General features: G+C 35.4%; 3 pseudogenes; all 3 read left to right on the forward strand.

The window, feature by feature from the left end:
- The first annotated feature begins 2,718 nt into the window (after nucleotides 1–2,718).
- On the forward strand, nucleotides 2,719–3,789 carry LOC141516164 (ADP/ATP translocase 3-like; annotated as a pseudogene).
- An 8,438-nt stretch (nucleotides 3,790–12,227) lies between these two features.
- LOC141519159 (tripartite motif-containing protein 64-like) lies at nucleotides 12,228–16,497 on the forward strand (annotated as a pseudogene).
- A 1,795-nt stretch (nucleotides 16,498–18,292) lies between these two features.
- LOC141519160 (putative E3 ubiquitin-protein ligase TRIML1 pseudogene) lies at nucleotides 18,293–21,724 on the forward strand (annotated as a pseudogene).
- Nucleotides 21,725–72,089: the final 50,365 nt, after the last annotated feature.

Consider the following 72,089-nt stretch of genomic DNA (forward strand, 5'->3'; position numbering starts at 1 on the left):
ATCTGATAGTTATAAGGTCGGACCTCAAAGTTATTTTAATTTGCATTTCTCTAATTAATAACGATTTAGAGGATTTTTTCGTGACTATAGATGGCATTAATTTCTTCATTTGAGAACTGGCTTTTCATATCCTCTCACTGTTTATCAATTGGGGAATGACTTTGATTATAAATTTGACTTAGTTCTCTATATATTTGAGAAATGAGTCCTTTGTCAGGAACACTAGTTGTAAAAATGGTTTTCAAGCTTACTGCATTCTTTTTGAACTTTTCTGCACTGGTTTTATTTGTGTAAAAACTTTTCAATTCAATATAATTGAAATTATTCATTTTGTCTTTTGTCTATCTCTTCTTTGGTCATATGCCTGTTTTCTACCATAATATCAATTTTTACAGCAGTTTTTTTTTTTTATTAAAGAGTGAGTTCTTATCCTAGAAGCTAGTCTCTTTGGGTTTCTCAGATTATTACTATAGTCATTTACTACTATTTCTGTTGTACTTAATCTATTCTACTTATCCACCACTCTATATATTTTTTTTTATTTTTCTGTTTTTGCAAGGCAATGGGTTAAGTGGCTTGCCTAAGGCTACACAGCTAGCGCGCGCGCGCGCACACACACACACACACACACACACACACACACACACACACACACGCACAGTGTCTGAGACAAGATTTGGACTCAGGTCCTCCTGACTCCAGGAACAGTGCTCTATTCACTGCGCCACCTAGCCACCCCCCCCCCACTCTATATCTTACCTAGTACCAGACAGTTTTGATGACTCATGGTTCATAATATAATTTTAGGTCTTCTATGGCTAGGTCACCTTCTTTTGCATTTTCTTTCATTAATTCCCTTGATATTCTTGATCTTTCATTTCTCCACATGAATTTGGCTATTTTTTCTAACTAAAGTAATCTTTTTTGGAAGTTTGATTTGTATGGCACTGAATAAATAATTTAATTTCGGTAGAATTGTCATTTTTATTATATTGTCTTTGCCTACCCATGAGCAACTGAAATTTGCCCATTTATTTAAATCTGATTTAAAATGTGTGAAAAGCATTTTATAGTTGTTTTCATATAGTTTCCGAGTCTGCCTTGGCAGGTAGACTTCCAAGTATTTTCTGTTGCTGCAGTTTCTTTAACTGGAATTTCTCTTTCCATCTCTTACTGCTTTGTCTTGTTAGTTAGTTATAAAAAAGCAGAGGATTTATGTGGGTTTATTTTATATCAGGCAACTTTGCTCATTTTTCATTGTTTCAAGTAGATTTTTAGATGATTTTCTAGAGTTCTCTATAGGTATTTCATCATATCATCTTCAAAGAGTGAGAGTTTTATTTCTTCAATCCATCAATTTCTTTTTCTTCTCTTGTTGCTAAAGTTAATATTTCTAATACAATATTGAATAATAACAGTGATAACAATCATCCTTGCTTCACCTCTGATCTTTTTTTGGGAATGCTTCTAAGGTTACCCCCACTGCATATAATGCTTGCTGATGGTTTTAGATAGATATTGCTTATTATTTTAAGGAATATTTCTTTAATTCCTATGCTCTAGTGTTTTTTTGTTTAGGATTTGCAAGGCAAATGGGGTTAAGTGGCTTGCCCAAGGCCATACAACTAGGTAATTATTAAGTGTTTGAGACCTGATTTGAACTCAGGTACTCCTGACTCCATGGCCAGTGCTCTATCCACTGCTTCACCTAGCTGCCCCCTCTAGTGGTTTTAAAAGGAATTAGGTGCTGTATTTTGTCAAAAGTTTTTTCAGCATCTATTGAAATAAACATGATTTCTGTTAGGTTTGTTATTGATAGGTCAATTATGGTGATAGTTTACCTAATATTGAACAATATAAATCCTGTTTGATCACAGTGTATTAATCTCATGATAACTTGCTATAATCACTTTGCTAATATTTTATTTAAAATTTTTGCATCCATATTCAATAGAAAAATTGATCTATTATTTTCTTTTGGTTTTGACTCTTCTTGGTATGTGTCAGAGCCATACTGGTGTCATAGAAAATATTTGGCAGAACAGCTTCACCTATTTTTTTCAAACAGTTTATATTGCATTGGAATTTAATGTTCTTTGAATGTTTAGTAGAATTCACTTGTGAATCCAACTGGCTCTGGAAAATTTTACTGAGGCAGTTCATTAATGGCTTGTTCAATTTCTTTTTCTGAGATGGGTTTAAGTATTTCACTTCCTCTTCTGTTAATCTGTTAATTCATATTTTTCTAAATATTTATCCATTTCACTTAGATTATCAAACTAATTGGCATATAGTTGAACAAAACCACTCTGAATTGCTATTTTGATTTTTTTCCTCATAGGTATTGTCTAATCTGATATTCTTTGATTTAGAATTAAATATGTCTGATCCATATTTCTGATCAAAAGTTTTTCTATCAGCCTCTAATTGAGGGAAGTTTGGAATGTTTACCTCTGCCCTTCCACAAGGTCTGTGTCTCTGGATAAAGCCAAAGGCAAGTTTTGTTTGTATGAAACAGATAGTGCTCCTCTAATTTGCATTTTTTTTTGCAAAGTTGGCTTTTTAGTTTGTGTAACAGTCGGAGGAAAGGCCATTCTGATAAGAAAATTGCTCTGACCTTTCGCTCCGAGCAGTAGCGAGTGGCTGTGCGGGCGGCACCGACTTCTCCGGCTTTCGGCCCTCTCTTGCTGGCTTTCTGCTCCTTCTCCCGCCGCAACCATGACGGAACAGGCCATCTCCTTCGCCAAGGACTTCTTGGCCAGCGGCATCGCCCTGGCCATCTCCAAGACCATGGTGGCCCCCATCGAGAGAGTCAAGCTGCTGTTGCAGGTGCAGCATGCAAGTAAACAAATTGCTGCAGATAAGCAGTACATGGACTGTATAGTCCGAATTCCAAAGGAACAAGGGATGGGCAACTTAGCAAATGTCATCAGATATTTCCCAACCCAGGCCCTTAACTTTGCCTTTAAGGATAAGAATAAGCAGGTGTTTTTGGGAGGAGTGGACAAGCACACACAATTTTGGAGGTATTTTGCCGGCAATCTTGCCTCTGGTGGTACAGCTGGAGCCACTTCTCTCTGCTTTGTCTATCCCTTGGATTTTGCAAGAACCCGCTTGGCAGCTGATGTTGGGAAGTCTGGCACTGAAAGAGAATTCAAAGGCCTGGGAGACTGCCTTGTAAAAAATCACCAAGTCTGATGGAATTCGTGGCTTGTATCAAGGTTTTAATGTCTCAGTTCAGGGTATCATTATTTATAGAGCAACATACTTTGGAATCTATGATCCAGCAAAAGGTATGCTCCCAGATCCGAAGAACACTCACATTGTGGTAAGCTGGATGATTGCACAGACAGTGACTGCTGTAGCAGGTGTGGTCTCCTATCCTTTTGATACCATAAGGCGGCGAATGATGATGCAGTCTGGACGCAAAGGAGCTGATATCATGTACACTGGTACAATTGACTGCTGGAGGAAAATTGCTAAAGATGAAGGTGGCAAAGCTTTCTTCAAGGGTGCTTGGTCTAATGTTCTGAGAGGCTTGGGTGGAGCTTTCATGCTTGTCCTGTATGATGAATTGAAGAAAGTAATCTAAGAACATCCTTACTAAAAATGGAACCAGTAAATATAGATCATGTAGAATACTTAACCATATTTAGCATTTTTGGACCATTGACCTTCAAGAAATTCCTGTTGTCTTTTTATTCAGGCCAGATCATATTTGTAGAAGAGCCAAGAACAGCTCTTAGAAAAAGGGACTCATTTATTGTGATCCATTATTCACACAATGGAACTGATGATGATTCTGCGTATTGATTCTATTGGTTTTTGGGAAAATAACAGTTACACTGGGTCCAAGAAAGCATTTCAACTTAGACCATCTAGTTTAAATGCTCTTTTGTAGGACCATAAATTTGTGTTTAAGTATTTATTTAAAAAAAATCATGTCTCCCATTTGTACTTAAGCACTATACATATATATATATATATATATATATATATATATATATGTATGTATATATACTATTTTGCACAGCTATTTGGCAGTTATGATGATCTGTGTTGGGCATTCTGCTGTAAAACAATAAATACACAGAAGACTCTAAAAAAAAGAAAAAGAAAATTGCTCTGGTTATCTAGATAAAAGATAAATTCTTTTCTTTATGACACTTTGGTAGATGAGGAGACAATAATCCTGGGGCTAATTGATTCTTGTCAGTTCTGACATAGAACAGACCTTATGGATATGTTAGATAATCATAAAGTAATCAATGACATCTTTATGTACAAATGTGTGACCTGATTGGCTGGCCACCAAAAGTTTTAGGATCCTTTATTAAAATTCTATAAATATTGATCATTCATTTAGTTCTGTGTTGATATTCACAAGGATGCCATCCACCCGTGGGTTTTGGTAAGATCCCAGAACATTAAACTTCACTTATAAAACTAATTTTGTGATTTCATTTTTAACTTAAAGAAATTGTGGTTAATAGTTGTGAATTCATCTTTTTCATTTTTGAAACTGGTAATTTGGTTTTCTTCTTTCTTTTTTTAAAGCAAATTAACCAAAGGTTTATCTATTTTATTGTTTTTTAAAAATAAAATCAATATATTTATTTAAATAAAATCAACATATTTATTCCAATAGTTTCCTTACTTTTGATTTTATTTAGCCTTTAATTTTCAGAATTCCTAATATAACATTCACAGTTATCATTACTAATACTTTATTACCCTCCATGCTGTTTCCCCTCTGTACTTTTTCCCCCTTCCTTTAATCTTAACCCTCTTACCCAGTGTTTTGCTTCTGAATACTGCATCCCTCAATATGTCCCCCTTCTATCAGTCACCATTCTTTTTCTTTTCCATTTCCTTTTCCTCCTACTGCCTTCTGTCCTTTCTATTAGTTCCTCCTTCCCTTCAGCCACCCTACTTTCCCTTAAAATACTTTTTCTAAACTGAACTAGGTATGTGTATTCACTCCTCTTTGATCCAAATGCAATGAGAAAGAGTCAGACAGTTCCCAACCCCTCCCTTCTTTCCCTCTATGGCAATAGGTCCTTTGCCCCCCTTCAAGTAATCTAATTTACCCCATTCTGTCTGTCCTTCCTCTCTTCTCTTTCCAATCCTCCCCCTCCATAATGTCTCAGTTATTTAAAAAAAATTCCATCAAAGCTATGGACATATCATGGATGTCCATATCTTCAACCTAAGTATATTCCTTCTAATAGAATTAATGAGAATCTTTCTTTCAGGTAGGGATCATACTGAATAGCAGTCTTTTTCTTTGCCATTTTCCTTTTCATTTATCTCTTGAAGCTTCTTTGAATTTATCTCTTGATTCTTGAATCTCCTTTTCCATTTGGCCAATTCTATTTTTAAAGGAGTTCCAATTTTTTTTCATTTGCCCGATTGTTCTTTGAATGAGACATTAATTTTCTCTTGCATTTCTTTTCCCAATTTTTCCATTTGATTTTTAAGATCCTTTCTGAACTCTTTGTTGGGGGATTTTTTTTGAAAGGCAATGGAGTTAAGTGACTTGTCCAAGGTAATACAGTTAAGTAAGTATTAAGTGTCTGAGTCCTTCTGACTCCAGGGCTGGTGTTCTATCCACTGTGACACCTAGCTGTCCCTTTCCTGGGCTCTTCTGAGAAGTATTTCTGGCCTGGAGAGCAAAAAGGAAGAAGCAGAGAAAGCTACTCATATGGCATGCTTTCATTCAATAGACCCAACTTTTCTCTGATCTTTCTTATTTATTTGGGATTATGTTCTTATCTATCCCAAGGGTCTTGTGTTGGTGGAAGGGTTTGCTTGCAGATCTTTGGTACTGAGGATTTTAGAGGCTTATTTACTGGCCTGTGGTCATAAATCTTAGGACCTCCAGGGTGTTACTCAGTAGAACAATGGGTCAGGAATACCAAAGTCCCTTTCTGGATTGTCTGAATTAGAGATGTCAGCCAAGATTCTGGGCATCCCCCACCTCACCCTCCCACTAGTGGCCTTGGTCTCTATTCTCTTCCCTGGGCACACTCACACTCCCCCTGTGAGAGCTTGCTGGAAGATGGTTCACTCTGTTCTTTTGTGGGTTCTGTCACTCCAACATCTTTGGGGGGGGTTGTTTTTGTTTTTGCAAGGCAATGGTTTAAATGACTTGTCCAAGGTCACACAGCAAAGTAATTATTAAGTGTCTGAGGACCGATTTGCACTCCAGTACTCCTGACTCCAGGGCCAGTGCTCTATCCACTGCACCACCTAGCCACCCCTCCAACATCTTTTAAGAGGCTTGATTCATGTCAGTTCAGAGGGAAAGCCAGTAGAGTTTAAAACAATGTCTCAATTAATTTTTAAATATATACCTTTCAAAAGAAAATTCAATAAGTTGCAACCATGTGTCAGGAGAATGTTAAGCCCTGAGTGTGGGAAAAGTCAAAATAAGGACCAAAGTGGGCAAAAGGAAATTCTTACAGAGCCTTTAGAATGAGATCAGTTATTCCTAAACTATTCAATAAAGTAATAAATTTGATCAAAACAGAGTTTTTCAGTAATATGTCAGAGGAAATAAAGATATTTTCTTCAGAACATGCTCACCCTGAAGTATGGGAGGAAAGGAAGAGAAGGTAAAGGTAGGAAATAGAAAAAGAGGACCCTCATCATCTAGGTTCCTTGGAGAAGAAAACTCGGGTTAGGTACTGGGAGACATGAGTTTCCGTTAAGATCAAACTGGACCCATATTAGAAATAATTTTTTAAACTTGCATGATATCAGAACTATGTGTTACAGCATTGGTTCTCATTAAGCAGAATAATCAGAAGACCTAGACTGGAGAGCAATAAGTAGTTATTTGACCTTCTTGAGAAGAGGGCACAACCTCAGTAACAGGAGTTACAGCTCTTGGAAGAGTGCAAAACAAGGAGGCATTCAAGCCTCTTTCATCCTAATGCAGTTCCAACCCCCTGACCCATTACCTATTGGTTAGATAGCTGGTCTCACAACATTTAAATCCTATTTACATAATTAATCAGATTCAGTTTTACACTATCAGAGAGATAATTCTGTATCTTTCTATATATGGGAGTCCATCAGCACAGTGTTGTATAATCTTTGTTACCACCTGACCTTGGGGAAGAAGAAACTTTGCATCTCTTGCTGACTTTAGGAAAAAGTCTTTAGGAAAAAGGCTTTAAGGAAAATGAAGACTCATTTAAACCACAAGGTAGGCTGCCACCAGTTGCTCCTCTTATTTCTTACTCTTTGAAGCCCCCTCACACCATTACTAATACCCATTCTTTAAATCAGATTAGACTCTCCCTTGATAGGAAACACAGACTCATGCAGGATATAACCATGCCATTCAACAATCTTGACCTCCTTTTGGATGGAGGACATCTTCACCCCACCTTTTCTTCTCCTTTCCATCAAAACCTTCATCCCTTGGTTAATACACTATCTATAAGGAGAGGGACATATGTATGGGTGACATACTTACAGAATCAAAGGGAAGTTATAGATAGCAAAAGGGGCAGATCCCCTGACTAAACAATGTACACATAGGCTCAAGATGGTGGAAATGAATTGATCCCTCTCTCTTCTCTTCTGCCCCTGGAGACATCCAATGTCCTTCTTTTCAAAAAGGTCCTCTCCAGTTCTGCTGACTTGTTGAGATCTCTTCTGGTAAAGGAATTTAAAAGAGCATTTTATTCAGAGCAAACAACATGTTTTCATTCCAGAACTTATTGTAACTTGCATTTTTCCTTACTCACTGTCATGTAGACATACATACTTTATTTTAACATAATAAACTTCCACAATTTTTTTGCTACATGAATGAACTCATGGAAAATTGTCGAATTAACTTAAACTTGTAACATATACATTTGACAATCATCTTAATATTGAGTATACAGTGAGTGATAAAGACAGTCTTAACCTTTTGCTCTCATTACAGTGACTCAAATATCAAACATCATTTTAGTCAAAATGAATTTTTTCCTAAAATATTCCCAAATAAACCACAGTTTTTTTTCCTGTTATACTTAACTGATTCACATTCTTTTCCTTAAACTAGACCTTGAAACTATAAAATCATATCTTTTTGTTCTAAAACCTTCCCATTCTTCTTACCTAAATCTTCCCTCCAAAAAATTAAAGGATCTTAATCCTTATCTACCCATATAGCTGACAGCAGGTGCCAGAGTCACACACTTAATCTATCTGGTTATTTAAAACCAATTAACTTAAAACTTCTTTATCTGGTTTGCTTAGATTCCTATAAAGGTCCAAGACATCAAAGGAAAATTACTTTGTAGATATAATTTTTGAATGTCATTGTCCAGGTAGAGGCCATATATAGGCAGTCAAATGTCTTAAACCAGATTTAATCTACCAGGTGAGACATATCCAAATGTCACATTTGGGAAATCATGTCAGAGACAGTCCAACCTCAGGCTACACTGAAGCTGCTCATCCCTGTCACCTGAAGGCTTCAGTCCACTGACCACTAGCATTTCCTTTTGCTGACCAATCCTGGCATCAGACACAAGAGAGAAAATTGATTAAAAGTCCCATGATCTAAAATAGTAATTTTACCTAATTAGAACTTCAAGTGAGTCCAATTCACTAAATTCCCATACAGCCTTGATGGGGTCCCAATTAATGAATCCCCTACCCAAAGCTTTGAGTGTCCTTCCTGGGTCCTTGCTAAAACCAGGAATTCTAACTATGACTGACCCTCCATACCTCATCTCCTACCTCTTGCTCTAAGCCTCCAGACCCACATAGGTGCTTTTACTTTAAAGCAAACAACCATGGTTTTGAGATATATAATCACAATAATCCCAATCTACACATATAACTTGGAAAACTTCTATACATGAGACCTGTTTAACTACTACTAGCTATGCTTAAAATAAAGATCATTACTTTCAGAATTTTTTAAGAACCATTAGAACATTTTAGGTGACTTTAAATTTTCCAACATGTTATTAATTCCAATGTAACAAAACAACAGTAAGAATACCTCATGGTGTACTAAATTTTGAAAAACAATTTTCCATTATTACTTTATATATGAACCCACAGATCTAAACCAAGTTCAAGATATAAGGTTAAAAACTTCAGGGATCCCAAAAAGGGTCACACAATCACTATTTGCCCAGTCATTGACATCAGTAGCCTGCAGTTACCATGAGGGAAGAAGTCCACAATCTTGACTTCTTTAAAATTAAGCATCCAATTATTAACTTAACATTAAACACAAGATTCAAGATTCATATGCTAACATCTTATTCCCTCAGAACAAAAGCAAAATGAATAGCCCAATAATTTTTACATTTTTGTTTTCCAAGTTTCTTTACCCACATTCTCTGAGAATTCAATCTCATACATATGATACACTTAAAATTCCAATGTAATTCTTATTTTTGCCTTGGTTAATCTGATGGCAAAAGACTAAATAATTAGATGAAACCTCAGTTCATTTAGGTTGCTATCAACAAATTTTAAACTTACCAAAAGTTTGGTTTGATAAAAGATTTAGATTACCATGTACAGAGAATCCAGATATTATAACAAATCACTTAGATTCCAAAACTCCATCCAAGATAATACAATTATGATCATTATTAAGTTTAACATTAAAGCAAATTAGGGAATTTTAATAAACCCGCTACATAAATGCCTTTATCAAACTCTTTCCCATTCTGTGTTTTCTTCTTCCCAAAAGAAATCAGCAAATATTGCTGATAACATAATTATTATATTTTTCTTCTTAGTAACATAGATTCCCAAATTTGCTTCACATTCAATAAATCCCAATTGCTACAGAACTTCCCAATACTTTGAACTCAAAGGTATTTCAAATAAGCTCATTAAAATGTCAAGATTTAACTTACATAGGCACATTTAAGATAAAACCAATTTAACAATCTAGGTTGCTTAATTACTCCCATTCTTATGCAAAGATTTTCTCAGAATTTAACAATACTAACATCCTTCTTTTAATCCTCATAGTGATACCAAAAAAATCCAATTCAGAAATGGGTTAACTTTAAAAATTGAGTGAGGGAAAGGAATACAGGACTTTAGGACATGTGGTCAGGGTAGTGAAAATCATTAAACATGATTTCCCTTCTCAACCCCTGATTTTCATATTTTCTTCCTTTCCCTTTCAGCTCACCTTTGGCTGCTTTCCCCTTCAAGGCTAAGCACTTGAAGTCTCCTGTTCCCCTCTCCTCTCCCCAGAAAGGGCACTCTTCTAGCTGTATTCATTTTAGAGTTAAAGTCTTAACAAGATGGCAGATGGAATCAAACCATCACATGTGCCACCACCCCCATCCAGGGAGAAGGCATTGGGCTGTTCCCAGACAAACTCTTCCTGCACCACAGCTTTTTCTCTTTAAAACTTCCCCTTCCTCTCCCCAACTCCACTCACCAGCTCAGCTACCCCCAGTTCAGGAGAGGAGGGACTAAATTGCACCGGGGAGGCTACTTACTTCCTTCTCCCCTCTACCTATTGAATCTCCCCCTCTTATCTTCCCCCACAGTTTAAAACTGAAGTCTAGTTCCTAGACCAGAAAAAACCCAAGGCCAGAACTAACCCAGGCAACTTAGAACACAGTTAGTGACAAAGGCAGAGCATACTTCAAACACCCTTGTGAACACACATACTTGCACCATACTAGCTTCCTTCCTTATTTCCTTAGCTAGGAACTGTCCTACTGAAGGCAGTCAAAGGGCCACATAGGAACTCTTGTCCTCATCCTGAGCTCCTTTGAATTAACATAAATATTGAGTGCCTGGCAGACTTAGTACTTGAAGGACCCATACTTTGGCCAGAATACATTTCTGAGGTGGGTTTCTGTCCATATTAAGCTACAAAGCTTTACCATCTTTTTTCTTATTTTTCCCCCTATAGATTGATGTTTTGTCCCAATTGGCTAGTCAGTTCCCAAGAGGATTATCCTGTAGGACATTGGGAAAAGAATTATTACTGCCACCTAACCTTGACTGTTTTTTCCCCATGGCTCACCCATCTCTTCCTCTCAAGGGACTCACAGGGATTGAAATGATTTCTTGCTAGTTCTCCAGTCACCTAGAAGTTCACTGGATATTGCCTCCTTATGAGGCTCACCAGGTCTTACTCACCTGTGTCTGTGGGCACAAACTCACATGACTGGTCTCTAGATGAAGTGGCCAGGTAATGGCCATTTCAGTTGACTTAGAGTTCTGGAGTTTCATTTCTGTCTCCATTTTGTTCCTTTCTTTGGAGCTCTCCCATCGAGATAAGCTTCAGACCACCAAAACTGGGCTCGGTGGGCATTTACCCTTAGGTCACCTTGAGGGATCCTTCCTCAGTGGACAGGGGATCCCGTATGAGCCCCCAGCTGTGTGATATCAGAACTGTGGGTAAGACCTGGCCTGGAGAACAAAAAAGAGTTTATTTGCTCTTCTTGAGAAGAGAGCACAACCTCCTTAACATGAGCTACAACTCTAGTAGGAGTGCAAAGTGTCCAGGTGTACAAGTCCCTTTTATCCTAGTCCCTAACACAGTCCCAACCCCCTAGTCTACTACCTATTGGCTAGATAGTTGAGCTCACAATTTTTCCTTGAGTATCTAGCCAATTGGTACAAAGCATTTTCAAACTGTATTTGCATAATCAAAGAGCTATTTTTTTTACCCCATCAGAGAAATAATTCTGTATCCTTCCAAAAATGGGGGTCAATCAGCACAGCGTTGTATAATCTGTGTTATCACTTGGGATAGTGGTAACTTTGGGGAAGCAGAAACTTTACAACTCTTGCTGATGTGGCTCTGGGGAAAAAGGAAGACTCATGTACCCAGGAGTATTGTGGCTCTGTCTCCAGTATCTGACAGCTCTACTCTATATAACTGCCAAGAGGGAGGCTTCACTCAGTTATAGTCCTACTCAGCTTCTTCAAGATGACTAGGGATGAGATACAAGTATAAAATAGGCTTAGTGGATACTGCCTTAGTCCATAATCTTTTTGCCCAGGACACTTAGGTTGCCTGGTTATAGTTCATGCAGGATTAACACTTGGTATCTCTGGATCTGTTCAGGATGTGTAATAGATATAGAACCACTTCTTTTGAAAGTCTTCTATTGCCTCTAAAATCCTTTAATATAACCTGGAATTTTTGAGGTGCCTTAGTTAGAATGGGAATAACCTGTTCAAATTTTTTCACTGACTTTCTCCTCAGACCTAGGAACATGGATGCCAAAACCATTAAAAAAAATCATCAAACTGAAAATATCAAGGCAGATCTCATTTGCTCCATCTGCCTGGGCTACTTCCCTGACCCACTGTTTGTCATATGTGTCCACAACTTCTGCAGAGAATATCTTATTCATTGCAGGGAGGAAGATAATGCAGTGTTAACCTGCTCAGAGTGCAGAGACTCATAAAATATAGCAATTTGATAAAGGGACTGCAGAATCTGTCCATTACTGGCAAAATGCTCAGATCTCATTTATTTCAGAGCATAGTAGAAATGACCACCTGTGATCAACATGGGGAAAGAGAGAAGCTCTTCTGTGAGGAAGACCAGAGAGTCCTCTGTGAGTCCTGCTCATTAGCCCCAGAAGATCATCATGTACTTCCCATGGACAAGGCTGTTGTCCAATGCAAGGGAAATGTGTGTACTTACTAATGATCAATCCAAAGGGAGAAATGGTGTCTGCTCTTTTAATTGTTAGTCATGTAGGGTCACTGCCATGTTGGGCACACAGTTCAACTTACAGAACCCTAGGGAAATCTAAAGGATTCATTTCTAAAGTATTCAAGTCTTCCATTCCTCTGCTTCATTTTTCTCATCTATGAAATTATGATATTATAATAGCGCCAAGCTCTCAGGAGTTAATGTGAAGATCCAATGGTTAAAAAAAAACCCCAATCTTTGATAGCCATAAAATGCTGTTTAAGAGTAAGTTATTATGGGGCAGCTGGGTGGCGCAGTAGATAGAGCACGGGCCCTGGAGTCAGGAGTACCTGAGTTCAAATCCGGCCTCAGACACTTAATAATTACCTAGCTGTGTGGCCTTGGGCAAGCCACTTAACCCCAGTGCCTTGCAAAAACTAAAAAAAAAAAAATTTAAAAAGTGAGTTATTATTAGCTAATAATTCTCAAATGTTGAGATTTCTTTTTTCTAAAAAAATTGTTTTGAAAAGCCTTGGCTTGTCTTATAGCACAAACTCCAGGAGACATGGAATATCTTACAGGGAAAAGAAAAGGAATTTAAAATTGCATTGGACACAGTGAGAAGGAGAGAGGAACAATGTAAGGTCAGTATCCATATCTTTTTCTGAAGAAAAGGAATGAGGTATACTGTCACTTTGAGAACTCAGAAGGAATGAAGAAAATATCACAGAAATAAAATTTTTGCAAAAGGATCACATTCATATTTATGATCAGGGATGAAATATTTTCATAATTACCGGTGAATGATTTGACACCTAAAGAAAGTAGAACTTTGCTTTCATGAAAACTGCTAAAATAAAAGCATTAAGAAATGGATTCCTTTTGGATAGTTTGAGGGAGGAAATGAACTCTAGTGTACTTTTGAGAACTTTTCTATTAATCATTATTTTTCATTTCCATAATTTACTACTCCTCAGTAAAAGAACCTTCAAGAAACAGTTTAACCTCACATACCCTAAAATAGAAGATATGGGCCTAGCAGTCAAAAAGGTGTCCCTGGTAGCAAAGTTCTTGAATGTTTTTATCAAAAGTTTTTTCAATATCTATTGATATTATCATATGATTTCTATTAGTCTTGTTATTGATATGTCAATTGTGCTGATAGTTTTCCTTATTGAACCAATCCTGTGTTTCTAGTGTAAATCCTACCTGCTCATGTTGTATAATTCTAGTGAGAATTTGTTGTAATCACTTTGCTGATATTTTATTTAAAATTTTTGCATCTGTATCTAATGCTGAGACAGGGAAGTTGATATCCTCACCAGTACAGTTTTGCTGTCTTTATAATCCTGTTTAATTTCTCCTCTAAGAATTCGGTATACCACTTGGTGCATACATGTTTAGTGTTGAAATTACTTCATTGTCTATGGTAGCTTTTAGGAGAGTGTAGTTTCCTTCTTAAACCTTTTAATCCAATCTATTTTTGCATTTGATTTGACTGATATGAGGCTTGCTACTCCTGCTTTTTTCACTTCAGCAACTCTGTATCTTTGCTTCAAATGTTTCTTGTAAACAGCATATTATAGGATTCTGGGTTTTGATACACTCCATTTTTATTTCAGGGTAGAGTTCATCCTATTCACATTTACAGCTAAAATTACTAAATCTTTATTACCCTTTATTCTATCTCTCCTCTGTACTTTTCTATCCCCTTTCACCATATCTCACTTCACAAGTGTTTTGCTACTGAATACTGCCTCCCTCAATCTGTGACCCCTTTATCAGCACCCCCTCCCTTTTTAACTCTTTCCCTTTTCTCCTTTCTTCTCTCCCTTCTATCAGTACCACCTTACGTTCCCTCATTTTCCTTCCTAATGATTGGAGGATAAGATACATTTCTAAATGTGTTATTCCCTCTTTGAATTAAATCTGATGAAAGTAATATCCAGTCAGTTCTCACCTCCTTCCTTCTTTCCCTCCACTGTAATGGGTTCTTTGAGCCTCTTCAATAGTTGTAATTTACCCATTCTGCCTTCCCCTTCCTCTCTTTTCATTACAATTACTTTTTTTAATTGTCTTAATCATTTAAAAAATCATCCCATCAAGATCAACTCTTGTCCATACCTTTAGTCTACATATACTCCATCTAATAAGAGTTTCAAAAACAAGAGTTATGTAAATTTTCCTCCCAGGTAGAGATGTAACTGGTTTGATCTAATTGAATAGCAGTCTTTTTCTTTTCTCCTACTTGTTTTTTGATGTATCTGAATCTCCTGTTTGAAGATCAGATTTTCTGTTCGATTTTTGTCTTTTTATCAGGAAAGCTTGAAAATCAGCTATTTTGTTAAATTTCCATATTTTCCCCTGAAAGTATGTTCAGTTTTGCTGGGTAGTTTATTGTTGGTTATAATCCAAGCTCCCTTGCACTCTAGAATATCATGTTCCAAGTCTTTTGATCCTTTAAGGTTGATGCAGCCAGGTCCTGTGTAACCCTGACTATGGCTCCTCAGTATTTCAATTTCTTATTTCAGGATGCTTACAGGATTTTCTCCTTGATGTGCTAGTTCTGGAATTTGGTCATTCCTGAAAGGGAAATGATCAATGCATTCTTTCAATGACTATTTTCCCATCTGGGTCTGGTATATCAGACCAGTTTTCCTTGATGATTTCCAAAAAGATGCTGTCCAGGCTCTTTTTTGATCATGGCTTTCAAGTAATCAAATAATTCTTAAATCAACTATTTTCCAGGTCAGTTATTTTTCAGTGAAGCATTTTACATTTTCTTCTATTTCTTTTTCATTTTTTAAAATTGTATTTAACTGATTCTTGATGTTTCATGGAGTCATTAGCCTCCACTAGCCTTAGCCTAGTCTTCAAGGAATTATTTTTCTTCAGTTAATACTTGCATTTTCTTTTCCATTTGATTCACTTTCTTTCATTTGTCCAATTGTATTTAAATAGTATTTATTTTTCTTCTGTCATTGTTGCAAGTTGTTGAATTTCTTGCATTTCTTTTCTCAATTTTTCTACTTGATTTTTAAAATCCTTTTTGAACTCTTCCAACAACCTTGGGTATTGAGAACCATAGAGGCTTGCTCACTGGCCTGGGGCTGTTGGCTTTAGAAACTCCAAGGGATTGCTCACCTGCCCCACAGATAAAGAATGTCAGTCTTGTTCTCTAGACTGTGTGTTTTGGGCATGATAGTTGCCTATTCCCTGACCATTGGGAATGGTGGGGTCTTGATCTCTGGGCTGTATGAACAGAATGGCAGTAGCTTGCTCAATGGCTTAGTCCCTCTGGGCTGGGAACACTAGAAGTTTCCTAGTCTGGATCAGGCTGTCCAGTTCAGTTGCCCTGTGAATGGGAGTCTGGAATACTGGTTCTCTTTTCTCTGCCCCTGTACACTCATGCTTTCCCTGTGAAAAGTCCTTGCTGGAAGATGTATCCCTCTGTTCTTTTGTGTCCCTCAAATATTTTAAGAAGGTTCCTGGAAACTTCTATCTTGACCAGAAGACCCACTAATGTTTTTAGATTCCCAATAATATTTTGCCGCTCACCTTTTACATCACTTTTTTCACTTCTTTTCATTATCCTACTTGCTCTTTGAACAGGAAAATGTATGTGCTCTTAAACAAACTATTAGATCTGAATATGAGAAATGTTCTAATTCTTCTGGAATGAAGAAAAGCAACATTTACAATTATTGAAAGAGGAATACAGAAAAAAAGTGGAGGACAAGGCCAAACTAACCCAAGAAATAAAAAATGTGCTAAGAATGATTTTATAAGTAAAAGAACATTTGGACAAGGTACCCTTGGAAATGCTCCAGGCAAGTATGTAAAACAGATATTTGGTACTGTCTTAGAAATGAAGAGCAGACAGTACATACCATGTCTCCTTCAGAACACTGTGGGATAGAGTCTTAGGACTTTTGATAAAATGGGTCAGTTCAGGCTTTTTATTTGATTCTTTAAATGCATTTGTTTTCTGATGAATAGGGTTGGCTGATAATTTCTTTGAAGTATATCAAAGACCTATATAAAGGAATGTAGAGCAAATAGAAAGGCACATAAATATGTTACTAGAAGAGCAGCTGGGGATGAGAAAATGAGAAATTCAAGAAACTTAAGCTACATCTTCAAGGAATTGAGAAAAGCTGTGTTCTCTGTAGCAGCATTGAGGAGAACTATCCAGTGAACTCTCCCCACTACCCAATTTGAGAATCATTGATCTGAATTCTTGGGTTCTCTTTGGAGGAGGTACATTTAGGATGTAGTATGGGTTTAAAAGAAAAAAAGTGATAGATGGGAGAGAGGATTGAAATTTATATCTCAAGAGATCAGTATAAGAAACTGAGATGAATTAGAACTAAAGAAGTGTTACAAGGTCTTCTCAAGTATTTGACTGTATCTGTGGGGAATTAGACTTGTATTTCTAGGTACCAGAGGGCAGAATCAGAACAAAAAGATTTTTTGCAAAACAATCATAAGTAGTATATAACTATTCTAAATAGTTTGGTGCTTTTGACTTTCCAATATAGCTGACATATTATCTGATTTGTGATTCACTGTCATCCTTTGAGTTAAGGTAAAGAAGATTTATAATCCCCTGGGGTCACTCATTTAGTATCAGAAGTTATATCCATAAGGGATCTTAATGACTCCAAGTGCTATTTCAAGCCATACTATTACTCTGCAGAGATATTGTCAAAAATAGATGTGATGCCTTTAGATGTGATGATTGCCCTGACATGGTTAAGTCTCTCAGAGGAGGGTTGATTAGCCATTTTTGTAAAGTTCTATAAATACTATTTGTATATCAGTTATGGATTGGCCTAAGTAACCACTGAGGTCTTTTCTAATTCTAATTTGTCTCCTGTAAATAACCAACATAATGTTATCTTTCTTACGAAAAATATCTGTATGCTGATGACTTCTTACTTTCTTTGGTATTGGCATGACCAGTTAATGCTTCAATACCTTGAAACTAAGAATCAGTTTGTGCTTCTGGGTTCAGTTCAAATTTCATTTATGTGAAGATGAGACCATGCCTCTTCAGTCTGAAAATCCACATTTTCTATTCATGCAACTTTAAATCTTTGATGCTAAAATTTGTATTTCTTTCTTTCCAATGTTGAATATTTTGTGCCAAATTTGGGGTCAAAATATGAATCTCCACAATTTCTTCCTAACTACCCTGCAAATCTAAAACAACTAAATAATTAATAAAACTTGCAGAAAACAGATATTTTTCAACATAAAATTCTCCAGCACCAAAAGAGATAAAATGGGTGGCTACTAGTCTCCTAGACTCCTGAAACTTATTCAAATTTCTCTTTTGCTGTTATCTAATTCAAGGAATGTAAAAGTTTGATTCCAGCAGAAGAATTTTCACTACTGGGGAGAAAGAGAAGGGTGGGGCAGAATAGTACTTCTCTCATAGCATTTCCTCAAGTTTAAGATTACTTCTAAACAATTTGATAGAGACTTTATTGGGCAAATATGGTAATCTCCTAGAAAACAGTTCTGAGGGAATGACAACTGAACAACTGTGTCTGGGCTCTCTGAGAAAAACAATATTGTAGAAACAAATTTAAAAGAACACTGAATCTCTCTTTCTCCCCCCCCCCTCAGGATATGACAAGATCCTTGGTAAGGTAAGGTTTATTCTGAGATCAAGTAAGTCAAAAATAGAGGATCTGTGAAAGAGTACAATTGTTTAAAAGACCTAATTGGGGTCTACTCTTTTGTAGCAGGATGAGGAGTTTGATCCAGATAGATTTCTGGACTTCATTGTAGAACACATGTAATGAAATGTTTGTAGGAATGAGGAGCTACTACTAATCTGGAGCACCTGTCCCATCACTGGCTTGAAAAAAGTGCTCATGTTCTATCACAGTAAGTCATTTACATCAATATCAATTGACATTTGAGAAATTCTTAATTGCTTGTAATGGTTTCTTCATCATTTACTGACATGCACAATGAAGTAAAAAAGGTTTAAATGGCATGCCTAGGGTCACACAGATAGTAAATATCTAAGGTCAACTTTGTACTCATCTTCCTGACTCCAGACCTGGTGTTCAAGGACTATGACACCTAGTGCTCTCTTCACTGTGCCACTGAACTACACTTTTATGGCTACTAAGGTGCTTCAGTTTTCCAGTTGATATCTCAATAGGCCTAAAATTTTTTACTAATTTAATTCATTAACTCAACCCTTTCCTAAATAGCTGGGACATTTTTCAGTGAATTCATGTACCTAATATTCTACTTCACCACCAGCCTTGAATTAGTTCTGTTTTAGCATCTTTGAACAGTTGATAGATATGAGGGTACACTTTAGAGGTTCAGTATTCATATTTCTTCAAATGATTCAAGAATGATAGATCAGTGATTGCCTATTCTTTTAAATATTCTGATGATTTAAAAATTTTCTCTTTTCATCAGTTTATTCATACAATTTAACCAATTTCTCATTTTTCCTAATTCTACATGGATTTTTGTCATTACTCTTTGTGATCCTTTGTATCTAGGAAAGATGAAGCTTAGGTTTTTTATGTTCTAGATCATTTTTTTTCCTTCTTAAAAGTATGTTTTTGATATTGCATGCTTAAATTTTCATTCTCTTGGGGGCAGGGGAGGAAGAAGATTCTAGTGTTTATTCTTTTTTTAATTTTACTTTTTTTTCCAATTACATGAAAAGATAGTTTTAAAGTTTTATTTTTTGTAAGAGTTTCAGTTCCACATTTTTTCTTCATCCCTCCCCTAATCTAATATAGATTATATATAAATAGTCATGTTAAACATATTTCTATATAAGTCATATTGTAAAAGAAGAATCAGACAGGGAAAAGCATGAGAAAGAAAAAAACAAAAAAAATTTTAAAAAAAGGGAAATTAATGTAATTTCATCTACATTCTTTCTCTGGACCTGGATGGTATTTTCCATCAAAAGGTTTTTGGAATTGTCTTTGATCATTGTATTGTTGAGAAGAGCTAAATCCATTATAGTTGAATGTCACATATTATTGATGTTAATGTGTATAATGTTCTCCTGGTTCTATTCACTTTTCACCAACAGTTCATATAATTCTTTCAATATTTTTCTGAATATCACCTGTTCATGGTATCTCCTAAAACAATAATATCCTATCATTCATATTTAACATTCATAACATATCCTAACATTCATATTTAACAATTCAGTTGCCCCAATTAAAGAGCATCCCCTCAATTCCTAATTTTTTCCCATCACAAAAAGAACTGCCAATTTTTTTTACATATAGTCCTTTTCCCCTCTCATTCCTTATATTGTTAATACTTTATTACCCTGTCCCTCTTTCATTGAATTGATTTTCTTGTTCAGTAGCTTGTGAATATTTCTAGAAAGAAACAAACTTTTGGTTCTTGAGTTTTCTCTGGTGTTTTATTTCTAATTCTTGAGCTTTGTACAAGGAAGATGGGGATTTAGCTAAAATTGCTCATTTCTGAGTTTCTCTTTGGGGAAAGAAGAAAAATGTAGGGCTAGATAAATGAGATTGAATATACCTGAGAAAAAGCAGGATTTATTTTGAGACATTAAGAATTGTCTGATAGAAAATAGTAGGAAATAGAATTCCAAGCAAGAAAGAAGGTTCTATCTTCCCCTTAAAACCAAAAGGATAAAAGAAGGAAAGGAGTTGTTTCAATGAATATTGGTATAGAATGTTAGAATGGTATATTGGTATGAAATGACCAATGAATATTGGTATAGAATGACATTTCATGTTATGCCACATAACATGAATCTTCCTTGTATTTCAATGAGAAATATTATCCTTCAGCAATATAAAATCCCTCAACTTTCCATTATAAAGGAACTGCTATACTGTGTTCCTAAATGTACTTTGTATCCCAGTTTCAATCCATCTTTTCTGAAATTGCTGATGAACCTTTAATATTCAGATTTCATCATCATTCTACTGTCCAAAGCCTCTTTGCCTTTCCCTCTTTCCTTCCTTTCTTTCTTCAGCTTGTATTTTAAGCATGCTTTTCCCTAACATTCAAATGTATAACTATTTTTATGTGTTGTACTTAGTGTGCTGCATTTTGTACCATCTTAATTATGTATTATATGGGTCTCAAGTTTCTTATAAGTTCTATGAGTAAAAGGAATCTCTGGAAGAGAATATACCAAGTGTATTTTAAGGCCTGAAATTCTACTTGACCATACTAAGCTCTTAAAAATGCATTCTTAAATATTCAACAAACGTTGACTAGAATATTGTATTTAAAACTGGAAGGGTCCTAAAATTTCTCTGCTTGACTCACCTTCTTTTTATATCCAAGGACACTGTGCCACTGGAAAACTAAAATGATTGTCCAAGTTATAGGGTCAGCAGTAGGTTTATTCCCTTGGGAGGTATTATAAAATTCCAAATGGATTATGACTAGAATTCCAGAGTGTGAGTTAGTCCAGGATGAGAAAATTTCTTTGTTTTTTAACCTCCAAAGTCTGCAATCATAGGCTAGTTATTTGCTTTCCCTTTTCACTAACTCTGGATCCTGAAATAGTTGACCCTCATCTCATTCTGCCTGAACATTTGAAATGTGTCTAGCATGAAAGTGTCCAACAGGATAAGTATAATAATGAAGAAAGATCTGATGAGACTTTCAGTGTACTGGGGGCTAGGACCTTTACCTCAAGAAAACACTATTGGGAAGTGGAATTGAGAGATAATGCAATATGGGAAGTAGGCATCTGTAAAGAATCAGTCATTCAAAATGAGAATCTCTACATATTACCTGATGATATAATTGCCCTAAAAGGCTTCAAATCTGGAAATGAATTCATCATCTGGAAATCACATGAAGGCTATCTTTTAATTAAGTCAATGAATAAGATGGACATTTTTCTTGATTATTAAAAGGGACATGTAGCATTTTACAATATTAACAGAAGAAAGCCTTATATACAGCCCCCCAAACATAATCTTTCAAGGACCTTTTTGTCCTTACTTCTCTCTTCCCATGCATAATGATGAAGGAATTCCTGGATCACTCATTATCTGCCCCAGGAGTAATTAGTAGAGGGCTGTCAATGATGCTAATTGATTATCAGTATATCTAATATAGTAATAGGAATCTCTCAAAGACAAGTGTCTGGAAATAACTCTTAAAATGATTTTGAACACATGTTGAAATGGTTATTAAAGTTAGATATAATCATCCAAACCAATAAGAATAAGGTACTTATTAAGAACACCAGCGTACCTCATTTTTGTCAAAATCTAATGTGACTGACAACACTGAAACTTCACTGATAACATCAGGAATATTCTGCAAAACTAATAAACAGAAAACTAAATACTTTTCTTTATCAAATGGAGTTGGATATTACATGCAAATATTTTATATTTCTAAGATAGAATCATATTGTTGATATATATGCATGCATGTATTTGTGTGTATATAATCATCTCTATATAAGCACCCAGATGTGTAAATATTATATTTGTCATCATCCTATATACTTCCTTTTTAAAATGTTACTGTGTTTTTATCAATTATATGTAAAAATAATTTTTAAAGTTATTTCTTATAATTTTTGAATTCTGAATTCTGTATCCCTCTTTTTATCATTTCAAATTCCTTCCTGTTAGAAAGGCAGTCACACAAAACACATTTCTGTTTTAGCCTTGTTGCAAAATCAAATATAAAAACTATTTCGTCTATCTATATTCAGATTCCTTTGTTTTTTTTTCCCTTTGGAAGTGAACAACATTTTTCATAATAAGTCCCTTGAAATTGTCCTCTGTCATTGTATTACTGAGAATACCTGTCAATTATAGTTAATTATCACACAATATATTCTACTCACTTTACATCTGTTCTTATCAAGCTTAAAAAAAAGAAATCACAAGAAATTGTTAAAAATATAAAAGTAATTGACTGACAAAAATTCATTAAAAATAGCATTTTTCAAATGTGAAAGGAGGTACAAAATGATTCATTTTTATTCATTTGAACCATGTTGAAATGTTATTAAAGTTAATATATAATATATAAAATAATATATAACAATATAACATATTTCATCTTGTGTAATTGGAAACAAATGACTCCATGAGACATCAAGAATCAAACAGAATCAAAGAGTAAATAAATAGAAACTATGGAAATATATAATTGAGGAAACAACCAACCTGGAAAATCTAGGAGAAACAATTTAAGAAATATTGGACTACCTGAAAGCCTGGATATTATCTTTGTTTTTGTTTTTCTTTTTGTTTTTGCAAGACAAGCTACTTAGCCAAGGTCACATAACTAGGTTTTTATTAAGTATCTGAGGCTGGATTCGCATTCATGTTCTCTTGATTCCAGGACCAACTGCAGTGCTCTTACCAACTGCACCACCTAGCTGCCTCCTAGATATTATCTTTCAAGAAGTTATCAGAAAAAAATTGCCCAGATATCCCAGAACTAGAGAATCAACATTAAAAGAATCCACCAATCACCTCCATAAAAAGATCTCAAAATGAAAACTTCCAGGAACCAAATTCCAGAGCCTTCAGTTCTAGGAGAAAATAAAGCAGCCAGAAATAAACTACTCTAAATGTCATGAAGGTACAGTCAGAATGATGCAGAATTTAGCATCTTCTTAATTAAAAGATCAGAGGTCTTAGAATATGAAATTCTTCAAGGCAAAGGAGCTTGGATTACAACCATAAAACAACTAGCTGCAAAACTAAGAATATTTTTCAAGGGGAAAATAAACATGCAATGAAATAGAGAACTTTCAAACATTCTTAATGAAAATACTAGAGATGAACAGAATGTGATTTTCAAATACAAAACTTGAGAAGCATAAACGGGAAAGAGAAAAACATTAAGGGATTCAATGTATAGCTGTTTCCATCCCTGCATAGAAAGATGATACTTATAACTCTTAAGAACTATAGCACTGGGGGCAGCTAGGTGGTTCAGTGGATAGAGCACTGGCCTTGGAGTCAGGAGTACCTGGGTTCAAATCCGACCTCAGACACTTAATAATTACCTAGCTGTGTGGCCTTGGGCAAGCCACTTAACCCCATTGCCTTGCAAAATCTAAAAAAAAAAAAAGAACTACAGCACTATTAGAACAGTTAAAGGAAATATATAATAGAGAGAAGTATGGAAAAATATGATTTTGATAAAATGATATATAAAAAAATTAAGAGGTCAGAAAGAGAACTGCCTTGGCAGAAGATGAAGGGAGAGGTACAATAGGGTAAATTATCTTTCATGAAGAGGTATGAAAGGTCTATTAAATTGAGGGGGAAAATGGAGATGAAGGCATCACTTGAATCTTACTCTAATTGGAATTGACTCAGAGAAAAGAACATATATTTTCAGTCAGGTATAGAAATCCATCTTTCCCTATCAGGAAATGGGAGGGGAGAAGAATAAGAAAAGGAGAATTTATTCCCTTTCCCTTTATTTTTGTTTCGCTATTTCCTTTCACCCTATCCCTTCTAACCAGTGTTTTGTTTCTGATCACTGCCTCTCTGATCTTCCCCATTTTCATAGTAATTTTCTATGGTCAGGTTATTTTTGTGGTGGTGGTGGTTTGTTCTTTTCACCTATTTCTTTTTTTACTTTAACTTTACATTAAAGTTGGGCTCATGTCCTGGGGTGGAGGGGACACTATCTCCAGCTTCAAGGTGTTTTTATACTGTTTTCAGAAAAAGTTTCAGGGATCTGAAAGTTTTAAGTTTTTCCAGGGTACTATGATCTGGAAATCAAGACCAGGACCCATGCTCCCCTGTGACTGCAAGTATTCTCACTCCTTCTGGCCCTATAAAGGTAACAATATTGCTTCTCTATGCCCGAATCTGAGAAAAGAGCCCAAGCTCCTTCATAGGAACTCATCTCTGCCTTGTGGGTCCATGAACAGGACTCTTTTCCCCAGAGCCACAAGTGCCAGTACCCTAGTGTTCCTGTAACTATTACCTAGAACTATGTATTGGAAATGCAACAGGTTCCTATACCCAGTGACAGCAAAGTATCCCCTGTAATCTCCTGACTACTTGTCTGAACCCCACCATCACTACTATCTGTTACCAGATGTTACCAAGGCCTTGATTTCCATAAACACAGTGTCTTCTATGAAAATCAAAGGTGTGTTATTCTATTTCATTTTCATTTGTTAATATATCTGAATGCCATTGAGTAATAGCTACATTAACAAAAAGAACATCTCATGGATAATATGTCTCTGTTTTCATCACTTATTTTCTATATTTATTTGAAGAAGCATCAAAAAGTGATCTTTCCATTGTATCCCTCCTCCCTCTCTTCAAACTCCTTTTCCATCTTGTGCCAATTTCTTCTAACCTTTCCCCTCTACTTTCCTGTTCCTTTTACCTTGCTACTCAATTTTTTATTTACTCTTCCATACTTTTTCATCTTTTCACACCTCTTCTCCCCTTCCCAACTTTTGTCCCCACAACAATCCTACTTTTACCCTGATGTTATTATACAAAGTTAAACATTCAAGAACCTGGATACCAAATCCCCATACTTTTTAAATCTTAGAACACATTTGAACTTGGGAAGATGAATCTTCCTGACTTGAGAACCAGCACTCTACCCACTGCCCCACCTAGTTGCCTGCAGTTAGGGAGTCAAAAGGTAAAGAACACTGAGTAACAGGAACAGAGAAAAAAGACACAATGAGAAGTCAGTGGCTACTGACTTAGTTTCAGCTCTAGATTATCTGGATCAGGTTGAGGGTCATTGATATTAAAGGATTGATATTAAAAACAGAATGCTAAGAAGACATTCTGTCTCTAGGTTTTTGTATCCCAAATTGTTTCTAAACATTTCCTCCTCACCCTTCAGAAGTTGCTGAATCCATGACCAAAATCAATACCAGTTTCATAAACTTTCAGTCTATTCCCCCTCAGAAAAGTAGGGTGAGATCTGGACTAGATTATCCAGATAGTTTTTTGGTTATTCAGTAATTTTTATTGTGTCTGATTCTCCCTGATCCCACTTGATATTTGCATGGCAAAGATACTGGAATAGTTTGACATTTCCTTCTCTAGTTCATTTTACAGGGAGGAATTGAAACAAACAGAGGTTATGTGATTGTTCAGGGTCACTGCTAAGCCCCAATTGAGATACAAGGCTAAAAGAGAATCAAAGGGCTGCAAAAGTATTGTACTTAATCAGGGAAGATAAAACACTTATAAAAAGTACTTTCCATTATATTAATATATTATTAATAATTAGGCTTTATAAGCTATGATAATAGATTAAAATACTATAGTAAATATAATACACTATAAAGCATAATAAATATTTTATGTGCCATCTATCAAGGAAATAGAAAAGGACAGAGCTGAAGGAATGGGAAGAGATGGGTAAAAAGCCTTTTTTCAAAATAAATTTTTATTACTAAGCTCTGTTTTTATTCTTATTATTCTCATATATACTGATATACACTTCTTTCCAGAAAGTCATCACATCAAAGATATTTTGAAACAATATTGATATTGCAATATCTACAATGAAACTTGAATCTTTGTACATCTCTATTGAGCTGATGAAATAAGGACCAAGACAACTCTGACTTGAAGTCCTAATTGTGAATAGCATTGTGAATTGTAACCCATTACTATGGGGAAAAAAAAGAGAAGAATTCAGTCCCATAACAGAGACTGGAAGCACTATGAGAACATAGGAATCCTCATCTTTTGTGGGCAAAAGAAAATGAGAGAGTCTAAAAAAAGGGAAACCCTTTAAAAGACCCAAACAATTCATTCTTTAAAAGGGCCAGCATGATCTATCCTTAGAAGAGTATCTGAGAAAGAAGGAATCAGAGGAAAACTTATAATTGAAAGACAAGACAATCCTGAAGGGCTTAGCTGTGAACACCATTGTGAATTATAGCTCGTTAGTAAGCAAAAACATGAGAACTCAGAGATGGGAGCATTATCAAGTTACAGGGGTTCTCATTTTTTGTGTGAAGTAAAGGGAGAGGCTAATCATCAAAAGACATATAAAAAAGACACCAACTCAATCCTAAACTTTTGTTGCCAGAACTCAAGGGAAAGTTCTAGTATTTATCCTGAAAGACATATTGGAGAAGGACAGAATCAGAGGTAAACTTGTCTTGGGAATTTTTTCCCCCAAATACTTTTTAAAAAGTCATTTAAGTCCTTAATAAAGGAATCATAAATTAGAGAAGGAAAAAATTTGTTGAGGAGAAAAATATCTGAGTTTAAGATCTTTGAAAGGGGAGGTAGAATTAGGGGTTCAGAGAAAATGAACTGGGATTTCCTTGCCTTGTTACCATATTAGTTAATCAGAAATGTGATCATCCTGAGTCTTTGAAATGTGATCAGTTATTCTTAAACTACTCAATAAAGTACAAAGTTTGGTCAAACTACGGACTTTTAGTAGTATTTAAGTGGAAGTAAAGATTTTCCTCAGAAGATGGTGACCCCAACATAAATGTTATGGAAATGATTTGTTTGTTATGCATCACCCATTTTAAATTGCTTGCCTTCTCTATGAGGGGGTGAGAGATGGAAGGGAATAAGGTGGAGAATTGGGAACCTAGAGTTTTGTAAACAAAAGTGAAAAATTGTTTTTACATGTAACTGGAAAAATAAAATAGTATTTTTTATTTGAAAAAGTTATTCTTAAAAAAAAAAGGTTATCCTGAACTGTGGAGTAAGAAGAAGAAAAGGGAAGGGTAAGAAATAGTATAAGAGAACTCCCATCATCTAAGTTCCTTGGAGAATTGAGCTCAGTTTCAGCACTTGGGAAGACATCAGTTTCCATGGTTCCTGGGGACAAATTAGCCTTCTTCAGGAAAACTCTGTAGTCTTTTCAAGATTACTAAGGATGAGGCCCACCTTTAAGATAGGCTTATCAGGTTCTTTCTTGAGTACCATGACTTAGGTTCCTTGGTTCTATTTTGAAGGTAGGCCTGACACTTGGTATCCCTGATGGATCTGCTACTTGCGATATCAAGTGTGATTGATATGGAACCACCTCTGTTACAGGCTCTCTGTTGTCTCTGAATCCCTGTAATACAACCTGCAAAAAAGTTCTGAGATAACTTGTATAGTACAGGAAATCTCGAATCAAAATTTTCTCTATTTTTCCCCCATGTCTACTAGGAACATGGATGCCAAAGGTTTATTTGAAAAGCTCAAGTAAGAGCAAGTAAGAAGAGCTTACTCCAATGCCTAGGCTACTTCACTTACCCAATGACTGCCAAATGTGGCCAAAGCTTTTTTGTTTTTTGATTCTTACATTTTTTAAAATCCCATTTACATACAAAAACAAATTTCAACATTTACTTCCAAAACCTTGAATTCCAAATTCTCTCCTTTCCTCTCACCTCGCTCCCCACTTTGACCAAGTCAGTCACTTGTTTTAGGTTAAAAATGTGTAGCCACGAAACACATTACTGCAATAGTCATGTTGCAAAAGTAAACTTAAGGGGGCAGCTAGGTGGCACAGTGGATAGAGCACTGGCCCTGGAATCAGGAGTACCTGAGTTCAAATCTGGCCTCAGACGCTTAATAATTACCTAATTGTATGGCCTTGGGCAAGCCACTTAAACCCCATTGCCTTGCAAAAACCTAAAAAAAAAAAGTAAACTTAACCCCCCGCCAAAGAAAAAGAAAGAAAAATAAAGTGGGGAGGGGAGGAAGAATGGGCTTCAGTCTGTATTCAGATTCCATCAGCTTTTTCTTTGCAGTGAAGAGCATTCTTTATCATAAGTCCATCAATTATTTCAATTTTTTTCCCCACAGTTGCTATTGCTAGTTAGAATTCCCTCCATCCTATTCACCCCTAACCCCATTTACTCTATTTTCTCTCTCCTTTCACCCTGTCCCTCCTCAAAAGTATGTTGAGAGTACCCTCTCCCATGATCTTCCCTCTCTTCTATCACTTATACTCCCCTTCCCACCCCCTGTCCCCTTTCTTCCATCCCTTTCCTCTCCTATTTTCCTCCAGAGCTAGGCTGTCTAAAATGTGGTCCACAGAGTGGCCTCCATGTGGATTTACTAAATGCTTTAATAAACGAAGTTGAGCTACTACAGAACTCTCACTAAAATGGCAAATCAAAACATATTGTCTATGGTTTCAGTCAAAACTTTTAAAAGTAAGTTTGGACAACCCTGCTCTAGGTGAGAGAGATTTCTATAGCAAATTGAGTATATGTTATTTCCTCTCTGAGTCACTTCTAGTGAAAATGAAGGCTCTCCAATTGGGGAATGACTGAACAAATTGTGGTATATGTACGTTATGGAACACTATGGTTCTATTAGGAACCAGGAGGGATGGGAATTCAGAGAAGCCTGAAAGGATTTGCATGAACTGATGCTGAGTCAGATAAGCAGAACCAGAAAACATTGGATACCATAACAGCAACATGGGAGTGATGATAAATTTTAATGGACTTGCTCATTCTATCAGTGCAACAACCAGGGACAATACACATACACACACACACACACACACACATGCATGCACACATACACATATGTATATTATATATATATATATAATATATAATATATATAAACCCTTCTTATGTAATTTTTCTCTTTTCTCTTTTATTTTTCTTCCTTAAGGATATGAGTTCTCTCTCAAGACATTCAACTTAGATCAATGTATAGCATGGAAACAATGTAAAGACTAATAGGCCTCCTTCTGTGGGGGGTGGGGAAAGTGAACCAAGATTAGGGGAAAAATTGTAAAATTCAAAAATAAATTGATTAATTAAAAATTTTTTTAAAAAAAGAAAAGTCTCTCTCATTCCCGCTCACCTTCCCCCCCTCTTCCACTGCTTTGCAAAAGTTTTTTCTTGCCTATTTTAATGAAATAATTTATCCCATCCTTCCTCTCCTTTCCCTTTCTCCCAGTACATTCCTTTCTTGCCCATTAATTCCATCTTTTTAATATATTATACCTTCAAATTCAACTCCCTCCTGTATATTGTCTCTATATGCTCCTTCTAACTGCCCTAATAAATTAGAAGGTTCATATGAGTTATTACTATCATCTTCCCTTGCAGGAATACAAGGAGTTCAACATCAGGTCTCACAATTTGCCCTTCCCATCCACCCTCTTTAGACTTGCCTGAGTCCTGTATTTGAAGATCAGACTTTTTGTTCAACTCTCCTCATTTCATCAGGAATGTTTGAAAGTTCCCTATTGCATTGAATATGCATCTTTTCTACTAAAAGAGTATGTTCAGTTTTTCTGGGTGGTTGATTCTTGAAATCCAAGTTCTTTTGCCTTCCAGAATATCATATTCCAAGTCCTAGGAGCCCTTAATGTAGAAGCTGAGAAGTCTTGTGTTATCCTAACTGTAGCTCCATGATATTTGAATTGTTTCTTTCTGGCTTCTTGTAATATTTTTTCCTTGACTTGGAAGTTCTGAAACTTAGTTATAATATTTCTGTAGTTTTCATTTTGGGATCACTTTCAGGAGGTGATTGGTGGATTCTTTCAATTTTTGTTTTACCCTCTACTTCTAGGATATCAGGATAATTTGCCTGGAAAATTTCTTGATAAATGAAGTCTAGGGTTGGGTTTTTGTGGATGTGACTTTCAGGTAGACCAATATTTAAATTATCTCTCCTGGATCTGTTTTCCAGGTCAGTTGTTTTGACAATGAGATATTTCAGATTTTCTTCTAGTTTTTCTAGTTGTTTTTTGATTTCTCACAAACTTCCCTAAACACCATTCTACATTTAAGGAAATTACTTTTCTTCAGAGAAATTTTGTATCTCCTTTTCCATCTAGCCAATTCTGCTTTTTAAGGCATTCTTTTCCTCATTGGCCTTGTGGACTGCTTTTTCCATTTGATCCAAACTGATTTTTTTAAGATGTTATTTTTTTCAGTAATTTTTTTGTATCTCCTTTACAAAGCTGCTGACTTGGTTTTCATGCTCTTATTTCTCTTCCCAATTTTTCCTCTACCTCCCTTACTTAATTTTTAAAATATTTTTTGAGACCAATTCATATTTTTCTTGGAAGTTTTAATTTTATTATCTTCTGAGTATATATTTTAATCCTCCATAGGACCAAAGTAATTGTCTATGGTCAGATTTTTTTTCTTCTGTTGTTTGCTCATTTCCTCAACCTATGACTTGATTTTTACTCTTTGTTAAGGTAGGGCTCTACTCCCAGGGTGGAAGATGCACTTTTCCAGACTTTTAAGGGTTTTTTTGCAGCTATTTTCAGGGACATTTCCAGATAGCTCAGTTCCTTCAAGGTTTTTATAAGAGGCCCTGACTACTCTCCTGGCCTACACTCTAATCTGTGGATGACCAACAAGCATTCCTTTCTGCCCTGGAAACATGAGAATCTCTGCTCCACTATGGCAATAAAGTTCCTTTTCCTAAGACTGAAGACCCAAATTGTGATATGGATTTGAGTATGGACAAAGCCACAGAGTCCTGCCCCAAGGATAATAAAGAGATCTCTGCAATATCCCCCCAACCCTATTACCATCCATGGGCCAAGAACTCTGGTAGCAGCTGCTGGGTGGCTCCCTGCCAGGTGACTCCCAGTTAGGGGTCTACCCATGCAAGTTCCTAGTTCCCAGAGCCAGACCTGCACTGGACTGAGCTTCACATTCACCCTTGTGTGGCAGAGTTTTCCCATTGACCTTCTAAGTTGTCCTTGGCAATCCCTGGACTAAAAGGTCTGGCTACCACTTCAGCATGGTCCAGGCTGTATTGCAAGCCTTTTCTAACCCCAGTGTAACAGACTTTTCCTGTGAATCTTCCAAATTGTCTTGGACTGGAAAATTGGAAAACTGGAAAATTTTACTCAGTCTTTTTGTGGGTTCTGCCACTCTAGAATTTGGTTAGAATCATTATTTAAAGGTATTTTGGTGGTTTGGGGGAGAGCCTGCAGGAGTTCCTGCCTCCATAACCAAAGTTATTGCTTTGTCTTCTTCAATGCTGGGAGGGAATTGATACAACATTAACTACCCAGATTTCAGAGAAGTCATAAAATATAACAATTTGATGCCCAACAAGAGCCTATAAAATTTTTGTATCATTTGCAAAAAAATCAGATATCATTTACTTCACTGCATGATGGGGTTGACTACCTGTCATCAACATGGAAAAAAAAAGAGAAACTCCTCTGTGGGGAAGCCCAGAGAGCCCCCATGAGTCTTGTTCATTAGTTCCAGAACACAAGGTTCATCATAAATTTCCCATAAAACAAGGCTGCTAACAAGTGCAAACTAAGAGTATTCCACTCAATTATGGGGAGAAATGGGATCTTCTCATTCATTCCTCTTTGTGGCCACTTGGAGACACAACCATATTGGACATTCAGATTAACCTACAGTGCCCAAGGAAATTCTAAGGGCTTCATGTTTCAGTATGGTTTCAAAGTCAAATTCAAATTCTACTTATTCTCCTGTAAAAATGTTCACTACAATAATAGTGCCAATCTCTTAGAGTTGTTGCCAGGATCCAATGGATAATATACATAGAGACCTTTGATAGAGTTAGAATGCTTTATAAATGTGAGCTATTATTATCTAACAATTCTCAACTATGGAACTCTTTTTGTTCTAAAAATGGTTTTGACAGGACTTCACTAAGGACAAGTCTCAGAAGACAGGAAAATTTTAATGTGCAACAAGAATTTTCTCTGTGAATTGAATAATGAGAAAGAGAAGGAAACACAGTGTAATGTAAATTTTGTTTTTTTAGTAATAAAGGTAAGAGGTATACTATCTCTTGAAGACCCTTGTCATAAGGAATGGTGACAAAATATTTAGAAAAGTATAGTTGGGAAAAGGACCCAATTTCTATTATCTTCAAAGTATATCAGATATTGTCAATGTTATGGATGCATGTATTGATAATACCTAATAACAGAAGAAGAATTTTTTTAATGTAAGATTGCTAAAATATGCAAATGAAAATAGAGATTTTTGATAGCATTTGTACAGTTAAGGAAAGAAAAGAGACTGTGGTATAGGCTAGAGGATTTTCATTTACAGAAAACAACTTTTTCCTGTCCTTATTAACTATTTCCTGTTAAAAGACCTTAGAGAAGCAGTGTACTTGACAGGGTTTGAAAGTGAAAAATATGAGGAAGGGAGATGGAAGAACTGTCTGGTATCAGTGGTTTTGAATATTCATAGTTAGCTAATACTATTAACAGAAAGTCAAAGAATTTGACACTAAGCTTATCACTCATTGACTTTTCACTGATTTCCTTTATCCTAATTTCTCTTATAAAAGGAGGACATAAAGGTTTTGAAACAGTTTCATCTGAACACAAGAAAATGTACTAATTCTTTTTTTAATAAAAATTTTATTTTATTTTTCTAATTATATGCTAAGGTAGTTTTTTCAACATCCATCCAAATTTATAAGTTACACATCTTTCTACTACTCTCCCTTCCCTATCCACTCCCCACAGTAGCAAACAGTCTAGTAAATGTACATGTTCATTTATGTTTAACATATTTACATATTAGTCATTTTGTGTAAGATGGTAGGACAAGAAGGTACTAGGAGGAAAGAAAGACCATGAGATAGGAAGGAAAGACATAAGAGGAATTTTTAAAAAAGTGAATATAGTATGCATTCAGATTCCATGGTTTTATACCCTCTGGATGGGGATGGCAACATCTTTAGCAGCTCTCTCAGAGTTGTCCTTGATCTGTGAACTGCTGAGTGCATCTTTCATCTCACAATGTTGTTGCTAATGTGTGCAATCTTCTCTTGGTTCTGCTCCCTTCACTCAGCATCAATTCATGTATTTCATTCTATACTTCTCTAAAATCTGAACACTCATGATTTCTTCTAAAACAAAAGTACTCCATAACATTCATAAAACTTGTTCAATCATTTCCCAATTGATGAGCATCCCTCAATTTCCAATTCCTTGTCACTACAAAAGGAGCAGCTATAAATATTTTGAACAAGTAGAATGTTATCCATTTTTTATTTCTTTTGAATATAGGCCTAGCACTGGTATGGTTAGATCAGTTATTTACTGCTCTTTGCTCTTGGTTCCAGTTTGCTCACCAGAATGTTTAGATCAGTTCACAACTCAACCAACAGTATATTAATGTTCCAATTTTCCAACATTCTCTCCAATATTGATCATTTTCTTTTTTTATCATCTTAGTCAATCAGATAGGTGTTAAGAGGTACCTCATTGGGGGCAGGTAGGTGATGCAGTGGATAGAGCACGGGCCCTGGAGTCAGGAGTACCTGAGTTCAAATCTGATACTTAATAATTACCTAGCTGTGTGGCCTTGGGCAAGCCACTTTAACCCCATTGCCTTGCAAAAAAAAAAAAAAAAGAACTTAAAAAAAAAGAGGTACCTCATTGTTGTTTTAATTTGCATTTCTCTAATTGATAATGATTTGGAGAATTTTTTCCATATGACTACATAAAGCTTTGATTTCTTCATCTGAAACTGCTTCTTCATATCCTCTGATCATTTATAATTTGGGGAATGATTTGTAATCTTATAAATTTCATTCAGTTCTCTATATATCTTAGAAATGAGTCTTTTATCAGAAATACTAGCTGTGAAAATTGTTTCCCAGCTTTCTGTTTTCCTTTTGCCTTGGTTTTATCAGGCAATACTTTTTAAATTAATATGGTCAAAATCATCCATTTTGCAATTTATAATTTTCTCTATTTCTTGTTTGTTCATAAATTTCTATGGACTTGGCAGAGTATTTCTTCATCTCTTAATTGGTCGATGATATCACCCTTTTTTTTCTAAATTCTCTGCCCATTTTGACCTTATTTTGAAATAGGATGTGAGATGTGGGTCTATGCCTAGTTTTTGCCACACTATTTTACAGCTTTTCCAGCAATTTTCATTGACTAGTGCATGCTTATCCCAGAAGCTAATGTCTTTGAGTCTGTCAAACAGTAGATTACTATAGTCTTTTAATACTGTTTCTTTTGTACTAACTCTTACCTACAGGTCCATTACTCTATTAACCAGTACCAGACAGTTTTGATGACTGCTGCTTTACATTATAGTTTTAGATCTGGCACAGCTAGACCACCTTCTTTTCATCAATTCCCTTTACATTCTTGACCATTTGTTGCTTCAGTTGAATTTTGTTACTGTTTTTCTAGCTCAGTAAAATAGTATTTTGGTAGTTTTATTGGTATGACACTAAATAATTTAATTTGGGTAAATTGTCATTTTTAATATATTACGTGGCCTGACCATGTGCAATTGAAATTTTTCCAATTGTTTAGATCTAACTTTGTATTAAAGCTATTTTGTTATTGTGTTCATATAGTTTCTAAGTTTGTCTCGAGAGATAGATTCCCAAGTATTTTATGTTATCAATAGTTACTTCATTTATTTAAACAGGTTTGTTTGTTTATTGAAGACTTGTACACCTCATGACTTCATCATAACCACTTTCTTCTGTTTTCCTAAAGCAATAAAACTTCCTGGATGCATCCAGGTGGCCCTAGGGAAAATGAATACTGGAAAAATTAATCTCAGTAGATTAGAATGTCTCTCTGAGTGGGAAGAACTTGTCCCTAACTTGGAGGGGAAACTGAATCAACAAACAGTTGGCAACAATGGAGCAGAAAAGGAGTGGGCAGAGCTCTGGTGTACAGCACTGCATTTGCTCATCTGGGTCACAACACTCACAGACATCAAGACCAGTTTGATGAAAATGATGGGGAAATACAGAAGCTGCTAAATGAAGAATGAGAATTCCACAGGGTTTAGCACAGAATAGATTATTCATTTCTAAGAAGACAGTATTTATTCCATCAAGAATAAAATACAAGTGCATCTTAAAGAGATGCAGGACTCTTGGTTCAGTCAGAAGACAGAATTCAGTTTTATGAATAAAATAGCAATTCAAAGTACTTTTATGATGCCCTGGAGGCTATATATGGTTCAAAGACATGTGGTGCATCTCACTTACTCAGTGCTGATGATACTGCATTGGTGAAAGATAGGTACATGATCCTGTAGAGGTGAGCTGAACACTTGCATAATGTAATTAACAGACCATCATCAATTAATGCAGAAGCCATTGACAGTTTATCTCCAGTTGAAGTCAATCTGTCCCTAGCTGAAGTTCAAACTGAAAAAAGAGGTTTTAAATGCCATTAGGTTCATTTCAAGAGACAAAGCACCTGGTGCTGATTTTATTTCAGCTGAGATCTATAAGGTAGGGATCCTTTGGTAATCTAAAAGTTGAAATTTTCCAGGTTTTTATGGCTTGAAGAGGTTCTCCCCCAAGAATTCAAGGAGGCCTCCATCATCCATCTCTATAAGGGTAAAGGAAATAGATGTCCTGTGATAATCACAGGACTGTTTCACTTTTAGTCATTGCTGATAAAATTTTTACCAGAGTCCTTATCAATAAACTAATCCTCCACCTGGAAGATGGGCACCTTCCTGAGAGCCAGTGTGACTTCAGAAGTAGTCAGGGAACAGTCAATGGTGTTTGTTGCTTGACTGCTTCAGGAAAAACACCAGGAGCAGAACATGGGTCTGTATATAATGTTTGTAGATCTGATCAAGGTCTTATGTACTGTCACTTGTGAGAGTTTATGGAAAATTATGTCAAAATCTGGTGGCCCAGAGAAGTTCATCAGTATTGTATGTCAATTTTATGACAGCATGCATGTCTGGGTTCTAGATAGTGGACAATGCTCTCAAGATTTCCCAGTCATCAATGAAGTGAAACAAGGTCTATATCCTTGCCCCCATGCTTTTTAGCATGATGTTTTTAGTCATGTTATCAAACATCTTCACTGCTGATGAGCATAGCAACAAGGTCAACCACTGCACTGATAGTAAATTCCTCAATTTGAAAAGGCAACAACCCAAGACCAAAGTGGAGAGTGTTTGTGCTTGATGCTCTGTTTTCAGATGATTGTGTACTCAATGCAAGCTCTGAAGCTGAGGATTCTCTGCTCTTTGTGCTAAATTTGGCCGGCTCCATCAGCCGGCACCACACCATCCATATGTGGAACTATAGATTACAACAAACAGAGAAGTTTTGAGTACTGTGGACAAGTTCACTTACCTTGGTAATGTTCCTTTTCAGAAAGATACACATTAACAATGAGGTTGGCAAACACATTTCCAGAGCTGGCTCAATATTTTGGAGGCTCCAAAAGAAAGTATAAGAGAGATGAGATATTAGACTAACTACCAAACTGAAGGTCTACAGGGTCATTGTGAACTCACAACTGTGTCTGTGAAACCTGGACAGTCTACCAGTGTCATAGCAGGAAACTGAATTGCTTCCATTTAAATTATCTTGGAAAGATTCTGAAAATCACCTGGCAGGAAAAGATACCAGAAACTGAGTTTCCTTTTTGAGCTAAACTTCCTAGCAATAATACATTACTACAGAGAGTGCAACTATGATGGGCTGGGCACATTGTTAGAATACCAGAAGCACACTTGCCAAAAAGACTAGGGGATCAGAAGTGACACTGAGACACCCTGAAGGTTTCATGGGAGTCACTGGCATTGGATCACCCAACATGACATGCCCTGATCAGTGAAAATGCTGAGTTCTATGAGGAAAGCAAAATTGAAGCAGTTCAAAGGAATTATGACATACATAATGTCACACCTCAGGTATGCACATGGGATATCTCTGCCTGACCTAGGGTGGAGCTCATATTAGTTTGCTCAGCCAGTTGCACACACATTTGTCTCAAACTTAGTGATGTCATTTTTGGTCTTTGATAATGATGGAAAAGAAACACCCAAGCAACCATTCTGTTCATAGTTACTTCACTTATTTTTTTGTTTGCTTGTTTTAGTTTCCTATCAATCATTATGTGAAAGAAGAATCAAATCCAAACTGAGAGTAATCTTTTGTCAGCATTTAAGACCACAGTTCCTTCTCTGGATATGAATGGGATTTTCCATCATGTCTTTTAGAACTGCATTTGATTATTATACTGCTGAAATGAACAAGTCCATCATAGTTGATCATCACCCACTGTTGTTGTCAGTGTACATAATGTTCTTCTAGTTCTGTTCCTTCATTCAGCAACTCTTTCTCTTTCCAGACTTTTCTGAAGTCCTATCCCTCACAAATTCTTATGGAGGAATAGTGTTCCATCACATTCATATACGACAGTTTGTTCAGTTTTTCCCCAATTGATAAGCATCCCTTCAATTTCTAATTCTTTGCAACTAGAAAAAAGTACCTCTATATATATATTTTTGTGTGTGTCATTTTTTTACCCTTTATTGTGATCTCTTTGAGATTCAGATCTAGTAATGGTATTGCTAAATTAAAGGGTATGCACAGTTTTATTGCTCTTTAGGCATAATTTGAAATTGCTTTCCAGAAAGGTTAAATCAGTTCAGAACTCCACCAACAATGTATCCTCTCCAACATGATCATTTTCCTTTTTCATCATATTGGTCAATGTGATAGGTGTAAAGTGACACCTCGGAGTTGTTTTAATTTGCATTTTTCTAGTCAATGATTTTGAGCAGTTTTCTTATAACTATTGATAGATTTAATTTCTTCAACTGAGAATTGCCTTTTCATATTCTTTGAGCACTTATCAATTGGGGAATGACTTATATTCTTATCAGTTTGACTCATTTCACTATCAGCAATCTATTGATATAAGTAAATGATTTCTGGTAGGTTTGTTATTGATATAATTAATTACACTAACAATTTTCCTAATATTGAACCAACCCTGCATCCCTGGAATAAATCCTACTTGGTCATAGTATATTATCCTAGTGATAACTTACTGCAATTGTTTTGCTAAGATTTTATTTAAGATTTTGGCATTTATATTCATCAGGGAGATAGGTCTATAATTTTCTTTCTCTGTTTTTAACTCTTCCTGGTTTAGGTATCAGCACCATATTAGTGTCATAGAGTTAGGCAGAGTTCCATCTTCACCTATTTTTCCAAAGAGTTTATATACAATTGGAACCAATTTTTCCTTAAATGTTTGATAGAATTCACTTGTGAATCCATATGGCCCTTTTTTCTTAGGGAGTTCAGTAATGGCTTGTTGAATTTCTTTTTCTGAGATAGGGTTGTTTAGGTTTTTAATTTCCTCTTCACTTAACCTGGGAAACTTATATTTTTGTAAATATTCATTCATTTCACTTAGATTGTCAAATTTATTGACATAAAGATGGGCAAAATAATTCTAAACTATTACTTTAATTTCCTCCTCATTGGTAGTTAATTCACATTTTTCCTTTATGATACTAGTAATTTGACTTTCTTCTTTCTTTTTTTTAAATCAAATTGGCCAGAGGTTTATCAATTTTATTGGGGTTTTTTTCATAAAACTAACTCTTGGATTTATTTATTAATTCAATAGTTTTCTTGCTTTCAATATTATTAATTTCTCCTTTAGTTTTTAGAATTTCTAATTTGGTATTTGATGGGGGGGTTAATTTGTTCTTTCTCTAATTTTTTATTTGCATATTTAGTTCATTGATTTCTTCTTTCTCTAATTTATTCATGTAAACATTTAAAAATATAATATATCCTCTGACAGTTGCTTTGAGTGAATTTCATAGGTTTTGGTATGTTGTTTCATTATTGTCATTAAGAGGAAATAATTAATTCTCACTCTAATTTGTTGTTTCATCCATTCATTTTTTAAAATGTGGTTATTTAGTTTCCAATTAGTTTTGGGTCTGTATCTCCCTAGTCCAGTATTGCATATGATTTTTATTGCATTATGATCTAAGAAAGATGTTATTCACTATTTCTGCCTTTCTGCAGTTGATCATTAGGTTTTTATGCCTAATACATGGTCAGTTTTTGTGTAAGTGCCATGTACTGCAGAAAAATGTATATTCCTTTCTATCCATATTCAATTTCCTCCATATGTCTATCATATCTAGGTTTTCCAAAAGCCTATTTATCTCCTTAATTTCCTTCTTGTTTATTTTATGGTTAGATTTATCTACATATGAGAGTGGGAGATTGAGGTCTCCCACTAGGAGAGTTTTATGGTCTGTGACTTCCTGTAGCTCTTTCAACTTCTCCTCTAAGAATTTGAATATTATACCATTGGGTGCATACATATTTAGTATTGAAATTACTTTATTGTCTATGGCATCTTTTAGGAAAATATAGTTTCCTTCCTTAGCTCTTTTAACACTATTTTTGCAGCTTCTTTTTCTGAGACAAGTATTGCTACCCCTGCTTTTTTCACTTCAGCTGAAGCAAAATATACTTTACTCCAACCTTTTATCTTTACTCTATAGGTATCTCTCTGCTTCAAATGATATAAGTAAATGATTTCTGGTATATTGTATATTGTAGGATTCTGGGTTTTAATCTCTGCTATTCATTTATGTTTTAAGGGAGAGTTCATCCCATTCACATTCAAAGTTATAATTATTAACTCTTTATTGCCCTCCATGCTGTCTTCCCCTCTGTATTTTCCCCTTTTTTCCCTTTATCCATATTCCCTAGTATTTTGTTTCTGAATACCACCCCTTTCAGTGTGTTTGCCCTCCTATATCAACCCCCCCCTCCCATTTCTTTCCCCTTTCCCTTTTCCCCTTCTTCCCTCCCTTTCTTCTGTTAGTTACCCCTTTTCTCCCCATCCCCATCCCTGTGCCCTCCCTCCCTTTTTCCCCTTTTAATACTTGAAAGGTAAGATAAGTTTCTTAATTTAACTGGATCTTTGTGTAAGTTAACTTTAAGCCAAGTCTGATGAGAGGAAGATTCAGGTGATTCTCAGCTCCTCCCTTCTTCCCCTCTATTACAGTAGGGCTTTTGTACCTCTTAATGTAAAGAAATTTACCCCATTCAGTCTCCTCCATCCTCCCATCTCCCTACTGTCCCCCTTTTAAAGGAGGTCGTGTTTTTAAATCATTCTAGCTGAGTCACAGAAAAGTCATGAGTGTCCATCACTTCTGGCTAAGTATATTCTCTCTAATAGAGTTACAATTCCCAAGAGTTATGAGAATCTTTCTCCCAGGAAGGGTTATAGTCAGTTTCCTCTTATTGGATAACAGTTTTTTTTCTTTACTCCCCATTTTTTTTTACCTTTTCATGTGTCTCTTGAGTCTCCTGTTTGATGTCCAAATTTTCTATTAAGCTCTGGTCTTTTCATCAGCAAATGTTGGAAGTCTCCCATTTCTTTAAATGTTCATCTTTTGCCCAGGAACAGAAGACACATCTTTGCTGGGCAGTGGATTCTTGGCTGCATTCCAAGCTCCCTTCCTCTTTGGAATATTTCATTCCAGGCCCTTTAATCCATTAATGATGATGCAGCCAGGTTCTGTGTAATCCTTACTGTGGCTCCTTGGTATCTAAATTGTTTCTTTCTGGCTGCTTGCAGGATTTTCTCTTTTATCTGATAGTTCTGTAATTTGGCCATAACATTCCTTGGTGATTTCATTTTAGGATCTCTTTGCAGAGGGGATCGATGTATTCTTTCAATAATGATTTTGCCCTCTGGTTCTATGATATCAAGGCAGTTTTCCATCACTAAATCCTGTAATATTTTTTTTTAGGTTTTTGGCAAGGCAAATGGGGTTAAGTGGCTTGCCCAAGGCCATACAGCTAGGTAATTATTAAGTGTCTGAGACTGGATTTGAACCCAGGTACTCCTGACTCCAAGGCCAGTGCTTTACCCACTACGCCACCTAGCCACCCCCAAATCCTGTAATATTAAATCCAGGGGGTTTTTTTCTCTTCAATGTTTTCAGGAAGACCTATAATTCTCAGGTTGTCCCTTCTTGATCTATTCTTGTTTTACATTTTCTTCTACTTTTTTTTAAGTTTTTGGTTTTGTTTAACAGACTCTGTCTCATGAACTCATTAGTTTCCACAGACTCCATTCTTTTTTTAAGAGAAGAATTTTCTTCATTTACCTTTTGAATCTCCTTTTCCAATTGGTCAATTCTATTTTTGAAAGAGTTTTCCATTTGACCAATTGAGGTTTTAAGAGAATTATTTTTTTTACATTTGTCTAATTGTATTTTCTAATTATTTATCTTCTTGTTGTAAGTTGGTAATTGTCTCTTCCAAATTTTCTAACTGATTTTTAAACTCCTTCTTGATTTCTTCAAGGAAGTCTTTCTGTGCTGGAGACCAGATCATATTCTCCTCAGAGTTAGGGTACTTTTCTTCTCGGAATTTTTCTATGGACCCTCCTTTTTGCTGACCTTTCTTCATTTTCCTAAGACCATATGTTGGTGAGGAGCTGGTGCACAGAGGTTTGGTGGTGAGATCCCTAGAGGCTTTACTCACTGGGTTTAGTAACTCCAAGTGGGCTGGCCAGTAGGCTGTGTTGGTTGCTTTCTCTGGAGTGTCTGTGACCTTAATTTGAGGCCCTCTCCCTTAGCCTGGAGGTGAATGAAGCTGTTGAGTACTTTTATCTTTGACCAAGGGTGGGTTTTGCCCTAGGGTAACTAATTATTCTCCCTATTCACAGCTGAGGGAGGTCTGCTGCTTACACCTCAGCTTGGGGCAGAGGTGGGCTGTAATTGTGTTTGTTCTGGGAAGAAGCCTCAGCTGAAATGAAGCTATGGCTGCAGCTCTCCTGCTCTGGAACTCACCTTCCAGCTCCGCAGGCAAACTCCAGATTGTCAGTGCCACAACCATTGCCTCTGCTCCCTAGTTGTCCCACGCCCCCATGGCTGATCAGGCTTGCTCTGTTTTTAGGCTTTCAGGCTCTAGTTTGTCCCACTGATCAGGCTAGTCAAGCTCTCAGACTCTTGCCCACCCCGTTGCCAATCAGGCTGGTCCTACTTTCAGGGTCTCAGGATCTCACCTGTTCCTCCGATCAGGCTAGTGGAGCTCTCAGGCTTTAACCCTGTCCTGTCCCTCTGTGCCCAGCTCACCCATGATCCCAAAGGACAAATCTTGAGGTAGATCTTCTCCTAGTTTCTCTTTCTGGGTATTGTTGATCAGATTTCTGTTAAGAGGTTCATTTCATATTATATATGAAGGAAGATCAGGGGACTTTAGCACTGTGCCTGTCTTCTCTCTGCCATCTTGGCCGGAAGTCCTATTTTTCCTTAATTAAAAAAAAAGTTCTATCTCTCTAAATTGGGAAAAGAGAAGGGTAATAGCTTCTTTGTGTTTGGATGATAATGGATGGGCATCTAGAGCATCACTTTCCATAGGACCAGGGAAGGTAACTTCAGTACGAGCTTCTGGGATTTATTAAAATTCCATCTGTTTAAGATAAGGCCAAGACTCTTTAATCTAAGAGCCTATATTTCCCATAAACATTCATCTCAACAAATGGTGCTTCTACTTTCTTATTCACCTAATTTACTAAATTTCTCACTTTCTGCCTTCTCATTCTGGAAAAATTCTAGAAAACCAACAAGTTGATTCTGTCAGGTGAATTTACTATGAAAGGGAGAATGGAAAAGGCAAAAAAGCAGGCTCAGGACTTCCGGCCAAGATGGCAGAGAGAAGACAGGCACAGTTCTAAAGTCTCCTAATCTCTTCCCCATCTATTACATGAAACAAACCTCTTAAAAGAAATCAGAACACGGAAACCCAGAAAGAAAAGCCAGGAGAGGAAAATCTACCTCAGGATTTGTCTCCCGCAGCAGCCTTAGCTGAGTACCGGCAGGTGAGTCTGAGCTCCCAGGGAAGATCAGCCAGATCAACAGCTGAATCAGAACCGGGAGTCTGAGGGCCCGAGAGCCGGACCTGCTGGATCAGTGGTGGGGCTGAATGAAGGGGGCTTGGGTCCGCGGGGAAGCAGAGGCACTGGTGTTGGTGCTGTCCCCCTGGAGCTTGGGGAAGGGGCTGCGGGGAGAGGTCTGGTGCAGGAGAGCTGCAGACACCATCCCTGGGCTCCTCAGGTCTGAGAAACTCTGAGCCCATGCCTCCATTGCACTGAGGCCTCCTCCCAAACAAATGCAAATTACTTCTGCCTCAGGCCCAGGTGTGTGAGCAAAAGAACCAGCCCAACTGAGGAATCACCTCAGGCCAGGGTAAAGCCCACCATTGATTGAAGGCAAAAGAATTCAATAGTTCCAACTCCTGTCTTCAGGCAAAGGGAGAAGGCCTCCCAACCAAGGTCACAGACACCCCAGAGAGGGCAACCAGCACCTCCTACTGGCCAGCCAGAGAAACTGCACTCAGTAAAGCCTTTAGAGATCCCAAGCCCAGGTGAACCAGCCCCACCCAACTCAAGGTCTTAGCATAATGAAGAAGGGTCAGCGGAAAGGTGGATCCATAGAAAAATTCCTGGAAGGGAAAGACCCCAACCCAGAGAGACCTGAAACATCTGAGGAGAATACAATCTGGTCTCCAGCACAGAAAGACTTCCTTGAAGAAATAAGGAAGGAGTTTAAAAATCAACTGGAAAATTTGGGGGAGACAATTAATACCTTGCAACAAGAAAACAAAACCTTAGAAAGTAGAATTGGACAAACACAAAAGGAGAATACATCTCTCAGATCATCAAGTGGACAATTACAAAATGAGAATAATTCTCTCAGATCCTCACATGAGCAAATGCAAAAAGAAATTAATTCTCTCAAAACCTCAATTAGTCAAATGGAAAGCTCTTTCAAAAGTAGAATTGACCAATTGGAAAAGGTTAATGAAGAAAACTCCTCACCCCAAAAAATAATGGAGTCTACAAAAACTAATGACTCCACGAGACAGCAAGAGTCAGTTAAACAAAATCAAAAAATAGAAAAAATAGAAGCAAATGTGAAATACCTCATCAACAAAACCACTGACCTCGAGAATAGATCGAGGAGGAGAAACCTGAAAATTTTAGGACTTCCTGAAAACATTGAAGAGAAAAAAAGCCTGGACTTAATATTACAGGATCTAGTGATGGAAAACTGCCCTGACATCATGGAATCGGAGGGCAAAATACTTATTGAAAGAGTACATTGATCCCCACTAGAAAAAGATCCTAAAAGGAAAACACCAAGGAATGTTGTGGCCAAACTCCATAACTATCAGATAAAAGAGAAAATCCTGCAAGCAGCCAGAAAGAAACAATTTAAATATCAAGGAGCCACAGTAAGGATCACACAGGACCTGGCTGCATCCACTTTAAGGGATTGAAGGGCCTGGAATGAGATATTTCGAAGAGCACAGGAGCTTGGAATGCAGCCAAGAATCTACTTTCCTGCAAAGCTGAGCCTACTCTTCCAGGGAAAAAGATGGACATTTAACAAAATGGAAGAATTCAAAAAATTTCTGATGAAAAGACCAGAGCTAAACAGAAAATTTGGACATCAAACGGGAGGTTCAAGAGACACATGAAAAGGTAAAAATAAAATGGGGGGGCGGTAAAAGAAAAAAATGCAATAAATGTAACTCTAACAGAGAGAATACACCTTGCCAGAAATGATGGACATTCATGACCTATCCATGACATTGATATCTAATGGGATGTAACTGGCTTTAACTCCACTGGGGAGAAAGACTCTAATAACTCTCAGCAATTTTGACTCTATTCAACAGAATATACTGAACTAGAAGGGACAGACACTCAGAATCTTCTGTGACTTAGATAGAATGATCTAAAAAAAATACACTACCTCCATAAAAAGGGGGGACAGGAAAGAGACGGGAGGAGGGAGGGGAATGAATGGGACAAATCTCATTACACTAAGAGGTACAAAAAACCTATGGTAATAGAGGGGAAGAAGGGAGTAGAGGAGAAACACCTGAATCTTCTTCTCATCAGACTTGGCTTAAAGTCAACCTACACATACTCAGTTAACTTATAAAACATCTAACCTTTCAAGAAGTAAAAGGGGAAAAGGGGAGGGGGGACAGAGAAAGGGAAGGGGAGTGGAGGAAATAAGGGGAAATAACAAAAGGAAGGGAAGGGAACAGAGAAAGGGGAAAGAAAGGGGAGGGTGTGATATAGGAGGGCAAACACACTGAAGGGGGTGCTATTCAAATAGAAATAGAGTGGTAGACCAGTGGAATAGAGTAGGTGTAAAAGCAGGAGAGGATTATAGTAATCTGTTTGATAAACCCAAGAAATCAGGCCACCGGGATAAAAACTCCCTCTTTGATAAAAACTGCTGGGATAATTGGAAGTTAGTATGGAAGAAACTTAGATTAGACCAACACCTCACACCCTTTACCAAGATAAGATCCAAATGGTTACAGGACATAGACATAAAAAACAATACTATAAGCAAATTAGAAGATCAAGGACTAGTCTACCTGTCAGATCTATGGAAAGGGGAACAGTTTATGATCAAGGAAGAGTTGGAGAACATCACTAAAAACCAATTAGATGATTTAGATTACATTAAATTAAAAAGTTTTTGCACAGATAAAACCAATTTAATCAAGATCAAAAGAAAAGTAGTAAATTGGGAAACAATCTTTAAAACTAATGATTCTGACAAAGGACTCATTTCTAAAATATACAGAGAACTGAGTCATATTTTTAAAACAAAAAGCCATTCCCCAATTGACAAATGGTCAAAGGATATGCAAAGGCAATTTACAGATGAGGAGATCAAAGCAATCCATAGCCATATGGAAAAAATGCTCTAAATCATTAATTATTAGAGAAATGCAAATTAAAGCTTCTCTGAGGTACCACCTCACACCTCTCAGATTGGCCAGTATGACCAGGAAGGATAATGATCATTGTTGGAAGGGATGTGGGAAATCTGGGACACTACTACACTGTTGGTTGAGCTGTGAACTCATCCAACCCTTCTGGAGAGCTATTTGGAACTATGCCCAAAGGGCAACAAAAATGTGCATACCCTTTGACCCAGCAATACCACTACTCGGTCTATACCCTGAAGAGATGAGGAAAAAGGGTAAAAACATTACTTGTACAAAAATATTTATAGCATCCCTGTTTGTGGTGGCAAAGAATTGGAAATCCAGTAAATGTCCTTCAATTGGGGAATGGTTTAGCAAACTGTGGTATATGTATGTCATGGAACAGGGACGGAATTTCAGGGAAACCTGGAGGGATTTGCATGAACTGATGCTGAGTGAGATGAGCAGAACCAGAAAAACACTGTACACCCTAACAGCAACATGTGAGTGATGTTCAACCTTGAAGGACTTGCTCATTCCATCAGCACAACAATTGGGAACAATTTTGGGCTGTCTGCAAAGGAGAGTACCATCTGTATCCAGATAAGGAGCTGTGGAGTTTGAACAAAGTACAAGGACTATTCCCTTTAATTTGGGAAAAAAAACCCAAATGTCTTATGGTTTGATCTGGTTACCTCTGAGAATTCTTGTCTCTTCTTTAAGGATATGATTTCTCTCTCATCACACCCAATTTGGATCGAGATACAACATGGAAACAAAGTAAAGACTGATGGAGTGCTATCTGTGGGGTGGGGGTGGGGGAGGGAAGCAAGATTGGGGGAAAACTGTAAAACTCAAATAATATCTTTAATAAAAATTTTTTAAAAAAGCAGGCTCAGAATTCCCTCCCAATTGAGTCATTCATTTCCTTTTCAGGAGGACACAAGGTGGCATGAAGCAACTGAAATGAAAAAGAAACTAGATGGGTTGTAGTTTGATAAATTTTTTTGTAAAAAATTACTAGCCCTGAAAATATTTCCAAAAGAAAAGAAGACTGTAGGAAGTGGTCTGTGCTCTCTGAAGAGAACTATCATAAGAAGTGACTAAGGATGGGTATTTTAAAGCTCCTTTTTTAACTCCCCTCAGGTTATGAAGGAAACCTTAGCAAAGCAAGTTTCCATTCTATGTGAAACCGTAAGAAATACAGAGTTTCTGAAGAAGCCTGGGTGAATGATGGTGCTAACTGGTTGTTATAGAAGTACACTGAGTTTCAAGGAATCCTTAAAACTGTATGGAATATGTATAACTGAATGTGTCCTGTTTCTAGGATTGAGTCTGATACTTCAAAATCCAGAGTTTGCTTTTCCAAACTGGTTAGCTTGTTGAATCACAGGCATGAGCAAAATGCTTATGAGTTTCCAAATTAAGTCATATCTATTGACCTACCTGGCATTTTAGAAAGCCTGAGAGTTCCCAATTATTTGCAATGAATTGATGACTTCAATGAGGGTTACTGATATTCCCAAAGAACTCTTCCCTCAGCATCTGCTGCCCCATATTATTATTTTTGCTTCCACATGACCACTGAGGTGCTTTCCTATTTACCTCCTTTATACCTCAGTAGGCACTAATGTATTTATGTCACTTACTAGGTGTTGTTTTCCTAAATAACTGGTTTACTTCATATGCCTTATTTCCCAATTCATTATTACTACTGAATTCTTGATTTACCATCCATAATCATTTGATAAATGTTGAACTTCAAAGGTATAAGATTCATGGCTTTATAATTCCAGTCTTCCTATTCTACTACCTTCTATCCTTCATCTCCTTTCTTTGCTTTTTTCTCCATTTATTTTCTCCTTCTTCCTTTTTTTTCATTCCTTTTTTCCCCTCTTTTTTGGAAATGTATGTCCCTTCTATATGTACAATTAGTTTTACATATTTACATATTACAATTTTGACTCTTTGACTTATGTAACTACATATGTCATGTATCCTCTAATAGATTACTAGATTCATGAGATCAGAGATCTCTTAATGAATAGAAAAGAGTTCATCTGTTCCTGGATAATCTTTTGTGTAAAATGGGTATCAGTAAAAGCTGGTTCCATCAAAGACTGGATTTTTGTACCTCTACCAGTATTTGTATATACCTCAAAAATATTTTGCCAATATTAGATCTTCTTGTGGGGCTAGACTCAACATATAATAATTTCCCTGTATCTGTCAAGATTTAGTTTTTTGCTTGCCTAAAGTAGTCCCTTAAATAATATTAAATTAATTCTATACCAAATAAGTATTCCCTCCATTCTGCATCTCTTATTCTGTCCTTCAACTCCATGGTACAAAATGAACCCATATTGCATACCTCTTGTCTCCTCATTTGATTAGGGACTAGAAATCCTTATTTTTTTTTATTTGTATCAGCAGTACTTTGCATTAGAGGCTGGCATATAGTAAACAGCTAATGAATGTTCATTGGATTCGATTAGATTCAATGAATGAGTGAATGCATGAAAGCAGATTTCAAAGTGATGACTTAAAACATAAGAATCATAGATCTTAACTTAGAAGATAACCTCAGAGGTCATCTCATCCAGCATTATCTTTCTCATTTTACAAAAAAATAAACTATTAAAGGAAAATTAAGTTACATAGGCAGGATAATCCCCTAGAGAGTTCTCATTAATTCTCCCTTAAAAGTGAGATGACTGTTCTGTGATTCTCCCAGTTAGCTTTGATATTAACCTCCGGGCTCTAGATACCACAATTGATTTGATTAACACTCCTTTTTCTCTAGGGATATAACTTTGGATCCTGAAGAAGCTGATCCCCAACTCATCCTTCTGAGAATCTGAAGAGTGCTAAATATGTAGATGTCTTACAGGGAACAGACAGCCAACCATAGTATTTTGAATATGCTCTCTTTTGTTTGGGTGCCCAAAAGTCATCTCAGGGAATCACTACTGGGAAATGGAAGTGGGAGATAAGATAGGATGGCAAAGGAAAGTTTCTAAAGAATTATTTGGCAGGAGGGAGAAACTAACATATTTAGGGATGCTTGTATCTTATTAGATTTCAAATCTGGAAATGATGTTTCACACAATGTCTTTTATTAAATCAACCTGTACAGAAAGTGGGTGTTTTCCATGATTATGAAAAGGGACAAATAGCATTTCATGATGCCATGGATAGATTCCTTATCTATGGTCCCCCAAATATAGTCTTTCAAGGGCCTCTCCTTTCCCTTGCTTTTCTCTTTGCCTTCCCTGTGAAGAAATTGCTCCTGGATCCCTCCTTATTTGTCCCAGGAATAATAAGTAGAGGATTGAAAATTATGATAATTATTAGAAGACATTTAGCGATGAATGACTGAAAACCATAACTAAAATTGACTTTCTATTCAATTTGAACCAGACAATAAAGTTATGTGTGATTATCAAAACCAATGAGAATAAAATATATCTTGTTTTAACTTGGTATCTACCTCACTTCATGTCAATGTCCAGTGTGCCTCACCTCACTAACACTTCTCTAAGACCTTTAGCAATATTCAGTGAAGCTAATCCACATATGGAAACAACTATTTCCTTATTATGAATGAAATTAAATGTCACATATAAATACTATATGTGCCTAAGATAGAAATGTATATTTTTATAAATGCATGTATGTACCCATTTGTCTCTATGTATATACATATATGTTTGTATATTCTCATTTTCCTCAATAAGAGGCATTTTTAATTCCCTAGGTATTTTTCATGTGGATAGTTATGAAAAATTCATTTGTTAAAAATCTTATCTAAGAAATCCTAAAATGCTCCTGAATTTGAAATAGCAAATAGATACTGGACCTTCAAGGCATGCTGAATTTTGACAAGCAAATGTCTTAAAAATGAGCCTGTTTTCTTAAAAATGTAGTCTCAGATAGTAATACAATGGACATAAGAACATTTTAACATCTTGTAAAACAAAAGAGAATCAAAATTCCCTCAACCATAGGAGTGAAAAATATGATTGACTGAAACTAGTACCTTTAATGGCATGAGAGCAATAAAGAAATTCCTCTAACATGGTGATTAGATTCCCTCTTTCCCCTCACCCAATACTGAATTTATGGAAGATAAAAGACAAGAATGACTTACCATGATCATGAGATCATGTTGCATACATCATCTTTGTAGGGTATGCCTGGGCCAATAAAGCAACAAAGAAACACATGTGAAGAACTATAACATGACAATATCATACTTTTTGGAGTCTCTGATTAGTCAGTACTCTCAAACAGATAAAGAAGAAATTCTGATAAGCTCTTCAAACACTGAAATGACATTATTTTCAATATATATTATCACTATCCATTTATAAATAGTAATATAAATCTTAAACCAAAGCATAGCTGATTCTGACCCTGGGGATTTCTACTGGTACATTTTGGCTTAAAGTATCATTTTCCATTTCTCACTACTCATGATAGCCTACCAGTTAGCATTTCATTTCTCCCATCCTATACAAATGTCAATGTATGCTAACCTTATCACAAGTTCTATGGGAGATTTTCTATCAAATTCCTTTGTTAAAATCAAGATAAATTATGCCCTTTAATCTATTAATTTAGTTACTCCATCAAAAAACTCTAGTTAGTCTGAAATAGTGAATCAGAGATGGCATCTGCTCAGTCATCCTGATAATTAACTCCAATGTGCAACAAGAGATGAAAACTTTGGTAACTCAACCATGTTGATACATGCTAAAAGTTTGTCAGGCCAGAGAAAACTGGCCAGCTCACTTTTTTCTTCTTGAAGAATGAATAAAAAGAAATAAATTTAAACTATTGCCTAAAAAACTATCTGTAGGATTTCAGTTGTTTTTCCTAACTCTCCTATTCCCTAACTTAGATGAGGTCTGCTCTTGTATCCCATATCAAGACATTCAAGTAAGAGAAATGTACTCATTAATGTCAAATACTGATTAATATTTTCTTTTCACCTTCAAGACTTACTTGAAAAAAAAATCTATGATAATCCAAGTATGTTATCTCTTCAACAAGCACATATTACTTCCCCTACATATCCTAATGTCAAGTTTTCATCATAGAATATAAAATCATATATTTAGCACTAGAAGGAAACTTGGAGAACATTTCATTCAATGCCTCTTTTTTATAAATGAGGAAATTAAGGGCTGAAATAGGTACCTGGCTTCCCCAGATTAACATATTCAGTAAATATCTGTGGAAAAGTAAATATCTGTGGAAGTCAGAAATATTCAACACCAGAAAAGTTGATAAATGTTTTAGTTCAACTTTGTAGGGTTTCTTTTTTTTTTAGGTTTGGGGTTGTTTTTTGCAAGGCAAATGGGGTTAAGTGGCTTGCCCAAGGCCACACAGCTAGGTAATTATTAAGTGTCTGAGGCCGGATTTAAACTCAGGTATCCTGACTCCAGGGCCAGTGCTCTACCACTGGCCACCTAGCTTTCCCCTTTGTAGGGTTTCTTAACATAAAATTGAAAAGAACAATTGTATCTAATATGAAATCATAAATATAACATGCATTTATATTATATTTTAAGGTTTTTAAAAGAACTTTTACTAAGAAGAAAGGGGACAGAAAAGATAAGGAAGGAAGAAAAGAAGGGGGAAAAAGCAAAAGAAATTAATGAAAGTGATAGATTAATATTCATTTATTACAAATGAGAAAACCAAGACAGAAGAGGCAAATATAACTTTAGCACAGATACACAGTGATATACTCCAGTCAGACCTGATCCTTGCCCCCCAGATAAAATAAGGGATACATATATACTGAAACAACTCGAATAACTAAAGAGAAAATAAGAATATAACAAATTCTGCCAGCCGATGTGTATGTTCTTATCTGTCCTCTTCATGATTGGTGGATTCAAATATTTCTCATCTTTGCTTATCTTACATTTGGTTGTTTGAAAAGGACTCCAATTCCTTCTTTCCTCCTGAGTATAAAACAGAGGTATCCCTAACTAGGATGCACTCAGAAACTAAAATGATTTCTAAAGTTCTGGATGATTGGTTCTTCATCTCTAGGACCCATAATAAATCTTATAACATTATATATAACTACTATTATTGTATGTGATTGTTTGTGTGTGTATAAAACTAAATATCCCTTGTAGGTTTGTTTGGGAAGACAATGTTTGTCTTGTAATTGCACTAATATAGAGAACTTTTAATTAGTGGAGAAAACTCTCTATTTATGAAAATTATCAAACCTTCTATAACTTATCACTTATCCCTATAGTGAAATCAGCTTCACATGAAGCTGTTTCTATTCCATGAAATCACTGATTGGAGAGGTAGAACCAATTAAGTGTCTAAGTGTCTAAGATAGGATTTGAACCTAGGTCCCCTGATTCTGAGTCTAAGGTTTTTCCTGCTATGCCAAAACAAGGCATATAATAGGTAGATAAATAAGCAGGTTGTATTGGATAGAAAGATAACTCAGAAGGATGTTTTAGGTACAAATACCACTGCTGACCCCTGATATCTATGAGTTCTAGAGAAATCTCTTAGTCAATAAGACAAAAATACTTGTGGTCAAAGATTTACAGCAACTAAGTTGAGCCTAGAGTCAAAAAGCCCTGAATTCAAAGTCAACTTCAGAAATTCATTAGCTACATGACCATGGGAAAGTTACCTAATCTCTGTTTGACTCAGTTTCCCCATTGTAAAATGGTATTACTAACAATACCTACCTCTCAAGTTGTGAGGATCAAATAAGATATTTGTAAAGTGCTTACTAAAGTTCCTTGCATATAGTAGGTGTTTCATAAATGTTTATTCCCTTCCCTTCCAAAGAAGGTGATCATCTTCATTAGTAGAAGGATGTCTTCATTATTTTTGTTTTGTTTTGCTTTACCACTGGTCTTTTTTTTACCTGAACCCCTATGTACCTAAGCATAGCCAAGTGAATCAGCACACTCAAGCTCTGAGAAGCACCACATGCCAGAGCAGAGTCCCAGGCAAACAAGCATCTTCCAGCAACCAGATCACCACTTGTCTCAGTAAAGCCCCACCATGCCTTAGCACAAGTCAAATGCCACAACTATAACCCCATCTCAGCACTAGGTAAGCTGCCAGACCTCTATGGCCTCCAGAAATGACAGCGACCTCCATCCACCATTTCAGCACAGCACCATACATGAGGAGCCCCCATGGGTCTCCAGATCACATCAGGACAACATCAAGTAATAGCCAAGACATGTACCACAGGAGCAAGAAGCCTGAAGCAGTGCCCCTTCCACCCTGGGAACAGAGCTCAAATTTAGAAGAAAGGAAAAAAAATCCCCCCACCTAAAAAAGATGAGTAAAATACAAGAAAAGAATATAACCACAGAAAGTTATGGTGATAGAGAAAACCAAGACATAAACTTGGAAGAGTACAATAATGTCAAAGCACCCATGGGCAAACCTTAAAGAAAAATGAGAAGAAATAACTCATAGGAAGAAATAACCCTCAAATGGAGGGGGGATTTTTCTATATAAGAGAGGTAGAAGAAAAACTGGAAAAGAAAACAAATGCTTAAAAAATAGAATTGGTCAAATGGAAAAGGAGATACAACAATCTGCTGAGGAAAAAAGTTCCTTAAGAAGTACAGTTGGCCAAATGGAAAAGAAAGTACAAAAGCTAATTGAAGAAAACAACTCCTTAAAAGTTAGAATTGGGCAAGTGGAAGCTAATGACTCTATAAGACATCAAGAGTCCATCAAACAAACTCAGAAAAATGAAAAAAAAAATGGAAGAAAACGTTTAATACCTTATGGGGAAAACCAACTGTCCTGTAAAATAGATCCAGGTAAGACAATATCAGAATTGTTAAACTACCTCAAAGCTGCAATCAAAAGGAGGACATGGACAGCATTCTTCAAGAAATTATTAAGGTATACTGTCCTGATATACTGGAAACCAAAGAGCAAGATGGGAATGGAAAGCACTGATCACATCAAGAAAGAGATCTACGAATAAAAACTCCAATTATAGTCAAATTTCAGAACTATCAGGCCAAGAAAAAAACACTACAAGTGACCAAAAAAGAAACAATTCAATATCAGGGATCCACAATTAAGGTAACACAAGACTTGGTAGCTGCAGCCTTAAAGAATTAGAGATTATGGAACTTGATATTCTGAAAGACAAAGAAGCTAGAACAAGAAAGAATAACCTAACCAACAAAATTAATCATAACATCAAGATGGGAAAAATGATCATTTGATAAAACAGATAAAATATTTGCATCCATATATAGAAAAATGATACATATAATTCTTAAAAATTGTATCACTGATGAAACAGAAGGAATATATGCAGAAGAGAGTATGGTTATAAGGTGGGTTAAAGGAAATGATATTAAAGAACTAAAGGATGAGAAAGAGTAGTACAATAGATGGAATAAGGTAAACTATTTCACATGAAGACTTAGTATAGTATAGGGGGAGAAGAGGAGGGTGAACATTGCTTGAACCTTACTTTCTATTTTTTAAATTAATACTTTATTTGTTTTACAATGATATACAATGGTAGTTCATACCCATCATTTTCTGTAAGATTTTGAATTTTACAATCTTTCCTCCACCCTCCCTTCCCTATGCCATCCCCCAGAGAAGGTAGCCTGGTAATCTACATTGTTTCCATGCTATACATTGATCAAAGTTGAATGTGTTGGGAGAGAAATCATATCCTTGAGGAGAAAATAATATATTAGAAATAACAAAATTATATAGTACATAAGACATTATTTTTATAAAAATAAATTGAAGGTAATAGACTTTGGTCTTTGTTTAAACTCCACAGTTCTTTCTCTGGGTACAGATGATATTATTCTCTGTCACAGGCACTCTAAAATTGTCCCTGAATATTGCATTGATAGAATGAGCAAGTCCAATAAGATTGATCATCACCCCCATGTTGCCATTAGGGTACAATGTTCTTCTGGTCCTGCTCATGTTGCTCATCAACAGTTCATGCAACTCTTTCTGGGCTTCTCTGAATTCCCATCCCTCTTGGTTTCTAATAGAACAATAATGTTCCATAACATACATATACCACAATTTGTTCAGTCATTCCCCAATTAATGGACATTCACTTGACTTCCAATTCTTTGCTACCATAAACAGGGCTGTTATGAATATTTTTGTACAAGTGATGTTTTTACCCTTTTTCATGATCTCTTCAGGGCATAGACTCAGTAGAGGTATTGCCAGAATAAAGGGTATGCACATTTTTATTGCCTTTTGGGCATAATTCCAGATTGCTCTTCAGAAAGGTTGGATGAGTTTGCAGCTCCACCAACAATGTATTAGTGTCCCAGATTTCCCACTTAACTTCCAACACTGAATCCTTTCTGGTTATATTGGCCAATCTGATACATGTGAAATGATACCTCAGAGCTGCTTTACCTTGCATTTCTCTAATAAGTAATGATTAAGAGCAATTTTTCATATGACTATGGATAGTTTTGATTTCCTCATCTGTAAATTGCCTTTGCATATCCTTTGACCATTTGTCAATTGGGGAATGGCTTTTTTTTTATAAATTTGATTCAGTTCTCTATATATTTTAGAAATGAGTCCTTTGTCAAAAATACTAGTCATAAAAATTGTTTCTCAATTTACTACATTTCTTTCCATCTTGGTTAGAGTGGCTTTGTCTGCAAAAACTTTTAATTTAATGTAAACAAAATTATCTAGTTTGTTTTTAATGATGATCTCCATCTGTTCCTTGGTCATAAACTGCTTCCTTTTCCATAGATCTGGCAAGTAAATTATTCCTTGATCTCCCAATTTGCTTATAATATTGTCTTTTATGTCGAAATCCTATACCCATTTTTGATCTTATCTTGGTATAGGCTGTGAGATGTTGTTTTAATCCAAGTTTCTGCTATACTTCCAATTTTCCCAACAGTTTTTATCGAAGAAAAATTGAACCTTGCTTTCATTGGTACTGGCTCAAAGAAGGAATGATTTACATAGACAGTTGAATATAAAAACCTATCTTACTCAATAGAGAAATAGGACTAGTGGAGCTTAAATAAAGGGAGGATACAGTGGGGACTGACAGAAGGGAGGGTAGATCAGAAGAGGTGGAAGGCAGAAATAAAACAATGGTGAGAAAAAATGGTGAAAGAGAGAGGATAAAGAGGAGGAGGAGGAAGAAGATAGAGGAAAATAAGTATTAATCATAACTGTGAATGTGAATACAATGAATTCTCCCATAAAATGGAAGCAGATAGTAGAGTGAATCAAAAAATTAGAATTCTACAATATGTTGTTTACTAGAAATACATTTGAAACAGAAGGATACAGAATAATAGAAACTATTATGCTTCAGCTGAAGCTCAAAAAAAAATCAGGGATAGCAATCTTGATCTCAGAAAAAGTAAAAGCAAAAAAGAGAATTAAAAGAAATGAAGTATAAAACTACATCTTGCTAAAAGGTACCATAAATAAAGAAGCTCTATCAATACCATACATACATGCAGCAAGTGATATAGCATTTAAATTCTAAAAGAAGTCAAGTGAATTACAGATTCTAATAGGAGAGCTCAATTGCTCTCTCTCAGAAGACACTAAATCCAACCAAAAAATAAACCAGAAAGAAATTAAGGGGGTAAAGAGAATGTTAGAAAAGTTAGATATGACAAACCTTTGGAGAAAACTGAAAAGGAACAAAAAGGAATATACCTTTTTCTTAGCAGCATATGGCACATGCACAAAAACTGACCATGTAAAGGGCATAGACACCTCAAAATCAAATGTAAAAAGACAAAAATATTAAAATCTTTTTTCAGATCATATTGCAATAAGAATTATTTCCAAACAAAGGATATTACAGATATAGATTAAAAATTAATTGGAAACTAAATAATTTAATCCTAAATAATAGGTGAGTGAAAGAACAAATTATAGAAACAATCAATAACTCCATTAAAGCGATTGACAATAAGACAGCATCTAAAAATTTATGGGAAGCAGTCAAAGTAACAGAGGAAATTTGATTTCTCTAAATTCTTACAGCAACAAAATTTTAAAAAGAACAAATCATTGAATTGAGTATGACAGTTAAAAAAACTTGAAAAAGAACAAATTAAAATTTTCCAATTGAACACTATACTGGTAATCCTGAAAATCAAAGGTAAGATTAATAAAATTGAAAGTTTGAAAAAATATTGGACTAATAAATAAATTTAGGAGCTAGTTCTAAGACAAAACATTAAGACAAGCCATTTTTTAATCTGAATTTTTAAAAAAGGAAAGAAGGAAACCAAATATTCAGTATCAAAAAATAAAATAGTAAAAAATATTGCCAATAAAGAAATTGAAGGAATCATTAGGAAATTGCTGCCCAATTATATTTCTTTTTTATATTATATTTTATTTTTCCAATTTTTAGAATTATATATTCTGAAAGGTTTTCAACATTCATTCACTTGCTTATGTTATATATTTTTCTACCACCCTCCTTTCCCACCCCTCTAGTAAAAGTTGTACATGTTCATTTATTTAATATGATTACATATTAGTCATTTTGTATATGAAGAGTAAGGACTAAGCTTTGTTTTCCTCTGAACATGGATGGTATTGTCCTTAACATGTCTCCCAGGATTGTCCTAGATCTCTGAACTGCTGAGAGGATCTGCATTGTAGATGGTCTTGGTTCTGCTCCCTTCACTCAGCGTCAGTGAATGTCATTCTTTCCATGCCTCTCTAAAATTTGACCATTCTTGGTTTCTTATGGAACAGTAATACTCCATAACATTCATATACCCCAAGTAATGGCTATCCCCTCAATTTCCAATTTTTTTTGTCATTACAAAAAAGGCTACTATGAAAGTTTTGGAACATGCGAGACTTTCCCCATTTTTTGATGATTTCTTCTTGATAGAAATGGGTCAAAGGATATGATCGTTTTTTTTGCTCTTTGAGCATAATTCCATATTGATCTCCAGAACAGTTGGATTGGTTCACAATTCCATCAACAATGCATTAATGTCCCAAACCTCCCACAATCTTTTGAACATTGATTGTTTTCCATTTATGTTATCTCAGCCAGTCTGATAAATATGAGGTGGTCCCTCATAGTTGTTTTAATTTACATTTCTCTATTCAACAATGATTTAGAGTATATTTTCATATGATTATATAAAGCTTTAATTTCTTTGTCTGAAATTTCTTTGTTCATATCTTTTGACCATTTATTTATCAATTGGGAAATGACTTGTAACCATATAAATCTGATACAGTGTCTATATATTTTAGAAATGAGACCTTTATCAGAACCCCTAAACTGAGAAAATTATTTCCCAGCTTTCTGTTTTTCTTCTAATCTTGGCAGCATTGCTTTTATTAGTGCAAAATGTTTTTAATTTAATATAGTCAAAATCATCGATTTTGCAAGTTATGGTGTGTTCTATTTCTTGCTTTGTCATGAATTTCTCCCCTTTCTACAGATCTGACAGAGTATTTCTTATTTTTTTTAAGTTTTTTGTTTTTGGGGTTTTTTTGCAAGGTAAATGGGGTTAAGTGACTTGCCCAAGGCCACCAGCTAGGTAATTATTAAGTGTCTGAGACCGGATTTGAACCCAGGTACTCCTGACTCCAGGGCAGGTGCTTTAGCCGCCCCTCAGAGTATTTCTTGATCTGTTAATTATGGTATCATCCTTTATGTTTAAATATTTTATCTATTTTGACCTTATTTTGATATAAGGTGTGAGATATGAGTCTATACCTAGGTTTTATCATTCTATTTTCCATTTTTTCCAACAATTTTTGTCAAATAGTGAGTTCTTATTCCAGAAGCTAATGGATTTGTCAAACAGTAGGCTATTGTAGTCATTTACAACTGCTTCTTTTGAATCTATCCTAATCCACTGATCCATCACTCTATTTCTTAACAAGTACCAAGCAGTTTTGATGATTGTAGTATAATTTTTAAATTTAGTAGTGCAAGACCACCTTCCTTTATATTTTTTATTAGTTCCCTTGATATTCTTAACCTTTTGCTGCTCCAGATGAATTGGATTATTATTTTTTCTGACTTAGTAAAATAATTATTTGGTAAGATGCAGAATAAGTAGAATTGCCATTTATATTATATTAGTTCAACCTAACCTTGAGCAATTGACATTTTTCCAATTATTTAAATCTGACTTTATTTGTGAAGAAAATTCTTTGTAATTGTGCTTATACAGTTTCTGGGTTTGTCTTGGAAAGTATTTAATCTTACTGCAGTTAATTTAAATGGAATTTCTCTTTCTATCTCTAGCCCTTGGACTTTGTCATTCATCTATAGAAATGCTGATGATTTATGTGGGTTTATTTTATATCCTGCTTCTTTGCTGAATTTGTTAATAGTTTTAAATAGATTTTTAGATGATCTTCTAGGACTCTCTAAGTTTGCCATCATATCATCTGCAAAGAAGGAAAGTTTTGCTTCCTTATTGTCAATTCTAATTCCTTCAATTTCTTTTTCTTTTCATTGCTAAAGCTAATTTGTATATATATATATATATATATATATATATATATATATATATATATATATGTAATGGTGATATAAATATATAATGGTGATAATGGGCATCCTTTTTTCACCCCTGATGTTATTGGAAATGTTCCAAGTTTATCCCCATTACAAAAAGTATATATTGATAGTTTTAGATAGATGCTACTTATTATTTTAAGGAAAGTTTTATTCCTATATTCTCTAGTGTTTTTAACAGTAATGAATATTGTATTTTGTCAAATACCTTTTCAGCATCTATTGAGATAATTATATACTGTCTGTTAGTTTTATTATTGATATTTTCCATTATATTGAATGCTTTCCTAATATTGAACCATCCCTGCCTACCTGGTATAAATTCTACCAGATCATGGTGTATTATTCTAGTAATAACTTGCTTTAATCTCTTTGCTAAAATTTTGTTTAAAATTTTTGCATCAGTATTCATTAGGGAGATTGGTCTATAATTTTCTTTGTCAGTTTTTGTTCTTCCTGGTTTATCAGAACAATATTGATGTCATAAAAGAAATTTGAAAGAACTCCTATTTTTAAAAATAGTTCATGATGGAATAGGAATTAATTATTCCTTAAATGTTTGGGAGAATTCACTTGTAAATCCATCTGAACCTGGAGACTTTTTTTAGGGAGTTTACTGATGGTTTCTTCAATTTCTTTTTCTTAAATGGGGTTATTTAAGTATTTTATTTCTTCTTCTGTTAATCTGGGCAGTTTGTACTTCTGTAAATATTTATCAATTTCACTCCAGGTATCAAATGTATTGGAATACAGTTGGGCAAAGTAGCTCAGTATTATCTATTTAATTTCCTCCTCATTGATGGTGAGTTCACCCTTTTTGTTTTTGATATTTGTAATTTGGTTTTCTTCATTTTTTTAAAAGTCAGATTAACCAAAGATTTATCTATTTTATTGACTTTTTCATAAAACCAACTCAGTGTATTTATTAGGTCAATTAGCTTTCAATTTTATTAATCTCTTTATATTTTTAGAATTTCTAATTTGGTATTCAATTGAGGATCTTTAATTTATTCTTTTTTCTGGGTTTCTTAGTTGCATACCCAATTCATTGATCTCTTTCTCTTGTTATTCATATAAACATTTAGAGAGCTACAATTTCCCCTAAAAACTGCTTTGGCTGCATCGCATTAATTTTGGTATGATGTCTCATTGTTATCATTTTCTTGGATTATATGATTATTTCTATGATTTGTTTTTTGATTCACTTGTTCTTTAAAATTAAGTTATTTAATTGCTTATTAATTTTTGGTTTATTTTTCCAAAGCCCTTTATTACATGAAATTGTTTTTGCATCATGATTTGAAAAGAATGCATTTATTTTTTCTGCTTTTCTGCTTTTGATTGTAAGGTTTTTTATGCCCTAGTACATGGTCAATTTTGGTGTAAGTGCCATGTACTGCCACGAAAAAGGTATATTCTTTTCTATCCTATCTAGTTTTCTCCAGAGATCTATCATATCTAAGTTTTCTAAGATTTTATTCATCTTCTTAACTTTCTTCTTGTTTATTTTGTGGTTAGTTTTATCTATTTCTAAGAGAAGAAGATTGAGGATCCCCACTATTATGTCTTTGTTATCTATGTCTCCTTGTAATTCAGTTTCTTCTTGAGGAATGCTATACCACTAAGTGCATATATGTTTAATAACAATATAACTTCATTGCCTATGTTGCCTTTTAAGAAAATGTAGTTTCCTTCCTTATTCTTTTTAATGAAATCTATTTTTGCTTTTTCTATGTCTGAGATCAGGATTGCTACCTCTGATTTTTTTAACTTCCACTAAATCATAATACATTTTGCTCCAGCCTTTTACCTTTACCCTGTGTGTATCTCTCTGCTTCACATGTGCTTTTTGTAAAGAACATAGTGTAAGATTCTGGTTTTTTAATCCATTCTAGCAGTTTTATGGGAGAGTTCATCCCATTCACATTTACAGTTAGAATTACTAATTCTTTATTTCCTTCCATGTCATCTTTCCCAATTTGTACTTTTCTCTTTCCTTCCCTCTCTTTCCTCCTCACCAATGTTTTGTTCCCTTTTTCCTTTAAATTTTAACTTTCAGTTTACTTTCACTTATTACTTCACCTTCCCTTTTGTCAGTCCTTTCTTCCTTTTTCTTTTCCTTACTCCTGCCCCCAACTTTCCTGTAGGGTAGGATAGATTTTTAAACCCAATTGATTAAAGAATTATTCTCTCTCCAGGACAAATCTATTGAATAGGATTTACTCAATGTTCATATCCTCCCTTCTTTTCCTCTACCATAGGTCTTTGTGCTTCCTCACTTAGTGTTATTTATCCAATAATGTCTAGTCTTCCCCTTCTTTTTATGTTTTATTGCTTTAACCCTGTCTTGTATATACATCCCCTTTGTCAAATTATACTCCTTTTATCTGATCTGATAGAAGTACTACCAATTAAAACATAATCAATCAAAGTTGACTAATTGATTGGTTGATTGATTGATAAGCAGCATTGCCTCATAGTCCCTGAGTATTCTCCACTCTTCTGTCTCATTAGAAATACACTTCTCAAGAGTCATGAATCACATCAAATTATAATCACTTTATACCTTATCCCCTTTTCAAGTACCCTCCATGAACACACAATCCTCATAAGCCAAAGCATCATGCAGAGTCAAATCAATTCATGAGCCATTTGTATACCTTTCCAAGAATATTCCCTCTAATCATAGCCAAAGCATCAGCTAAGCAATATCTTTTCATGATGTTTTCATGTACAGTTCCTCTAAGTTTACCTCTCCCTCCATTTCTATAGTACTCCAAATATAGCCCCAACCAAAATATCTGGTACATTCTCTCCCTTACTCCCCCCCTTTTAGCTCTCCAACCATGGTACTTAAACCCTCATTAACTAAAGTATGAATTAAGATAAAACCAATTCCTTATTTCTGTAAATCTGACTCTTCTAAGTAGGTTCCCAACTTCTGCCCCTCTAAGTATCTAACAAAGTAAAGTCCCTTCTGATTTAATTAAGAATAGAGCTTCTAAGTACTCTAAGTACTGGCACACCCAGAAGGCCTCTCTTAAGAATTGTACTATTGATTGTAGGATATGGGAGACTTACTCAGGTTAGCCCAGTATAGATTGCCCTCATCCAAGAAAGTGCTGGGCGATATGAGCAAGACAGAATTAAAGTAGGTAAAAGGAAAGTATATGTTTAGAGAGAATACCCCAGCTTTTCACCTAGACTATTTGTGCCTGACCTGTGGTAGAACATTCTGAACTTATATTGGTCTGATCAGCCATAGTTGGGTGCATTGAAACTTGTTTCAAACATAGTGATGTCATTTTAGTCTTCTTTGATAGAAGGGCAAGAAGCAACCATACCCATATCCTTTAAGTACAGACTCTGCAACTATATTCAACCCTTTAACTAACAGAAATATAGATGTTATCTTCCTTTGTGGGGTTGTATACAATTTAATGTTCTTGACTAACAATTGCTTTTTTCCCCCTCCTTTTTGTTAACTTTTTTTATGCATCTCTTGAGTCTTGTAGATGAAGATTGAATTCTCTGTTCAGTTCTGGTCTTTTTATCAGGAAATTTTGAAGCCCTGTATTACATTGAGCATCCATCTTTTCCCCTGACAGATCATGTTAAATTTTGCAGGGTTGTAAATTATTGGTTGTTAAGAATTTTTCTTTGCCCTCCAAACTATTGTATTCCAGGCCTCCAATCCTTTAATGTTGAAGCTGATAAATACAGTTGGTTACTTGCAGTACTTTCTACTTCATTTGAGAATTCTGGAATTTGGTTATGATAGTCTTTGAAGTTTTTATCCTGGGTCACTCTCTGGAGGAATTCTATATATTTTTTCAAAAGTAATTTTGTCTTCTCAATCTAGCAGATTTGGACAGTTATCCCTGATAATTTCCTGAAAGATATTTTTCAGGCTCTTTTTTTGATCTAGGAGTTCAGGTAAGCCAATAATTCACAAATTAGCTTTCATGGATCTATTTTCCAATTCATTTTTCTTTCCTAAAAGATGATTTATTTTTTCTTCAATTTTTTTTTGATCTTTTGACTTTCTTTGGTGGAATCTTTTTATCTGATTTTATTTATTTAAGGCAATGGGGTTGAGTGACTTGCCCAAGGCCACACTACTAGGCAATTACTAAGTGTCTAAGGCCGGAATTGAGCTCAGGTCCTCCTGACTCCAGGGCCAGTACACTATCCACTGCACAACATAGCTGTCCCCATGGGATGTCTAATAAATTCATTGGTTTCTATTTGTCCAATTCTAAATTTTAAGGTTTTATTTTCTTCAATTAGCTTTTGTGTTTCTTTTTCCATTTCACTAATTTTACTTTTTTCTGAGTTGCATTCCCTTATTGGTTTGTTGATTTGAGTTTTAGATGAATTTAATTCCTTTTCCAGTTCATTGATTTTATTTTTTGAAGAGTTACATTCTTTTTTCCTGTTGGTTATTTTTACTTTTGAAGGAGCTGATTTCTTTGTTCTATTTTTCATAATTTTCCTGAATGACTCATTCCCCCCCCCTTTGTTTTTCATCTCTTCTTTGGTTTTTAAATTCTTTTTTAAGCTCTTCTATGAGCTTCTGGATTTGAGTCAAATTCATAGACCCTTTTGAGACTTCCCATGTAGGTAATCTTTCACTTCTTTCTTTTTCTGAGGTGGAATTTTTATCATCTCTATCTGTATAGTAACTTTTTCTGGTTTGTGTTCTTTTAGTATTTCTGCTCATTTTACTTCTTTGAGCTCTGCTCCTGGGACATAGGGAGTATAAACTCAAGCTTTTTGCAATGGGGTTGGGGTCTAAATCCTGGTTTATTGGTTGCCTATGCAACCCAGGTGTGCCTATGCAGAGGTTACTTCCTCCTTTCTGTCCAGGGTCTACCTGCAAAATGATTTGTTCCCAATCCAGTCCTGTCATTTGCCCCATTATTCCCAGGATTTGTTTGGGGTTGAGATCTGCCTTGCTGATTTGCTCCCCAGCTGCCAGAATCTGTCTTGCTCCTGGGACCTGGACTGCACTATGGCTAAAAGACTCCCACTGATTTTTCCGCTCTCTTAACCTCATTGGGTTTTTACTTACCTTTTCCCCCCAAAGAAACAGACCTTCACTGAAGATCTTTCATGATGTCTACAATTGAAAATTTACTCAATATTTTATTTTTTTGGTGGGCTCAACACTTTTAATATCTTAATAAAGGTTTCATTTAATGTTGTGTGGGAAAAAACTCAGGGAGCATGCTAGCTTCACTCTGCCACCTTGGCTCTGTCCCAGAAATCCCCCCCTCTATTTTTTAAGAAACAGAAATTAAATGACAAGGCAATGAAGAGAATCTTGTAATTAATAGAGCAATGGCTTTGGAACCTGAAGTTTATTGCTGGAGTGACTTTGAGCAAGTAAACTAGCCTCCAACAGTTAGGCTTCTGGTGTGTTAAAAGACATTAGACAAAAATGTCCCTTCAAACTCTAGATCCTATTAAATGTGGTCAAGTGTATATTCTAGACATCAGGAAAATATTTTAAAAGTTCAAAAACTAATAAAAGACATAGGCTAGTCCAGGGACCAGAGATTTTAAAGATAAAAGTATCTCAAGAATATATATATATATGCCAACAAAATAAATTTCTTAATGTATAACTTGAAATATTACAAATACAGAATATAAAAAATCAATATGCTTACACTGAGAATTTTCAGACAAACTCATTTTTAAAAGTATAAAAAAAAAGAGGTGCACCTAAAGTTTCTTTCATGATTCATTCATTTTACAAATACATTGGGTTTTGTTTTTGTTTTTTGTTTTAAGTACCATGGATTTCAGGGAAGGAAGAAATTATATTTTTTTAAAAATATATAATTTAATTGAAACAGGAATGTCCTGGGAGAAAGGGAAAGAGGGGGAGATAGATTGGGGTATATTATCTCACACAAAAGAGGCAAGAAAAGCTTTTACAATGGCATGGAAGAGGAGGAAAGTAAGGGAGAGAGTGAACCTTATCCTGATCAAAATTAACTCAAAAAAGGAATAACAAACACACTCAATTGGTTATAAAATATTTCTTACCCTACAGGAGGGGAAGGGAACAAATGAATAAAGAGAAGAATTTATGGTGTCTGAATACAGATTGAAGCATATTTTTTTACTTTTATTTTTCTTGAGATTTCTTTTTTGGGAGGTCTATGTTTTCTTTCACAACATGATAAATAAGGAAATGCTTTGCATCACTACACATTTATAAGCTATATAAAATTGCTTAAAATATTTATGGTAGAACTTTTTGGGGTTTTTTTAGTTTTTTGTTTTGTTGTTTTTTTTCCTGATTCCAAGTCAGTGATCTTTCTTTTTTTTTGTACTTAAAGATTTTATTTATTTTGAGTTTTACAATTTTCCCCCTAATCTTACTTCCCTCCCCCCACCCCCACAGAAGGCAGTTTGTCAGTCTTTACATTGTTTCCATGGTAAACATTGATCCAAATTGAATGTGATAAGAGAGAAATCCTATCCTTAAGGAAGAAACATAAAGTATAACAGATAGCAAGATCAGACAGTAAGATATCAGGTTTTTTCCTAAATTAAAGTTAATAGTCCTTGGTCTTTATTCAAACTCCATATTTCTCTGGATACAGATGGCATTCTTCACTGCAGACAGCCCCAAAATGTCCCTGATTGTTGCACTGATGGAATGAGTGAGTCCATCAAGGTTGATCATCATCCCCATGTTGCCGTTAGGGTGTACAGTGTTTTTCTGGCTCTGCTCATCTCATTCAGCATCAGTTCATGCAAATCCCTTCAGGGTTCCATGAATTCCCTTCCCTCCTGGTTTCTAATAGAACAATAATGAGTATAACTTTTTGTAATGGAAAAGAATTGAAAATTGAGGAGCTATCCATCAATTGGGGAATGACAACTAACAGAGGTATAAGAATGTGCTGGAGTACTATTGTTCTTTAAGAAATCAAAGGCAAGCAGATTTCAGAAAAGCCTGAAAAGACTTACAAACTGATGCTTGGTGAAGAGAACAGAACCAGTAAAACATTGTACATATTAATAGCAACATTATGTGATGATCAACTAAAATGTGCTTTGCTCCTCTCAGCAGGTCTAATTCTAAAAGACTTATGATTGAAAATGTCACCCACTTTCAGAGGAAAAACTGTGGAGTATGAATGCACACCAAAGCATAGTATTTTCACTTTTTAAAACTTGTGTTATGTTTTTTTCTTATATGTTTTTTATTCAATTCACATCTGTGCCCTCTATCTATATATACTGAGGAAGTTCATTTGAGTTATCAGTATCATCTTACCATTTAGGAATATAAGCAGTTCAACATCATTTCCTATTTACCTTTCAAAGTTTCACTTGAGTCTTATATTTGAAGATCAAATTTTTGTTCAGCTCTGTCTTTCATCAGGAAAGTTTGAAAGTCTTCTCTTTTACTGAATGTCCCTTTTTGTTGGGTAGTTGATTCTTGGTTGTAATTCAAGCTCTTTTGCCTTCTGGAATATCATATTCTAAACCTTATGATTCTTTAAGTTAGATGCTAATAAATCTTGTGTTATCCTGATTGTGGCTCCATGATACTTGAATTGTTTTGTTCTGGCTGCTTTCACTAGTTTATCTTTGCCCTAGGAACCCTGAAATTTGGCCATAATATTAATGGAAATTTTCCTTTGTGATCTTTTTCAGGAGGTGATTGGTAGATTCTTTCAATTTCCATTTTACCCATTAGTTCTAGATTATAAGTGCAGTTTTCCTTGATAATTACTTGAAAGGTGATGTTTTGGCTCTTCTTTTGATTATTACTTTCAGGTAATCCAAAAATTTTTTTAATTGTCTCTTCTTGATCTCTTTTCCAGTTTCTGGTTTTCCAATGAAGTATTTCACATTGTCTGGTATTTTTTCATTCTTTTGCTCTCTTTTATTTTCCCAATTTTCCTTTACCTCTCTTTCTTGATGTTGAAAATCCATATTTTTCCTTAAAGGCTTTGGATATAGGTGCTTTGACTTTATCTCCTTCTAAATGTATTTTTTGATCTTCCTTGTCATCATAGTAACTTTCTATGATCAGATTTATTTTCTATTGTTTGCTTATTTTCTAGTTCATCATTTGAATTTAACTCTTTGTTAAAATAGGACTCTGGGGGTGACTAGGTGGCACAGTGGATAAGCACCGGTCCTGGAGTCAGGAGTACCTGGGTTCAAATTCAGTCTCAGACACTTAATAATTACCTTGCTGTGTGGCCTTGTGCAAACCACTTAACCCCATTGCCTTGCAAAAACTAAAAAAAAAGTAGGACTTAGCTTCCACAGTAGAGGGCTCATAATTCCAAGCTTCAGGAATTTTATGCAACTGTTTTGAGAGAGACTAGCAGAAACTTGCTAGTTTTCAGGGTTTTTTTGAGGTGGTATGATTTAAGGAGAGGTGTTGACAACTCTCCTGGCCCATGTTCTGGTTTGTGAGTGACTGCAAGCACTCTTTTCTGCCATGGAACTGTGAGGAAGTTTCCTGCTCCCCTGTGGCAACAAGCTCTTCTCCCTGAGACTTCTATCCAGGATTGTGATCCATGTCTGAGTATGGGCAAAGTAGAGTGTTGCCACAATGACAGCAAAGGGATCCCTGTAATCTCCTGACTGTGGGTTGAGTTCCAGAAGCTGTTGCTGCTTCTGTTGGTTTGCCTGCTCCTGTTTTGCTGGGGCCAAGTTTGCTGGCTTATAATCCAGTGTGACAGACCTGTTCCTGCTGACCTTCTAAGCTGTCTTTAGCATCTGTGGGCTGAGGGCTCTGGAAACTGCCACTGATTCAGTTGCCCTGCTGCCTTGATCCTGGATTACCTAGGCTGGTCAGTGCCTACCCTATACTGTGCTCCTCACTTTCCCTGAGGCTATAGACATTTCCTGCCAACCTTCTAGGTTGTTTTGGACTTGAAAATTGTTTCACTCTAACCTTTTGTGAATTTTACCATTAGAATTTGTTTAGTCATTATTTAAAGATATTTGGAGGAATTTGATGAGGAGCTTGGGCAAGTCATTGCATTTACTCAGCCATCTTGGCTTATTCTTCTCTCATTGGCAAATTTGACTAACATTCATTCAGATTTTTGTCCAAGTCATTGTTATAAATATTATACAACATAAGGTTAAGCATTTCAATGCAATTAGAAACCTTCTGCCATTTTGATATTGACCCAACTATAATGACTCTGAGTCCCTGTGAAGAGATATTTATAAAGTACTTAGCAAATAGCAAGCATTATATAAATGCTAGCTATTTTTATGATTGTCATTTTTTAATAATGTCTATATCTCATTTTATTTTTGTCTGTATCTCTCTAAATTGTCTGAAAAGTGTGAGATAATTCATCAAAGGCTTTGCTAAAATCTAGGCAAACTATATTCACAAATTTCCTCTTATCTACAATTAGTCATTAATTTTTCAAACATATTCTGGAAGTGATTTCTTCCTTCCCTGAAGTCCATGGTACTTAAAACAAAAACAAAAACAGAAACAAACCCAATGTATTTGTAAAATGAATGAATCATGAAAGAAACTTTAGGTGCACCTCTTATTTTTTTATACTTTTAAAAATGAGTTTGTCTGAAAATTCTCAGTTCCCTTTCTACTCCTTTCCTCCCCAGATGATTAAGTAAAGTTATGTCCATGTTGATGCTTTAACAAAAGAAGAGAACTACATGGGAATTGAGGCACCAAGACAAGACCAATAAGGAAGACATTGTCAACATGTAAAACCTCAAAACTGCACTATACCTGGCTGTGTGGCCTTGGGCAAGCCACTTAACCCCATTTGCCTTGCAAAAACCTAAAAAAAAAAAACTGCACTATAACCAGACCCATAAACTGAGTGATCATAGAATGTTAGAGTTAATGAAGAATCTTAAAGATCATTAAGAAATGATGAATTCAGTGATTTTAGCAAAACATGGAAAGACTAGCATGAAATAATAGAGAGTAAAATAGGCAGAACCAAAAGATCATTGTATATAGTAAGAGCAATGTTGTTTCATGAAGGACTTTGTGCATATAGGTTATTTTGACTATTATAAAAACTCTAACTATAAAGGACAAGAGAAGTAAGATATTATTTGCAATTAGAAAAAGAAATGATAAATAGAATTATATAATGAATAATTTTACATGCATATATATACAAATATTTTGTATTTGTGTGTCTAAAGATAGTCATCTCCAGAATGAGGGGAAGGAAGAAGAAGAGAAATTTACATGATAATTTTATTTGAAAGAAATAGCAAGTTGTGAATGGTAAATTTGTAGTTTCATGTGCAATCATCTTTTTTATTGTACTATGTTATAGAAATGCCTGGTTTATTCCATAAATTAAAAATAAAATACATTTTAAAAATAAATCATTTATTCTTACTCCATCTAGCTCAGTCTCATATAATCTAACTCCGTGTGCCCAAGGCCACACAACTAGGTAATTATTAAGTGTCTGAGGCCGGATTTGAAGCCAGGTACTCCTGACTCCAGGGCGGATGCTTTATCCACTGCACCACCTAGCCACCCCAGGTTATAAGTTTTTAAGTAGTATTTACATTTAGAACCTCTGCACCCTGATCTTCATAAATATTCCTTTGAGTGGAATGTATTTAAATAATAGCCACAACTTAAATGAATTAATTTAGTTGGAAAGGGGGAAGGGGAAAAAAGTAATAATGTGAAGTTTCAAAAGAAAAAGATTTTTTAAGTTGATAGTACTCATTTTCACATATCTTAAGGAACCTGAGAATTGAAATCCTTTTAAAACAAAACCCAAAATACCTCAGGACAATGACCACAAGGATATGCAGTTCTTTAATATAAAATTAAAGAATATTTATTATTGGAATTTTCATGTCTTCATTTTTCATGATGTAGATGTGAGCAGGAAAAAATAGGAAAGAGAAAAACAGGAGGAACATCCATGAAACAGAATGAAAATATGGCTTTAGATCTGTTCACAAAAATTCTGAAAGTTTCTGGTAGGAAATCTTCTGTCATTCAATGGCCAGGAAAAAGAAAAGCATTGAACTTCAGCTTGAGGTGCTGGGAATTTGTGGAGGTTGTAGAAGAACAAACAACATTCTTCTACTTCCTCCACTGCTGTTAGCTTAGAAGTGATACAGATTGTTCTTTAAAATGCAGGGAACTTGCAAAGTGTGAGTGAGCCAGTGACTTTTTTATTTTTTGCACAGATGCATACTTCAGCCTTCAAAAAGAGAAAGAGTTGGGCTGTGATGAATGGGTATGTGAATTTAACTTGCTTTATACCTAAAACGATTAAAGCTGGTTTAGTGACTCTAGAGACATTTTTAGCTTTCTGCTGCATAATCAGAAAGTATTAATAGTACTTTGAATAAAAAGTTATAGAAGAAGTGCTCTCAAGGAAGAGAAAATTTTGAATTGCTGGAAGTTAAATTAAATATAGGTTTAACAGCAAATATTACTTACATTTTATTTAAAATATAATCTGTCTTTTGAAAATAATATGACATGATACATTTTTGGTTTCCAAGGTTTGATTGAGCATTTTAAAGATACTCATTCAAAAACAGATCAAATTATAAAATATCAGAGATCTTTTGTGGACAAAAACTGAGATTTATCATTCCTTAATAGAATTAAAAGTTCTATAATTACAGAATAAATTGTGTGCATTGAGAATTTACTATCTGAATTAGCAAGTTTCCACAGTTTAAAGGAATGATCATGTCTGACTCTTTGGGAGCCCATGAACTACATTATCCATGGAGTCTTGACAAAGATACTGGAGTAGTTTGCCATTTCCTTCTCCAAGTAGATTTAGGTAAACAGAGGTTAAATGACTTGTCTATAGTTACACAGCTAGTCTGAGGCCAAATGTGAATTCAGGTCTTTCTGACTTCAGACATTGTATTCTATCCACTGAGCCATCTAGTTGCCCCTTTTAAAATCACTAGCTTCTTTTAAAACTAAGCTACAAGTGTGAGCTAATAAACACACTCCAAAGTAGCTACAGCATTAATACTTTAGGTACATGGATCATAGATTTTCATGCTAAGAGGGACCTTCAAGGTGACAGAAAACCACCCTCATTTGACAATAAAGAAAATGAGGTATATCAAGATTCCATAGGTAGAAGGCAAGTATTGCGGTTTGAAACCAGGTCCTCTTAGAGCAAAACAAATATTCTTTTCCATATACTTATTTCTCCTCTTATAACTTCCTGGACAATGCAAAAGATAAGTTGTAACCAGATAACTAATGAAAACATTTCAGTTCATTGTTCTTGGAGTCTACTCATGAATACCATGTCTGCTAATAAAAGTCAAACATCAAAAACAC

This window comes from Macrotis lagotis, chromosome 3, assembly GCF_037893015.1.
Source record: "Macrotis lagotis isolate mMagLag1 chromosome 3, bilby.v1.9.chrom.fasta, whole genome shotgun sequence".
Lineage (NCBI taxonomy): Eukaryota > Metazoa > Chordata > Mammalia > Peramelemorphia > Peramelidae > Macrotis > Macrotis lagotis.